This window comes from Pocillopora verrucosa, chromosome 12, assembly GCF_036669915.1.
Source record: "Pocillopora verrucosa isolate sample1 chromosome 12, ASM3666991v2, whole genome shotgun sequence".
NCBI classification, from domain to species: Eukaryota; Metazoa; Cnidaria; class Anthozoa; order Scleractinia; family Pocilloporidae; genus Pocillopora; species Pocillopora verrucosa.
In genome coordinates, this window is record NC_089323.1 from 10266242 (window position 1) to 10321069 (window position 54828).

At 37.6% G+C, this 54828-nt stretch overlaps 2 protein-coding genes across 3 annotated transcripts; one reads left to right on the top strand and one right to left on the bottom strand.

Moving 5' to 3' along the window:
- Positions 1–327: 327 nt before the first annotated feature.
- On the bottom strand, positions 328–18660 carry LOC131786431 (SCO-spondin). The gene is made up of 21 exons (XM_066158856.1): positions 18304–18660; positions 17836–17995; positions 17382–17555; positions 16957–17130; positions 16532–16705; positions 16107–16280; positions 14997–15170; positions 14738–14911; positions 14328–14501; positions 13247–13420; positions 12667–12840; positions 11536–11709; positions 10163–10599; positions 4231–4656; positions 3758–3777; positions 2631–2683; positions 2200–2373; positions 1796–1918; positions 1253–1429; positions 666–692; positions 328–584 (listed from the first exon to the last, which is right to left on the bottom strand). The coding sequence occupies exons 2-21, from the start codon at positions 17930–17932 to the stop codon at positions 328–330; spliced, it is 3531 nt and encodes a 1176-aa protein (XP_066014953.1). The 5' UTR covers positions 17933–17995; positions 18304–18660.
- A 19783-nt stretch (positions 18661–38443) lies between these two features.
- Positions 38444–49328, top strand: LOC131786455 (uncharacterized). Of its 2 annotated transcripts, XM_066159130.1 has the most exons (13): positions 38444–38461; positions 40936–41002; positions 41095–41112; positions 42139–42581; positions 42897–43056; positions 43795–44237; positions 45115–45265; positions 45877–46050; positions 47115–47288; positions 47423–47596; positions 47930–48372; positions 48764–48923; positions 49190–49328. In XM_066159130.1, exons 2-13 carry the CDS (start codon positions 40954–40956, stop codon positions 49192–49194), a joined length of 2394 nt encoding a protein of 797 aa, XP_066015227.1. In that variant the 5' UTR covers positions 38444–38461; positions 40936–40953; the 3' UTR covers positions 49195–49328. The 2 variants fall into 2 exon arrangements, with proteins under 2 accessions (XP_066015227.1, XP_066015228.1); XM_066159131.1 differs by lacking the exon at positions 49190–49328 and having other exon boundaries at positions 47930–48316; positions 48764–48917.
- The last annotated feature ends 5500 nt before the right edge of the window (positions 49329–54828 follow it).

A 54828-nucleotide genomic window follows, 5' to 3' on the forward strand; every position in this document is an offset into this window, starting at 1 on the left:
CTGGAGAGGAGGGGAATGCTACTGAAGACGAGCAAGAATTTATTGCAAATATACCTGTTTTTTATGGTGCAGTACTTCCAGGTAAATCCTGGTTTGTTTTATTCTTCGTTAATATTCACCACTTGGTAAAAGCAATCAAGCTTAATTGTTCTTTACAAAGTTTAGTCAGGGTTGTAATAATAGAAGTATTTATGAGTCAGTTTTATATCGACTTTCATTAAACAAAGTGTATTTTAAAAATGTTTCCTCATTGTGTGAGCTGATGATTTTATGCTAATAGTGTCTCAAACTCATTTTCAAGAAATGTTTTTACCCCAGATTTTCATTTTAAAACTGATGCATCGTTTCTAGTAATCCCATGGTTATCCTAACCAGTACCCACATGGAACTCTTGCAGCTTAATTGTAAGCAGCTCTTTTTTTCGCTACATGGAACTGTCTTTTCAGCTGGTCCAAGTTCACTGCAGTCCTTTCCACCGTTAGATGGGGGAGTATTGGTGCAAGTTCTCGTAAGTGTCTTCACTCCTCCTCCACACGTCACACTGCACTTTGACTCAGACCAATCTGTGTACCCCCCGTCAACAGCTGTATAGTGGGAAAAGAAAGATCAACCTTTACTAAACGAGAATGGTCAGTTTTCAGAACTCTGTAACACACGAATCCTACCTTCAGCCTGCATGATGACTAGATCTTCTAAAATAAGGAAGAACAGAAAATTGTTACTAAAAAAAACTTACATAATTTTTGTTCGTTACACGGAACTATCTTTCTGCTGGCCCAAGCATAGTGCAGTCCTTTCCACCGTTAGATGCCGGGGAATTGGTGCAGGTCTTCACTCCTCCTCCACACTTCACACTGCACTTCGACTCAGACCAATCGGTGTATCCCCCGTCCACAGCTTTAATGAAGAAAAATGATCCGAATCGAATGAATAAACAAATTTAACATTATCGGAATTATTGCCTTCGTGTGGATTTTTTATTAAACATCGATCAAAACTTTAGACACCTCGTAGATGATGGAGACCAATGGAACTTACTGCATGTAGCTATTAAAAGGCTTCCACACTATTGATTGAGGAAAAAAAAAGTGGCGTAGGAGCTTCGCAGACGAATCTACAATTTAGGTAATTCCATAGAGGAGTGCAATATACGTCGTAAGGGAAGGCTAGACAAAACATTAGCTGTTTCCGATGGTATTCTTAATCTCTAGAATAACTGGTGACGACCGACAAAAAGCAGTTACAAAGATACTTACGGCATTTTTGTTCGTTACATGGAGATGTCTTTTCAGCTGGTCCAAGTTCACTGCAGTCCTTCCATCGCTAGAGGGAGGGGGATTGGTGCAGGTTCTTGTTAGTGTTTTCACTCCTCCTCCACACGTCACGCTGTACTTCGACTCAGACCACTCAGTGTATCCTCCGTCAACAACTTTGAAAGAGTAAATGATCCTTATTTGAATTTGTTTCTCGCTGGTCCTTAGGCATTCCTCTTGATAAAAAGCGTAGAAAATCTCCACGCTCTTAATAACTTTTTTAAATCTCAACTTACAGCGGATATTTCTAGAACGTCAGACAAGAGCTGAGAAATCTCCACATTCTCAATAATTTGATTTTATCTCCATATACAATGGATATTTCTTCAAGTTCAACTTATGCTAGTCATAAAATTACTGTTTCGGGCTTTGTGTTGACTCATTCTCTCAAAAGGATAGGAACAGCAGAAAATGGTTTTAAAAAGACTTTAGGCACTTTTGTTCGTTACACGGAGCTGTCTTTTCGGCTGGTCCAAGCTCACCGTAGTCCTTTCCACCGTTAGATGCTGGGGGATTGGTGCAGGTTCTTGTAAGTGTCTTCACTCCTCCTCCACACGTCACGCTGCACTTCGACTCAGACCAATCAGTGTATCCACCGTCGACAGCTTAGAGGGAGAAAAATGATCCTTATTTGAAATTGTTTCTCGGGGTCCATATAAGCATTCCTCTTGATAAAAAGCGTAGAAAATCTCCACGCTCTTAATAACTTTTTTTAATCTCAACTTACAGTGGATATTTCTAGAACGTCAACCTATGCTAGTCTTAGAATTCCAATTACTAATTCTCTCGGAAGATGAAGAAAAGCAGGTAATACTAGTCTTAAAATCACACCTCCAGGCGTTGCAATAACTAATTTTTCTCAAAAAATGGTTTTAAAAATACTTACGGCATTTTTGTTCGTTACATGGTGCTATCGTTTCAGCTGGTCCAAGTTCACTGCAGTCCTTTCCGCCATTAGATGGCGGGGAATTGGAACAGGTTCTTGTAAGTGTCTTAACTCCTCCTCCACACGTCACACTGCACTCAGACTCAGACCAATCAGTGTATCCTCCATTAACAGCTTTGAGGGAGATATATTAGCCGTATCAGATGAATAAACAAATCCAGTAGTCTCGGAACAAATTTGCAATACTTACGTGTGGATTTTTACTAAGCATATATCAAAATACTTTTGAACTAGCACATAAGGAGGAAGAAAAAGGAGCTTACCGCATGTAGCTTATAGAAGATCGTCGACACTATTGATTAGTGCGTCGAAATTTCCGTAAACCAGAACTGTTCCCTTCTTGCCGGCTACCTTTTTAATATCTTCCTTACTTTTGTACAGCTCTTTGTCAACTCCGATTACAACTATTTTAACGTTTTTTTTTCTGAATAGGAAGAGGTTAAAAATCCATTTTAATTCATCAATTGAAATCAATAAATCATAAAATCTATTTTAAAGTAATTGAACCTGATGGTTTTTAATCTCAGTGTGCTTGAATTAGTTTTCATTGGAAACGCAAGGGTTTTTTGTGCTTTCACAACCAGGCAGGCATCCCCAGGAAAACGAAAATTTGAAGAGCTCCTTCGTCTTAAGGGTTGGAGTTGGCACATTTTAACGGCTCCTCTGCTCTCAAAGTATTTTTGCCACGTAACCTTCCTTCTTTGAATTTCACATGGTCAGACTGGAAAATTCGTAATCAATAGTCATAGAGATTCTGCTTTTCGTGGTATTTTCAGTGCCAACAAAAAGGAACGAAAATGATTGAAACCCATTTTTGTTTTCAGCTGCCCAAAGAAGGTTGTCATTCGATAGCACGAGCCATCGCACGGGAGTTATTTCCCCTACTAGTAAATTGGAAATTATTTTTTTATCGTTTGTGGAGAAAGTTGTGATCATTCATGGGGAATCGCGCTCAGTAACTTACCTCAAAGTGGGTAATATCGTTATGAATTTGTTAGACGTGCCCTAAAACTATTTTATAAACGTTAGAGTCGTTGACAGCCACCCGGTAAAACGCTCAGCTTATCCGTAAATAAAGCTCGATAAAGCGGGCTGTGTAATGCATTTGTTATTCATTGTGAGGGACAGAGTATTCCCTATCACGCTCATTAAGTGAATCAGAACACGCTGTGACAATGTTGTTATTAAACAGATAAACTTCTGAGTGAACTGTTGCTCATTTTGATTTTTGCTCATTTCATTTATTTGTTCCGTCTTGAAGTATAACGGCCTGAAAAAAAAACGCCCAAAGGCTACTTAGAAGGTACGTTTTGGCAATTTTAAAATCACCTCGAGAAGAGTGAATATAACAAGGGAGTGGGCAACATACAGGGCCATCGAAGCTCGGATCATTGGATTATGCAATTCAAGAGTTTTCATTGGCTTAGCCGTCATGGGTCATGAGCCATTTTGCCATGCACGCATATGAAGACGAGTTTAATCGGAAGTGTTTTTGTACCTTATCACATTTCGGTAGTCCTTAAAAAAACAAGTTGGGATGATTTATTTATGTTTTGGGGCGTTTTAAATGAGACAATGATTCCACTCGCGCTCATTGAATGTGAGATAATTTCAGCCAACTCGAACCTACGGGCCTCATCTCTTATTCAACATGCGCCCGTGGAAAATTTATCTAAATTATTTTTCATGCTGAAATTGGCAAGGTAGTGGGTAACAATCCTCGGCCATCCGGGGATACCATTTATTATCGGAGCATTAACACTTATCTAAATGAAACATCTCACTGAAATTGTTCGTTTGAAGGCTTCACCTGTGTACTGCCTTTGCACGATTCAATCCAAGGGAGAAAAAGGGTAATTTAGCTAGGTGAAAATTTAACCAAATAATCGAAGCTGTCTCTGTCTCTAAATCCAAAGTCGGTGTCTTACAGATTTACCGTACCAAAGTTGAAAAAAGGTTTAGCTGTGTTACCTCCAAAGCTTTCGTGGTTTCCCAAAAAGGAACCGTCTTTCTGTCATCCCATTTGCCAATCCATGGCTTTCCGTCAGTGAAGATGAGCATGAGGTTCTGAGCATCAGGCCTATCCCCTCCTTCTGGGGTGAACAGTCTGTTAAGGGCTACTCTCAGGACAAGATCAGTGCGCGTACCTTTTTTACCGGGAACAACTTTGAATTCCTTGTTAACTTTTTGCTTTAAGCTTTTGGCATTGTAGTATCTGCTTTCTTTAAAGTATGTCTTAATTGAGGCGTACGATCCAAAAGTGGCAATTGCAAAATGATTTCCTTCGACAGAGACGCCCTTCTGGTCCACCAACGACTTAACCAGATCGACCAACTTATTACGGTGGCTTTTCTCCATGCTCTTCGATATGTCACCAACAACGGCGATGTCCATTATCTGGTCAAGACATTCATCTATTTATGGGTAAAAATGACAGAAATTGGTGTTTTGACTCCTGCAACGAATGCAAGATTGTGATGGATAAATAAATGTTGACAATTCCTCGCTCTTAGGCAAACAAGGCAAACTTGTCGCAACTGCAACTGGCCTGAAAACAACTAAGTACGTTAAATAAGCTGTCTATAACCTTTCTAAACTAAGTGGGGAAAAAAAAATGCAAAACCATACTTAATTTTCACGTGTGTTATTTTGACCCGTTGATTTTAAGGTTTTTTGAATGATTTTGAACGTTTATTGAAAATTACATTCCAGTTCATGGCCAATTTCATCCTGTACAGTTATCTCTTTGAATACTCATTAAGTGCTTTCATTCTGGATCGCATCGATTGGCGCCACCCTACCAGTATGTAACGAGGTCGGAAAATGAATGTCTTTGTAGAATGTAATAAGAAATTCTCTACTCGCTTTTATATCTTGACAGTTCGGTTCAGTTTATCGCCCAATTTGCGATCAATACCATATTATTTTAGTTTTAATTCTCCTGTTAGTGGTGAAACTTTCTCTTAAGACTTGATAGATGGAGAGTAGAAAAGGTTTAATAGCAATGATTAACACTAATATTGTGAGAGTGAAATGCTTAAATCTGTACTCAAAGTTAAAACACAAGAACATTTAAATTTAAAAATCCTTTGTGTAAAATCCCCCTAATGCTATGGATAGTGACTGGACAGTGACTGTAAAAAAGAGTCTCTAGAAGTTTCTGTAATACCTAGTCGTGCTGACATGTTTGCCATGAAACGTCACGTAGTTATGATATAAGACTGCCAAAATAGTTATGTTGCAAGCCTCCGCAATGTTCTGGAATTCTTTTTTAATGTAAATAAGGACTCAGTCGTGAAGTAGTCGTACTTGTTGTTGTCGGGAGTGACCGACTGTTCGGAAAGCTGTACCGAGAGAGCTGCTGCGGAAGATTGTTCATTTCGAGGAAAATTGGAGACAACAAAAGTTTGTTAAGGATAATTACTGAACTGCCCCCAGGAGTTGCTCCTTATTAAGAATATTACACGTTATATAATAACGTAGTTGAGTTTGTAGGACTATAGTGTTCTTTCTGTCGTTTATATCCTAAAGAAACACTAAGCATTAAACTCAGTCTATGCTAAAATTAGATCAACTCCAGACTTCAAGAAATAACGAGTCCTTTGTCACGGGCATTGTCCAGGCGGGTGTACTTTGTTGCGTCTATTCCTTTGTCCAGAAAAAGGATCAAGTGAAACACGGACTACGCTGCAAGATTGAACCAATTTGTAATTAGTCCTCCAAAGCCTTTTGGACTCAGGGAGTGGAGCATTGGCCGTTTACTTGACTTTTGTAACTAAGCTTTCTTATCATGAATTGACACAATCGTGGTTAAAGTATGCTATATGCGTCTATTCACTGGGAACCTTAGTTTTTATTTGAAAGTTCAGTAAAAACTACCTTTCTGAGCTAGTGTAGTGGTTTCGATATTATACAGCAAATAAATCTTTGAGAGGTTATTATGATCAAAATTTTCCTTCGCACGCTTTTCAAACTGTTTGGCATGATGTAGTAGATATTTGTGTTTTTCATTTTTTTCAAAAATCATAATTAAAAGAGTAAATCCTATACGTTGTGGCTTAAATACGTTAAATAGGTTTATAAACGACTGGCTCAATACTGGATAAAATATATATCATTCTTCCATTTCCGGGAGAGGTTTGTGTCGGTTCGCGTGACCCGACTCAAACCATTTTCCCTTGTTCAATTCGCTGCTTCTATCGCGGGCTTAGTACTGGATAAACTAAATTTTTTCTTTCATTTCAGGGGTTGCCCGAACCGACCCAGAAATCCCTCCCTTTTTAACTCTGCCGCTTCTCTCGCGGGCTTAGTACTGGATAAAGTAAATTTTTTCTCTCATTTCCGGGTTACCCGAACCGTTCCGGGTCACCTGAACCGGCCCAGACCTCCCTCCCTTTTTTGACCCTGCCGCTTCTATCGTACCGTTTATCATTTCGCTCCGTTTGAATCACTTAACGCCTAGCACAGGCTATTTTTCATAACATTTGTATGTCGTGAGTATTTTGACGTGATGCAATACATAGAATTTAGCATATTCTTATGCCTGACTGAGTACGTTGAGTAGAAGTAAACGATTAGGTCTGGAATAGAATTCATATATCATTGTTTTCAGCCGGAATTACTGCATAAAACACAATTGCTTGTGTGGCTTCTTTCGGTTCTAACTTACCTTAAGTGAGTTAAACAGAGCTGTTTTCACTTACTTTTCAGGCTGAAGACGTTTGATACGCAGAACATGACGCCCATCAAGAGGGGTATAATGGTGCAGGGCTATTGTAGTTTTACTGCAGATGATATTGATGATACTCACTGATGGATAAATAAAAGCCATTCCAGTAAAAGTACTTTGTTTATGATGTTTATTATTTTACTTAAGAGAACTTTATTTATAAATCCTTTTGGTAAAAACTGGAGTACGGTTTTTTAATTTCATGCCTTCTAACTAGCTGAACGAAGCCATGTTTTAAGCTTGTAACCATGCTCCCAGCTCATAACCTAGCTCCGACAAATATAGGTAATGAATTCGTCAGCAACTTTAGACTACCAGATCCACTGAAAAACACACTAAATTGGGTATATGTAACGGAAAACTAAGCACTTTTTATTTGCTAAAATTCGTAACATGATTCTTTTAATGTTGCGATAACAAAAGTCAATTGTTTCAGAATGGCATAATACAGCCAACGTCATCCACTGCATAACTTGTACAACGTGTTGCAAACATTTATACATCGGCGAAAAAGGAAGACGACGAGGCGACCGATTCCGAGAACACATTCGTGGCGTAGAAAGGAATTCAAACCAATCGCTAAACACTTTAATTTCCCAAATCGTTCTTAGCAACATATGGCAGTGTGCGGCCTTCAAGTGTCCTTTAAATCGGCTCTCTTTTTCACGTTGTCGTGTTCCCATCAATAGCGCGACTCCATTTTTTTGTATATAAACCAAACAAAACCCATACACAATTCTTCCATCAGCTCTGCTCAAAACGCCAGCTTTAGTAACTCTTTACAGCGGTCAATTCTTATTATCAACTCAGTTGATAAAACAAAATTATCAAAATAAAGTATCTAGAAGAGAACCTGATCAAGGTTAACTCATCTGCAAAGTTTCAAGGAAATCCTGTAAAGTCCTAATCACCTACATTATGCTATCTCGTCGTGTCGCTGTAAAAAAAGAGCGCTATTGAAACTGAGAGCGTATCACGACGATTGACAAACTTGTTGTAGCTTTCAGCTAGTCTTTATCAAGCGATGCCTTGAAGATCAACTGGATAGTTGTCACCTTATGAAGCATCGTGCTTAGCTGTGAATGGCTAGGATTTAAAAGTTGTGATTGGTGCGTTTTGAGGAAAAGATCACGCGGCGCTGCGCTATCGCACGCCTCTCCGTCTGTGCGTACAAGTTGCTCTTTTAAAGCATGCACAAAAAACTGTATTGCGGGCGGCACAAATCTATCCATTACGCATACTGGAAGGCCAGGGCTTGGTACAGCGTACCACTGGCGCATGCTTCGGCATTACACGGTCTTCACTTGGGCTAATAAATGTGAAGCCAGCAAGCAGAGAATAACCTACCCACGCTTTGGGCGGGAGATCATACCAGTTAGTTTTTATTCGAAAACAATACAATTTCTAGTTAACTTGCAAAGCAAAAATAGTCATGGTTAAAACTATGTCAACCGCAAGCTCGAGAAGAATTCCTTATAACGCGCGCGGAGGTGGATGAGAAAGTGGACAAGAAGATGAAGCATTGAGTTTAAATTGTAAGAGACAGGATCAAAAAGGAAACCTCCACTGGTAGAATGAGTTGGCATTAAATAGATGAAAATGTCATTTCAAAAATTTGGGCGAAAACATGGGATACAGGAACCAAATATTTGAAACTGGAAACAAATAAAAGCAATATCGATGTCTGACTTTCTCGGCAGGCGCCATTTTGGATTGCATGACGTCATTCAGTTTCCGCTACTATCATTGAACAATAGTATTTTGTCCACAGTGGTCCACAGGGGATAATACGGAGATTGCAGCAACCTTGGAGACTTGGAGACTCAACATGGCAACGCTCAAAAAGTCCACATCCAAAATAACTGATATCTGTTTCCATTTTTTTCCATACAAATTACTTCATTTCCATTTATGCCGACAAATTTTTACTTCTAAAAATCAATTTGGATGATAAAACGACGATTTCTCTCCACCAGTGGCTTTCTTTAAGAAATGGGCAAAGACAAAGGTTCCCGCTTTAAGGTAGTTTATTTTCAGTATGATATGCATACACAATAATTCCGTACATTGTTGTTGCTTCATTCATAGTCTACCCCATTTGTTTTGGTCCAAAGATACGACATGTCTTGAAAAGCCAGCTTCTTTATTCTACAAAATAAACACAAAAGCTTGATTTTGTGACACTCGTATGTGAGAAAAGTTTCTCGGTGAGCATCACTTTATGATAATAATTATAAATATTGATATATTTTTTAAACTTTAAAAAACACTACATTAAATTCCTACAAACCTACCTACGAACTACATTGCTAAAATAATATTCAACTTTAAAAACCAGCCTCTTTATCCTAGAAAATGGCACGAAATGTTGTTTTTTTGTGACGCTCGCATGTGAGAAAATTTTTTCGGTAAGCATCAATGGAAGCAGATCAGAGTTTATAAAGCTAACAAAGTAGCAATTACAATAATTTTTATAGCAGTAATACTAACAGCAATAATGGTAAATATAACCATAAAGTACTTAAACGGGATCCATTTTTCTCTCTGAGAAGGCCAGGTAGATTCAAAAGTAAGAGCGATTGAGGTTTTTGCAATTATAACTTACCCGAACAAGCCGATCCCTTGATTGTTTTCATCATTTCATCAAGCTTATCGAACGCCTCCACCTGAACCACAGGACCTGCGCCAGCGATATCGTGCAAAGTGTCTTCATCCACTCCTGGACCGATGCCCACTGCTACAATGTTGACTTTCTTTTCCTGTAAGAAGAGAATCTCTGACACATGAGTCACTTTTGATTGGAGAAGGATTAAGTTAGTTTTAAGGGTCCATTACTGCTAGAACTTATTCTGCATCATAAAGTGAGCAGGATGCAATGCTAATTCATCTCAACAAATGACAACGAACATAACACAAGGGACCCAACTAGGGCTCTAGTTCTTAGTGAAATGACTCGTTGAAACATCAACTGTCATTGATCAAACTTTTTTTTTTTTAACTACTTCACACCCACCTTGAAATTTTTATTTATTTCTTCAGCAAATACTTTGAAGTTAATGACCTAGCTTTCAGTTCACAAGAATTGAAAAATTCAACTCATTAGGTTCACATTTTTATTTGTCTTAGCCCTATGTTCTCATCAATCAAGCCTCGACATAACTATTTTATACTCGCCTTGAAATCTTTCGATATCTCTTTAGAAAATGCCTTGAAGTCAAAGTCTTTGTCTGGATTAGTTGGCTTTCCATCTGTGAGTACAATCATAACATTTGGTTTGTCTGGTCTGTCTCCTCCTGCCTCAGTAAACATCTCGTCCCTCGCCATAAGGAGAGCCATATCGGTGCGAGTTTGATACTGTAGGACCATTGGTTCGTTGGCTATTTTTCTTAGTAAGGCGTCTTTATTGTGATATTGTGAGTCGCCAAATTTGAAAGACAGTTGTGCCTTTTTGTTAAAGGTAATAAGGCCGAAGTGATCTGCTTCAGGAGCAGGGTCGAAGTTCCCAACCAGTTTACCCAGGAAGGTGATAACCATTTCCAGATTACCTAATTTAACACTCTGGGATTTGTCGAGAACGATAGCAACGTCAAGTCCAGCTGTGCACGGAGGAGCTGTGGAGATGAAAAAGGGAAATAACTTGAAGAAAGATGTAAAATAGTGCCAGCAGTGATATTTGAGTCATGAAACAACATCAAAACATCGTTACAAGTCATTATTTCTAGTCTTATAATGCACAGACAATGATATTTCCCTATTATTTGATAACGATATATTTTTGTTTCTTGTTTGAACTGAGATACTTATCAGGTGGTCTTTTCCAATATTTCTATGTTACTTCTCTATCGTAACTAAATATTATCACTCATTGAAGTTTGAATAAAGGTGAGAGGTGATGAGGAATTCGTTTGATCAAGAGTTTAGCTTGCTAAATTGAAATCTTTAGGCTATCGGTTCCAAACCTCCTCAGTGTCTCTTTGTAATTCCGAGTTGAGCCTCTTGCAAATAACCAATATTAATGAATGTACTCTCGGACAAACATCCCATCATATTTCGAAAGAAATGGACAACGTGGTTCATTCAATGCCTCCTGAGTAACTAAGAATAATGGGCTATGGCTTCTATAGTGATGAAAGACAACCAAGAAATATTTGCAATAATGCGATAAGGAACTAGATTACTGAGCAGTTAATTTCACGACTCCAATTCCACTACGTTTTCACAGCATTCCCTAAAGCATGAATTTTACGTTTTGTAAATGAGCTTTGAAGTTTTCAGGGTACAAGCGACAAGATTTAGGACTTGCATGCCTTAACTGGGGCAGGACTGGTGCAACGAGCATTCAATTTGAAAGTTACAACCGCATATTTTGTGCTGATCGTCACTTCCGCAATCTACCTGTGAAAATGATTATAGAACACGGTCTGTATCCCACTTTGTTTTATCATTTTCTTCAGTGCTCTAACTGCTTCAGTTTCACAACAAAATGGAATACTGATGACAACTATCGCTGCAAAACATCCAGATAACTTCATACTACAAATACTTACGGCAAGGTTGTTCGTTACATGAAAGTGTCATTTTAGCTGGTCCCAGTTCACTGCAGTCCTTTCCACCGTGTTGTGGAGCAGGATTGGTACATGTTCTTGTTTTAGTCATTACTCCTCCTCCACATGTCACACTGCACTCAGACTCCTTCCATTCAGTGTATTTGCCATCAATTGCTAAACCATGAAAAATTAAAAAATTAATGTTCAAGATGGGAAATTTAAAAAGCGCACTGAAAGTAACACAAAAATAGTAGATTGCAGTCATTGCGTCTGAAAGACTTGAAACCTTGCTTGATAAACATACTTCCAAAATATAATTACGCTGCAGAACCATGAAATCTTTTCTTACTTCAAGAATCCCTTTTGAGTAGCTCATAATCAATTTTTATCGGACTGCTATAAGATCGGAGAGAGAGAGAGAGGAGGGGGGAGGAGTCTTTTTTTCTCCGAACTCCTGTTAAAAATAGAATTTTGCACGCGATTTGTATCTTCCTTTCATTAAATCACGTGACTTGAGATCGGAATCTCGCTGTTCGCGCGCTTTTCTTTAAACTGTCGTTCGGATAAAGGAAAATCGAAAAAAGCTTTAATTCTCAATCTCATCGAAGAATTAAGTCTTGGAAGTTCTATGAATATTTTCGTTTCTTATAAATACGTAACAGGAAAGTGGCCACTTTGCAGGGCGAGATTGAAGATGACAGCGCCCGTATTCAAGTTTTAAGCACATTTGAGGACAATATTTTCAAGGTGAGGTTGCTTTTAGTTATCCTCATAATGCCACAGTGCCAAAATTCTATGCAAACATTTTAGAGCTTTGGATAGATTCAAGTGATTTCAGGCGCACACTTCTATATTAAACGTTTTGCCTAAGTGATATCGGTACACGTTTGATATCACGAGCATAAGATAAGATAAGTGTAAAGGATACAATCATGAAAAACCAAAAAAAATTATTTAAGTCCCTAATTAAGAAATAAATCATGAAATCTGTCTAAAGCAACATAAAGTGAGGTTAAAGATCGTTATAGAGTGGATTACAGCCAGGATTAGCACAACACTCGGTGATACTCAATTAAAAGAAAAGTAAATGTAGAGACAATTACTCCGACAATTGTTCTGACAAATACTCACGGCATTCCTGTGTGCTGCATGATTCCGTTTTCTCAGAAGGCCCCAGTTCACTGCAGTTCTTTCCACCATTAGACGGCGGAGGATTGGTACAGGTTCTTGTAAATGTTTTTATTCCTCCTCCGCATGTCACAGTGCATTCTGACTCCTGCCATTCGGTGTATTTGCCATCAATTGCTAAACCATAAAAAAGAAATACTTTTCACCCTTGTGCACAACCTGCTATGAACTTGGTTTTAGAATCAATTACAACAACAATAATCTTATCCTTTATTTTGGGAAAGCTTTTTCTTGCTGTTACAGAAAAAAGGTCTCTTTTCCCTTAATTAAGAGCTCACAAGTCCACAAGTTATGCAAATTATGAAATAATCGACAACCACTCAATGTAGTTGCCATCAATTGCTAAATCGTGACAAAAACTCTTCAAAAGTTTTGAAAATGAATTTTCAGGTACCAAGCATTGCCTAGAACCAGAGCAGCAAATCTTATCTCAGCACTTTTATTCGTTGTACTTTGCTATCGCTTTCTCTTAGCCTTCTCAAGAGCTTTAGGATGTGGTTGCAAAATGATTGTTTGTGCTCACCGCATGATTCTTCGTTGCATGAAAGTGTTATTTCAGCTGGTCCCAGTTCACTGCAGTCCTTTCCACCGTGTTGTGGAGCAGGATTGGTGCAAGTTCTTGTTTTAGTTATTACTCCTCCTCCACATGTCGCACTGCACTCAGACTCCTTCCATTCAGTGTATTTGCCATCAATTGCTAAACAATGAAAATTAAAACAGCGCATGATGTAACAGAAAAATACTAGATTGCAATTATTGCATCTTAAAGACTTGAAATCCTGCTTGGTAAACATACTGCCAAAATATAATGACGCTGCAGAACCATGTAATATTTTCTTACTTCAAGAATCCCTTTTGTGTAGCTCATCATCAATTTTTCTCGGATTGCTATGGGATCGGTGAGAGAGAGGAGGGGGAGTGATCATTTATACTCCGAACTCCTGTTGAAAATAGGATTTTGCACGCGATTTGTACCTTTCTTTCATTAAATCACGTGACTTGAGACCGGAATCTTGCTCTTCGCAAACCTCTTCTTTTAATTGTCGTTCGGAAAAAGAAACTCGAAAAAAATGTTAACTCTCGATATCATTGAAGAATAAAGTCTTGGAAGTTCAATGAATATTTTCGCTTCTCATAAATGTGTAACAGAAAAGTGGCCACTTTGCAGGGTGAGATTGAAGATGACAGCGCCTGTAGTCAAGTTTTAAGCACATTTGTAGACAATGTTTTCAAGGGGAGGTTGCTCTTAGTTATCCTCACAACGCGACAGTGCCAAAATTCTATGTAAACATCATAGAGCTTAGGATAGATTTGACTGATTTCAGGACCACACTTCTCTCTTAAAACGGTTGCTTAAGTGTTATCGGTACACGTTTGATATCACGAGCATAAGATAAGTGTAAAGGATACAATCACGAAAAAACAAATAAAAAATGATTATAAGTCCCTAATTAACTCATGAATCACGAAAACTGTGTAAAGCAACATAAAGCGTGGATAAAGATCGCTATAGAGTGGATTACAGCCAGGATTAGAACAACACTCGGTGATACTCAATTAAAAGAAAAGTAAATGTAGAGTCAATCACTCCTACAAATACTCACGGCATTCCTGTATGTTGCATGATTCCGTTTTCTCAGAAGGCCCCAGTTCACTGCAGTTCTTTCCACCATTAGACGGCGGAGGATTGGTACAGGTTCTTGTAAATGTTTTTATTCCTCCTCCGCATGTCACAGTGCATTCTGACTCCTGCCATTCGGTGTATTTGCCATCAATTGCTAAACCATAAAAAAGAAATACTTTTCACCCTTATGCACAACCTGTTAGGAACTTATTTTTAGAATCAATTACAACAACAATAATCTTATCCTATATTATGGGAAAGCTTTTTCTTGCTGTTACAGAAAAAAGGTCTCTTTTCCCTTAATTAAGTGCTCACAAGTCCACAAGTTATGCAAATTATGAAAGTGTTATTGCATGAACATCCAGATAACTTCATACTACAAATACTTACGGCAAGGTTGTTCGTTACATGAAAGTGTCATTTCAGCTGGTCCCAGTTCACTGCAGTCCTTTCCACCGTGTTGTGGAGCAGGATTGGTGCAAGTTCTTGTTTTAGTTATTACTCCTCCTCCACATGTCGCACTGCACTCAGACTCCTCCCATTCGGTGTATCCGCCATCAATTGCTAAACCATTAAAACATCATTTAGTAATGTACATTAAAGAAAGCATAATCGTCGCTTAAAGACATAAATTTCTATATCAGCTTACGGCATTCTTGCTCGTTGCAGGAAAGTGTCATTTCAGCTGGTCCCAGTCCACTGCAGTCCTTTCCACCGTGTTGTGGAGCAGGATTGGTACAAGTTCTTGTTTTAGTTATTTCTCCTCCTCCACATGTCGCACTGCACTCTGACTCCTTCCATTCGGTGTATTTGCCATCAATTGCTAAACCATTAAAAAAATGTTTTTTTTAATTTGAAAGAGAACTGGTCCCGGCTGGACACCATCCCTGCATCTTAGCCACAACAAACGTCTTTCTGAAGAAAAACACTTGTCCAGTTTGGGATCAGCGGCCAAACTGGACTCCAGAGATAGGGTTTTTGGAGCAAAGAGAGAACTCGCAAACGATAAAGAGCTCGAAACAGACGATAAATTAGAAAATTATTGTGCAAGGGCAGAAAGTAAAAGATATTAAATTTGAAAGCGATTCAATAATGAATCAGGAGTCAGAAATTGAGACTGGAACAGCAACTCAAACCGAGGAGTTTGTGTACCCTTTTCGTCCAACCTACAGGGGACCCTCCACCCCTATACCCCTTTGAGAAACTCAGTCACGTAATAATATTTGGCCTTTTCATGCATCACAAGTAATGTCCACAACTCTGTCACGTTCACGCGAAATTCAAGATATTCACTTTGAATTAATACTTTACTTTTTCTATTCTTGCAGAACAACCTTACACGACAAAATGTAATGTTTTATCTTATTTGTCCAAGAACCATTAGTGGTTCTTTTTATGAATTTTATTGATGAGTATTAAGTCCATCCCGGGTCAAAAGCTCACCAGAGCCGTTCTAGAACAATACGTAAATTTTCATAACAATATCATAGCCGGAAATTTAAATTAATTTGAAACGTTTAAATTAAAAAAGATGCGTGCAAACAGACATGAAAAGATCTTTTCATCTCTAACCACGGTTCACAAATAAAAATCGCCTAATCATGATTCGCGTAAAAAGTATAGGGGACCCTCTTAGTTAAGAGCCAACAAGTCCGCAAGTTATACAAATTATGAAATGATCAAAGATGGATCTTATCATGATGTATATTGAAGAAAGTACACGTATCGCGTAAGGACATAAATTGCTATATCAGCTTACGGCATTCTTGTTCGTTGCATGCAAGTGTCTTTCCAGCCGGTCCCAGTTCACTGCAGTCCTTTCCACCGTTAGATGGCGGAGGATTGGTACAGGTTCTTGTAAATGTCATTACTCCTCCTCCACACGTCACACTGCACTCAGACTCCTTCCATTCGGTGTACTTGCCGTCAATTGCTAAACCACCAAAACGAAAAAATGTTCACTCGTCTGCACAACTTGTTGTAACCATGAAATCAATAAATTGGTTTTAGAATCAAAGTCAACAGAATCATTTTATCATATAAACTAAGGTGTTATACAAGGACTTTTAATAACAATCCACAAGTTATGCAAATTATGAAAGGGTCGAAGATGGATCTTATCATGATGTACATTAAAGAAAGTACACCCATCGCGTAAGGACATAAATTGCTATATCAGCTTACGGCATTCTTGTTCGTTGCATGCAAGTGTCTTTTCAGCCGGTCCCAGTTCACCACAGTCCTTTCCACCGTTAGACGGAGGAGGATTGGTACAGGTTCTTGTAAGTGTCCTTACTCCTCCTCCACACGTCACACTGCACTCAGACTCCTTCCATTCGGTGTACTTGCCGTCAATTGCTAAACCACCAAAACGAAAAAATGTTCACTCGTCTGCACAACTTGTTGTAACCATGAAATCAGTAAATTGGTTTTAGAATCAAATTCAACAGAATCATTTTATCATAAAAGCTAAGGTGTTATACAAGGACTTTTTATAATAATCCGCAAGTTATGCAAGTTATGAAAGGGTCGAAGATGGATCTTATCATGATGTACATTAAAGAAAGTACACCCATCGCGTAAGGACATAAATTGCTATATCAGCTTACGGCATTCTTGTTCGTTGCATGCAAGTGTCTTTTCAGGCGGTCCCAGTTCACTGCAGTCCTTTCCACCGTTAGACGGAGGAGGATTGGTACAGGTTCTTGTAAGTGTCCTTACTCCTCCTCCACACGTCACACTGCACTCAGACTCCTTCCATTCGGTGTACTTGCCGTCAATTGCTAAACCACCAAAACGAAAAAATGTTCGCTCGTCTGCACAACTTGTTGTAACCATGAAATCAGTAAATTGGTTTTAGAACCAAAGTCAACAGAATCATTTTATCATATAAACTAAGGTGTTTTACAAGGACTTTTAATAATAATCCACAAGTTATGCAAATTATCAAATGATCGAAGATGGATCTTATCATGATGTACATTAAAGAAAGTACACCCATCGCGTAAGGACATAAATTGCTATATCAGCTTACGGCATTCTTGTTCGTTGCATGCAAGTGTCTTTTCAGGCGGTCCCAGTTCACTGCAGTCCTTTCCACCGTTAGATGGCGGAGGATTGGTACAGGTTCTTGTAAATGTCATTACTCCTCCTCCACACGTCACACTGCACTCAGACTCCTTCCATTCGGTGTACTTGCCGTCAATTACTAAACCACCAAAACGAAAAAATGTTCACTCGTCTGCACAACTTGTTGTAACCATGAAATCAGTAAATTGGTTTTAGTATCAAAGTCAACAGAATCATTTTATCATATAAACTAAGGTGTTATGCAAGGATTACGAAATGATCGTTGAAAAGCCTAATAACAAGGAATTTGTAAACCGAATGTAGACCGATGTTTATAAGTCCGTTCCAATAATACCGTATGTACTTATTATGCTCTCTTATTTTCAGCTTAACCGTGATAAGTTAAAAGTTGAACTTACCACAGTAAACTTCTAACACTTCGTCTAAATTTTCGCTTAGTTTTATATAGCTCGGGAACAAAAGAACTCTGCCTTTTTCACCAGCAATCTCTGCCATTTTCTTCTCTTGCTTTGCCACATTTTTGCCAACCCCAACAACGACAACGAAAACATCTTTAGCCTAACACAAAACAGACAGGCTCAAAGTTAGTTGGGCAGTTAGTTAGTTTGATACATATGTTACGTAAGGTCTTATCGTGAAAATGAGTACAAGATAACCTTAAAATGTTTTTTTAAAAAATTAATTCTTCACCTCTCTATCAAATGTACTAGAAGGCTAACTAACTTCAGGACCTCGTTTGACCAAGAAGACTAATTATCAATTCACAATGGACAAAGTCGCGGAATTTATATAATTAACTTTAGTAAAAAGGTCATGTCATCTACAAATTGATATTTGCTTTCCGATATAAAATTCTCATTATTTACCTCCAGCGCCTTCGTTGATGTTTCAAAAGGAATGAAAGTTTTTTTGTCTTTCTTTGGAATATAAGGTTTTCCATCAGTTACGATAATTAAGACGTTCTTGGCTTTGGGTCTGTCCCCTCCAGCTTCTGTAAACACTTCTCTGGAAGCCAGGTCCAAAGCAAGATCTGTACGAGTTCCAAATTTCTTTGGCCTAACTATGAAGATTTCTTTTACAGCCTTCTTCAATTTGCCTGCATCGTGGTATTCTTTATTGTTAAGCTTGTTATGAATATCAGCAGTTTTTGCAAACGTGCCAAGAGCAACATGATTTCCATCAGCAGAAACGAGAGTTGAGTCAAGTAACTCTTCAATAAAGTTCACCAGCTTTTTTCGTTGTTGCTTCCTCATACTCTTTGATATGTCACCAAAAATCGCTACATCCATATTCTGTTGGTGGCACTGGTTATCTAATTTTAAGAATAGAAATCAGTGTTTAAACTCATCAGCGAGTAAATATTGAGGCTTTTAAGGCTTGAGATTAGCAATTTTGCACCGCTTAGGCTGTTTTACTTTGGGATGCCCATAATCAAAATCACAGTTCTTAGAGCAAACAGTCCGGGATTGCTTTGTTTTTGCTTTACCTCGCCCATACAATCGTCCCATAAAACCGCACCACTCCCTGTACCAATCAGATGTAAAACTGAAACCAATTACGTCTTGGTCGCTCGCGTTTTCACGCGCTTCAGGCAATTCAGTTGGTGTATTTGTGCTCTTATTGTATCTTAAAGGTATATTCCTTTCTTCTGATTGGCCGCTCTAATTACTATAGTTTTGGTCAGTTTTTACGAGAATCAATCAAAAAGCGTAGTAGTCCCCATACCATCAATGGGGACTATTCTATTTTCTTAAGATTATCGCAAGCGCACATTTAGCGACCCTCACACTAACAAAGTCGAGAGAGCCGTGCGTTTTTTTCCCATATTTTCCCAATTTAGATTAATATTAGTACTGTACCTTATTCATCGGTAACTAGATTATCAAATAAGACAATTAACGAACCTGCTGTTACAGATACCACGCCTGAAAAAGAAAAACAGATTATGTTCATGGTCATCCTCTAAACTTAAAATCATAAACCGCTGTAGGAGATCGAATAAAGGACGGAAGGATGAAAAAAGCCAGACATTCTTACCTAAACATACACCCAATGCGATAGGTGTGAGAATCCATCGATGTTGCATTTTTAATGAAATTCAGATCTGCAAAAAGAAAACAAACAGATATATAGCCCTATATTGTTTGATCATTATGCAGTTTATTCTCAAGTGAAGCTCAAAAAGCCACCACTTGAGAGAAAAGATATCACTTACAGGAAGCTTAGATCAGTAGACACTAAATTATTGCAGACTGATATCATGTCTTCGACGTTCCTATCTGATTATCGAGATATGGAAGTTACACCACTTGTTGCGAACTTTGAAAGTACGCTGACCAGTCTCTTAGACACACACGCACCGACTAAGAAGCGCACAATTATTCTTAGACCCCATGCACCCTGGTATAAAGACTCTATTCACGTAGAGAAGAAGAAACGAAGGAAGCTAGAGCGGCGATGGGGTAAGTCAGGGCTCTTTATTGACTGGGAGCTATATATCACGCAGTGTGGTGTGACCAATGACATGATAAAAAACGCAAAGTTTAATCACTATTCCTCTATCATTACGGAAAACAAAGGAAATCAGAAAGTTCTTTTCAAAACTACTGATCAGCTACTACACAGGAATCAGAACCCTGTTATCCTACATCATCATCTAATGAACAACTTGAACTTCATGAGAAAATATCTAAGATACGCTTTACCTTGTCAACTGAATCTGATTCTGTGATTAATCCACTGCCTGATTCTCCCTGCTGTAAATCGGAATTTCCAGATTTCCGTACTGTGAGCACTGCTGAAGTTAGTGACTTATTAATTTCTTTTGGCCTTAAGACATGTGACTTAGATCCTCTACCTTCAATTTTATTAAGGAAATGCTTGAATGTACTGCTGTCGGTCATCACAAGAATTGTAAACCTGTCACTAACTACGGGAAATGTACTACACCATTTTAAAGAAGCAATGATAAGACCAAAGCTAAATAAGGACTCTGGACTATGAATGTTTCCCTCACTTTAGGCCCATCTCTAACCTAAAGTTATTGTCCAAGGTGACTGAGAAAGCCGCTGCTTCTCAGCTTATCGACTACATTAATATTAATTGACTCCAGGAAGTGCTCCAATCTGCCTATAAAATTGCTCACAGTACGGAAACAGCTCTCGTAAAAGTCCAGTCAGATATCTTGAATGCAATCGATAAACAAAAAATGTACTTCTTTTGTTGTTAGACTTATCAGCCACTTTTGATAGGGTCGACCTCATCAACTTGTTAAACCGACTGCGTACTGATATGGGATTAAGGGAAACGCCCTTCAATGGTTTGCGTCCTATCTCACCGATCGCCGACAGTTTATCCAAATATAGAATACCAGATCGTCCTCTACGGAGCTACAATGGGGAGTGCCTCAACGATCTGTGCTTGGGCCAATTTTTGCAAAATTGGAGGATTGTGCTAGTGAGATCTACGCTTGGATGGTATGTAATAAACTATAACTCAATCGTGAAAAGTTTTTAGTAATACATGTTAAACATTGCCCGTGCCCACCAATAGACGAGATCACAATCGCTGGTGTTAAATAAGGAAAGTCAGTAAAAGCTAGAAACATAGGGGTAATCTTTGATAGTCATATGGACCTTAAAAAGCATGTTAATCATATTTGTAAGGTGGCTTTTTGCCTTATACGTAATCTATCAAGGATCAGGAACTGTCTTTCTCTAAAAGACATGGAAACATTGGTCCATGTATTCATAACGACCAAGCTAGATAACTGTAATTCATTATTGGCTGGGCTGCCACAATGCTTAATAGATAAGCTCCAGCGTGTTCATAAAGCTGCCGGGCGCGTAGTCTTCCGTAGTCGCAAGTATGATAGAATTACGCCAGTCTTAATGGATCTCCATTGGCTACCTGTTAAACGACGTATATCTTTCAAGATATTACTACTTACATATAAGGCCTTGAATGCCTTGGCGCCTCAATATATATAGGACATGCTAATGCAGTACACACCAGCTAGAACTCTACGCTCTTCTAACAAACAGTTCTTGCAAGTGCCTTAGTTTAACTTAAGACTTATGGAAGCAGGTCATTTAACTATGTCGCTACCCTACCTGTGGAACAAGCTCCCAGATACCATACGACAGGCACCATCACTTGCGACATTTAAGTCAAAGCTTAAGACCTATCTTTTTAGTCGAGCGTTCGATTTCTAGGACTATTAATATTAATTTATTTGCTTGTATTATTTCCTGGCTAATTTAGTTAATTATTTATAATCATTTTAATTGTACATATTGTAAAACGCTCCGAACTCTAGAGTGAGCGCTATAGAAATCCTATATTATATATTATTATATATTATATAGTTTATAGAGAGGAAAAATTTCTACAATTCAGTTTCGTCAAAAAGGTTGCAAGTACTCTTGGCGCTTCGTACGTGTTACTCTACAGAACAGCTGCATCGTCAAGACTTTTTATTTGTTGCATATATTGAACAATTATCAAAATGTTATTTACTTTTATCAGCGTCAGCGCCAGCGTGTTTTTTGGCCGCAAAGTATACCCAGTAATGCTTAATTTTGAAGATGAATTCAAAATGGTATACGCAGCGGGGTCAGTTGTTTCACATCAGAACTATGCAGCTTGTTTCCAATACACGACAACAAAGAGCTGAAAACATCTTCTCCAATAGAAAAGAATAATTTTAATGAGAGTACAACACAGTTACTTTGTCGACGGGAATCTTACTTTGATCAATGAACGTGACTTGGCATGAATTTACATTTGGCATGAATCATTAACCCCAAAGGTAGTTTTTGAGTTAAAAAAATTGATTAAAAGAAGCAGAAATATAGTCGTGGAGGAATGTGCATACTAATCAGAATGAGCAATCAAATTTAGACTACAAAACTCTGTTTCATGAAGAGCGTGAAGAAAAAAAGGTTATTTAATTTACGATATAGAGATTTTCAGTAATGGTAAGTACGCGGGTACAAGGTAATCGGGCAAAAACGTGGGTTTTATAAATCCATTCCAGACTCCGCCTTCGCAACTGTTCAAAAAAGGTGAAAATTTGCCAGTTATTCCTCGTCTATATTTCTCCTAGTTCCACATACTTCACCAGCTCAGCTTCCTGTAGTCAAGGACAACTATTCGCCTTCTCATTGAGCCATTCAAAAAGACCACGTATAATCTATTAATGTGGTCGCCAGAGTAATTATAATAATAAATGTTTGGTATTTTGGCATTTTTTCTATTTTTTACGAATTATAAGCGCAAAAAGAAAAGGTAAAAAATACCTTTCAAAACATTTTTTTATCAATTCTATGAATAACAACTGTGTGTAGCTCTCTTTTATGCAAGTAATTTTGCTCTGTTTAATTATTCAGAAAACCAACTAGGAACTGATTCTATCGGGGCAAAGATGTCTGAATAGCTTAGGAAATAAATAGTTCAAGTATTACTTTCCTCTCGTTTGTATGAACAAGGAAAAATCAAGCCTGAAAGAGTTTAACTGTGAACACATTGTCTACACAGTGTTTCACAGTGTTTGTGCTTTATTTTTTCACTCTAAGAACATCAAGTTTAGTCAGAAAAATTTTCTTTTTTGTGATTAGCAAGGAAAAAGACACTCTAACATGGCATCCTCAACTGGCTGAAGCACGTGGGCACATCGGAATCAAACGTTTGGCCGTAATAACATGAGAGAATCTTTCACTTCACTATAATCATTAATCAGTTCACTGAGGGAACATTCAAATTGTGTCTGGTACATTAAAAAAAAGGTACACCTTTGGACGATGACAAGAATTTTGTTGTTATCAAATTAAATGGAACTTCTCGCACACTACCTTTCAAAATTCGAGAGCTGAAAGGTTAAAAACTGTTACGCACTTTAAGACGATAAAATTGGTTCTCTCTTTTCGATTTTTTCGGGTTATGCTGCCCAGGTCTGCAATTTTGTTTATCTTCTTCAAAAGAATTTGCACTCAAAATAATACTCCTCTTAGAAAATGGTCAATGTCTGATACCCAAGGGTAACCTGTTCATCCCAGAAAATGCTTGTTTGAAGGATTCAAGTAAAAATATCAGCCACATTATGGCTTAGATTTTCAAATTAAAATTATCCTCTGGCATGAAACTTCCGAGAGTCGTAATATCTGACTCCATTCTGGGCTAATAAAAAATGTTAGTGAACTTTTGGTTTCAAGAATTTTAACTGAATCTTATTTTCTACATTAATAACATTTACGATTTTCAGTCTTTTCGTATAAATAATAGGATTGTCCTGTCCTAAATGGAATGTTAAAAAACTCTACGTTAGCTCTGTTTCCTTCGCTGATGGGATAATAAGTTCAATACAACCCTTTTCCTTTCCCCCCCCCCTTAAAAGGGCTGTTCAAAAGATTTTTTTATTTAGGGGTAGTTTCCCATTTCACAAGAATGATTAAAAAAATTTGTGTCCTTTATCTTTTTAAATGTAATGAACCCGGATAAGGTGAAAGTCGTAAGGGTGCATGTTAAAAGGCGAAAGTTACTGTGAAACTCACCTTTCCCTCTCAGATAGCTGACCTAATCTTTTTCAGTAGTGTTCTCGCTCTGAAAAGTAGAACGTCGTGTACCTAGTGTGTGGATTAAACAGCCTTTAAGTAGAACAGCCTAGGAATTATTTCAACTATTCAAACAAAGCCTCGTGAATAGGTAAGTGCCTTTTAATCCAATCATAGCTGCAATGCAACGTCCAAAACAGGTGATCAAAATGAAAAAAAAAATGTTAATATCATTACTCTCGTAATTTGCGTCTCTTCGTTTATAATCACTGTTCTTGTTTTTCTATTTCTCCCATTAAATAGTTTTATTTCGTTTTATTTGCAGAAAGTTCGACGTTGAAAAGTCAAGGTAATACCCAACACAAGTAACCAAGAGGTCTTTTCAAAAACCAAAAAATTAATAACCGACGAAAAAACGTAAAAATTGTCCTATTTCACAAAGCATAGTTCTGATCTCTAACGAATCTTTAAAATGGAACTTTATTTCAATTGAAATGTAGATCAATTTTTGTGCAAAAAATACTTACCGTATGAAAAGAACTGATTAATTAATATTTAGCTTTTTTCTTTTAAATATGGGTCATCCCTTTGTATTATTCAAGACATGATTTTGCATTAACCTTTACTATTTTTTCAAAATTTTTCGAATAATTTTCCTCCCGGATGTTTAGAAAAAAGAGCAGTAGGCACATGTCGTGTGATGAAGAAAGAAAATACATAAGCGTTTGTACAGATGGAATTTCCTTACGAGTGTTCAAATCGATAGCTCACTTGTGAGTGCTTTGAAATAGCGAGTTATCGTCTTGAGCACGATAACTGACACGAAACTGTGGTGTTTTACAAGAATTTCCTGTCCTGAACAACGCACGTGAAAAAATAAAACCTTTTCACTTGTGTCTGATATCACCAACAGCTGCTGACACGTCACTCGCCTTTCGCGCCAGTCAGTCAGGTTAATGAATCTATGGCAAACCCCTCACCAATCTCAATCCACAGACGTTTGTCGAAATTCCCTCGCATTATAGCAGCTAAAACACTGAAAAATTCGCATCGCTTACAGACTGTGACGTTTGAAATTTCCTAGAAGGGCTAGATCTATCATAAACATATTTGTGCCCTTCCTAGTGCTTGTTAAGAGAAAAAATTAATAAGACCAAATTTAAGATGGAGGTAGAAGTCACAAAATGGCAAATAACGAGGAAACTGCCTTTGAAACTCCTAAGTTTTTCGGGTTGACCTCTATTTCGGGCGTAGAAGGTTTATGAATGTTGCGGGTGCAGTTGCTGGAAACCCTAGACTCTATCATCTAAAAACCGCAATGTTTTCAACTATTTTTAACGCACCTTTTCAGAAACAATCGCGCTATCGTATTGAGCTGCCATGTTTGTTGTGCATGTTGCCACTTTTAGGCTCGTGCTATGTTCGCACTCTTGTGCGGTCAAAAAACCCTATGGAGCCTCCTTAAATGGCGATCTCTGTAAGAGCGGTCCAAGGTATTTCGCATCGGAAAAAAGTTTTCCCTCAAACTTTGCCCAATAAACTATCTTTGGTTGCAAGTAAATAAAACCACATTAGTTTCTGGAAATACGTTAAAATAAAACTTTTAGAGCTCTCAAAAGTCAAAGCTGCTAAAGGCCATTTTTTGACCTCTTGCGACATCGAAAATTTCAAAAGTTGAATACCCTGGTCCTCGTATCACACCGCATGCAGCAAAAAATCTTATGTATTTTTAAAATGTGGGATATATTAGGTGAATAAAAAGTATGTCTATTTTGATATTTGTTTATTCAGGGGTTCTCATAATTTATTTTAAAACACTCGTTAGACAGCTTTCTGAAATTGGTCAAAAGTACTCTTTCCTTCTCTCACAAATTGTGAAAATTTTGAGAAACTTCACCGCAGCGAATTGAAGAAAATCAAAGGCAAAGCCAAATTATCGCTAGCGAGCGCCTCCCTTCGTAGAGTCCTAATAACGAAAATAATTTTGATAATACTTACCACAGAAAATGAAAATGACAATGCCTCCTTGCCTTTCTTTATCCTTTGATACTGAGCAGCAAGCGACAATGAAAAGAAAGCTAACTTAAAATTGCTTTTTATTTGAGTTAACGCCTACGCAAAACACACATGGCGGTTGTTAACAAAACTGATTTACATTTTCATTGAAAATGATATAACCCATGTCGGTTTGGTCATAAATTAATTCAAAAATATAATTTGATGATACTTTTAGCCTAAAAAAAGTAATGAATGCTTAATGAGAAGCATAATAAGATTCAGGTTGCTTTACTTTCAACTTCTACTAGGAGGGTAATGCTACCCATGATCATCGAAGTCATCAAAAATTAAGGACAAAAAGTCCAAACAAAATTCTGACCCAACACGCTTGTAAAGAAAGCCTGATCTACACTGTTAATAATGGTAAACAGCCAAAGAAAACAATTTTGTGCAACTATTGCATGTTTTTTCATTTATTTTCCATGTCTACAAGGCAAAACCAAAAGAAGAAGGGAAAGGAGTACTTTCCTTGTTTTGCCTCACGGCATGAGCTATATATGTGATTCACAATTCAATTTCTGTTTCTAGAGCAACAACAAAAAACATGCATTGCGTAGTTGTAAACTAAACAGCTTGTTCAGCAAGCTGAACGACTTCTGTTTTTAGCTCTCCCTTGTTATTTTGAACGTAGAATTGGCATCATACCAAATAAGTTCATAAATGGCGAAATTATATTTTTTTAAACACAAAATCCTTTGAAAGTGATAAGAACAGCAAACAGTAAAGCAAAAAAGGGCCAACTTCTGTTGCCAGAATTACATTATCTCTTTTACAAAACATGCACAAATTAAAATTTGAAAACCCTGGAGCTAGGGAGGGAATTTTCTTGCCTTTGGTTGTTTTGCGTGACATAACTACAAACTACAAATAAAAATTTGACTAACTAGATGTCTTTGGTTTTCCTTAGGCATCGTTTGCATGAGTATGATTGTGCTCTTAATCACCAAAACATTCATTTAGTAAACATTGCAACAATAGTAGCTATGAATACATTAGCTTTCGTCCTCGTCTAAACTCGTTTACTCAGCGACTATTTGTACTTGGTCCACTTCTCCTATAATCTTGAATCAGGTACTCTCTGAATATTGAGGATGCGACATCCACCAATTGAGGAATACCATTGTGGGGCTGATGTGATATTTTTGTGGCCTTCCGAACTGCCAAGATATAGGGAAAGGCCACAAACTGCCATATGCTGTTTATAATGACTATGGAGATTAAAGTGACTAGCGACTGGCTTCGATGCGTCCCTGTTATTTCTTTGTACATCGCGAAGGTGTTCTCGGAATCCGTCACCTAGTCGTCTTCCCTTTTCACCAATGTTTAACTTTTTTCAATAAGTGCAAGTTATGCAATAGATGGCATTAGTGGACATGAACTGATCAGTTATGAAATAAATGGAGGCTGCAAAAAGATAGTACCAGTCTCTGAATCGTTTTTAAGTAATTTAAGGTTTTTAAGAATGATATATTTAACTATTAAATTTAAATTTTGTTAACAACCGCCATGCGTGTTTTGTGTCGGTGTTAACTTAAATAAAAAGCAATTTCAAGTTAGCTTATTTTTCATCATCACTTGTTGCTTAGTATCCAAGGATAGAGAAAGGCAAGAATTCATTGTCACTATCATCATCACCAAGTATTATCAAAATGATTTTCGTTATTAAGCTAAGGCTCCACGAGAGGGAGGCGCTCGCCAGTGATAATTTGGCTTTGTCTTTGATTTTTTTCAATTTGCTTTAATGAAATCTCTTAAAATTTTCACAATTTGTGAAAATTGTCCTTCCGATCATTTAACAGACGAAAAAATTAGGAGTTTCTTGTAAATTTGTTTTTCTTAACAAGCACTAGGAAGGGCACAAATATGTTTATGATAGATCTTAATTAAGATAAGTCTCTCAAAGATAAGTCTCTCAAAATTTTCACAATTTGTGAAAATCGTCCTTCCGATCATTTAACAGCCTGAAAAATTAGGGGTTTCAAAAGCAGTTTCCTCGTCATTTGCAATTTTGTGATTTCTACCTCCATCTCAAATTTGGTCTAATGAATTTTTTCTCTTAACAAGCACTAGGAAGGGCACAAATATGTTTATGAGAGATCTTACTAGAAAGATCCCTATTTCCTTTGTCGGCCAAGCATTACCTTATGGAATAGAACTTCGCCAAGATCAGTATCTGAATATGCGTAGACGTTATTCATGTCAGAAGATAGTCTGACATCAATAACGTTTATGACATGTCAGACGACAGGTTTACAAAGTAAATTCAAAAACTTTGTGCAGGAGTTTCTCTGAAGCCAATATATTTCTACGCAACATGAAGTTGGTAGAAGCGCTCTCTCTTTTTAATCCAAAAAATAAACCCAAATCCTTATTAGCTATCTCAGCTTGTGCATTTCCTGGTCACATGTCTGAAGCATCTATAGTTATAGTCATCTAGTTAGTCAAGTTTTTATTTGTAGTTTGTAGTTATGTCACGCAGGACAACCAAAGGCAAGAAAATTCCCTCCCTAGCTCCAGGGTTTTCAAATTGTAATTTTTGCATAATTTGTAGAAGAGATTGTAACTCTGGCAACAGAAGTTGACCCTTTTTTGTTTTACTATTCGCTGTTCTTTTTACTTTCAAGAGATTTTCTGTGTTAAAAAAATGTCATTTCACCATTTATGAACTTATTTGGTACGATGCCAATTCTGCTTTCAAAATAACAAGGGAGAACTACAAAAACCGAAGTCGTTCAGCTTGCTGAACAAGCTGTTTAGTTTACAACTACGCAATGCATGTTTTGTACTAGTCGTGTTGTAACTCCAGAAACAGAAATTGAATCTTGTTAGCCTTATAAACGGCTTTCTTGTGGGAACTAGCAATGTCTGTTCGTCTGTCATACGTATTGCTAATGCCGCGGGGCAAAACAAGGAAAATACACGCTTCCCTTCTTCTTGTGGTTTTGCTGTGAAGATACGGAAAATAAATGAAAAAAAAAAAAAGCAATAGTTGCACAGCTCTGTTTTCTTTGGCTGCCTACCATTATTAATAATGTAGATCAGGCTTTCTTTACAAGCGTGCTGGGTCAGAATTTTGTTTGGATATTTCGTCCTTAATTTTTGATGACTTCGATGATCGTGGGTAGCATTACCCTCCTAATAGAAGCTGAAAGTAAGGCAATCTGGATTTATTATCCTTCTCACCAAGCATTCATTGCATGTTTTAGGCTTAAAGAATCATTAACTGATATTTTTGAAATTGATTATTACCACACAGACATGGGTTGTATCATTTTCGATTAGAATGCTATTTATTTTGTTGACAACCGCTATGCGTGTTATTTCGGTGTTAACTTAAATAAAAAGCAATTTTAAGTTAGCACTTTTCATCATCACTTGTTACTTAGTATCAAAGGATAGAGAAGGTAAGGAGGCATTGTCTCTTACTTTGAATAGTCTTATTAAAGATTATGGTAAATGTTTGCCTTTTTCTTTTTGCATCTTAACATTTTCTCATCTCCGTTTTTTTCCTCTTTTTTTGCTCACAAAATTTGACAGGTTGTTCCCATCTCTTTTAGCATTTTTTAAATCTTTTACTGATAAAAGGACGGCATTCTTTCTTCTGAGCCAACAAATGGAAATTGTTTTTGCTAATAAAATTCCCTAAAATAATGCGATAAAGGCAGTGGCCTGCATTTACTTTAAAGCAAAAGAAAATAATACAGGCTGTATTCGCTGTCATCTGCAACGTCTAAATTCGGCCCTTGTTTAGTAAAGAGAGACATAAAAAAATTAACTCAGTGAAACGGTCTTAATTTTATAATTCAATCAAAAGAAGGTAAGTTCGCGCGGATTCGGATTTGTATGTGCCGTATCGTTATAAAGGATAACATACTTCAGACTGAGGTAGCTAAAAAGGATTTGGATTTATATTTGGATTGAAGAGAGAGAGCGCTCATATCAACTTCACGTTATGTAGAAATTTATTGGCTTCTTGCATCAGTAGTTGATGTACATTTACGAGTAGCGTACAATCTTACTTGGTAGTTCGTCGAGGGTTTGAATACGTCATCAAAGTAATATTTTGAAATGTGTCATTCGTTTTGACACTTCATCCAGATGAAAAGGGATATTTCAGCGTTTTGCCGCCTTCTCAGAGAAGCTCCTGTACAAAAGTTTTGAATTTACTCCGTAAACCTGTCGCCTGCATGAAATGTCGTAAACGTTAATCCTCTCAAAATAGTCATCCCCGGCGAAGGGTTCTCGCATTATTCATTTCCGTGATTTTTTAGCTTGTCACTGTTTTCAAATGATTATCCTAAAAGACATTCAAGGCACCTTTTATACTCTGCTTCACCTACAATTTGATTCGAACGAGTTTCATTCTCACAGTTTCACCCTTCTCCAAATATGTCATCTCATAGGGAAATTTGGTATTATAGACTGAATTGATAACGTAACTTGGCCACCGTAAAGAGTTTTAACAGTCTCACATTTCATCCTCGCAACAAGGTAGTTAAATCTCTCATTCCCCAAAATCTTAAATTACTTCAAAATGATTCAGAGACTGGTATTAGCTTTTCACAGCCTCCACTAATTTCATTACTGATCATTTGACGTGCGCCTCCGCCAATGTCATCTATTGCATAGCTTGCACTTATTGAAAAAAGTTATACATTGGTGAAACAGGAAGACGACTAGGTGAATGATTCCGATATCATCTTCGGGACGTAGAAAGAAATGACAGGGACGCATCCAAGCCAGTCGTTTGATACTTTAATCTCCCTAAGTAGCACACGGCAATTTGCGGCCTTTCCCTATATCTAGGGAGTTCGGAAAGCCACAAAACTCCAGAACAAAAATTTATCTTTCAAATCGGCACTCTTAATCCCCAACTAATTTATTCTTGTTTTTCTCGTCGCCGTCTTACGAACAATTAATAACCTTGGATAAAAAAAGGTAAGGGATCATTATCTCTCTTAATACTAAACTCCAAGGGAGTATACGGTCTTTGCATGGCTTTTACTCCACATCTTCCAAAGTTCATATCCACAATTTTCTTCTGTTTTTTAAACTTATTCTACGAGTTGTTCTGTTCCCTTACATTGTCACCACCTTAAAAAATTTAGTCAAAGCATCTTTTCGAGTGAGCTATGCAATTGAAATTGGCATTTTCCCAATGTACAACAACGTATTCACCGGAGTTAGCGGCTGAAAGCACGCGTTTTCCTGGAAGGTCAATGTTTGTGAATGCAGGAAAACGTAATGATTTCCTGTGTTTGCCGTTCGTACAACGCGTAGAAAATGTTATGTTTTCTTCTGTTCAGAACCATTTTCGCATGGTTAACGAAATGTTTACAAGAGTTTTCCAGTCGAAAGCATGCATTTTTCAACATTTTCCGGTGTTTTACCATTTATTACGGTTCGGTTAACCCATGGAAAATAACAGTTATTCTGCCATTCACAGCCGTTTTGTACATTCCAACTTCATATTCACTGGAATTAACCAGTTGAAAACATGCGTTTTCCGGTAATTTCTCAACAACGGTGAATTCGAATTAATTCGTGCAAGGCATGCATTTTCTCGCGTTTACCGCCGCTCGTTTAATCACTGTTCTTTAAATTCGATCCAATGGATTTCACCTCCTAGACTCAACCATACTGAAGGTTCTAAAAGAATTTAGTCCCATTTCCCTCTCCCAGACAGGATAAACACTCTTTTATTCGTTTTCAACAAGTTTATTTATGCATAGTGATGTTAACGGTACAATTTATTCAGAATCCATAATGGCACCTGACAACAATCATGTTTTTCAGCCTTTGAGTCTTGCACTGTTATTCTACTTTACACATTTTTTCTCTCTAAAGCTTGAAAGAAGCAAAACTTAAACCCTTAGAACCAGTACTTTGAATTAGTAGATTGATTGTCTGAAAAAATTATATACACAAACTATAACCAGGAAACTATTTTCTAGATACATATATAAATGTCTAAGCTTCTATATCAAGCATTTTGCAGAAATGAGTGTAAAGGTTTGAAGAATAAATAATTATGTGAGCTTCATGAACCTAAGGAATCAAGGTGAACATTCTGAGAATGCCATCTTACTTTAAATCTTATGCTGACATCAGATCTATTTGAAACACTTCTGATATTTGAAGTTGCAAATGAAGAACAAATTCACTTGACTAAAAGTAACACTAGCTATACTTCAAACACAGAATTTTTTTTAAGCCTTAACTGTGAAATCTGCATGTCTCCAACTCTGATACATCATCGACTTTAACAGTTTGAGCCAAATTAAAAATATTCACAATTGCGCATGGTTTTATTCCCCTTTTCTTTTACCGAAACTGGTTAAACAGAAAAATCATAAATGGCCATTCTTTGAACTTTAATGCAAAAGATAACTAACATTTGTAAATAATAAAATGAAATTTAACCACTTCAAACTAATAAACATTCCGATTGTAATCTATGAGAATAAATTCTGAGGGTAGTTCAGATTAAGTTGTACCATACTTGTTTGTTTTAGTTTGACTCCTTAAACAATTAAGTCTAATACTGTTTATTTTAAGCGGCACTTATTCAGTCAACCCAATGAATGGGCCAACAGCCACAAATGACCCAATTGGTTCTAGTAACCCAGTTGCCTTAAATGACCCAATCAGCTCAAATGACTGAATTACTTCAAATGGCCCAATTGGTTCCAGTGACCTAACTGCCTCAAATGACTCATCCAGCTCAGATGACTGAATTGCCTCAAATGACCCAATCGGTTCTAATGGCCGAACTGCCTCATATGAACTTATCAGTTCCGGTGACCCAATTGCCTCATATGACCCAACCAGCTCAAATGACTTAATTGCCTCAAATGACCCAATCTATTTTGGTGACCCAACTGCCTCAAATCACTTAACTAGGTCAGATGACTAAATCGCCTCAAATGACCCAATCTGCTCTTGTGACCCAACTCAGTCAAATGACCCAATCAGGTCAAATGACACAAACTGACTGAAACACTACAACCTGGCATGTGGCCATCAGCTAAAATGACCCAATTCTTGCAAATGACCCGAGTGCCTCAAATGACCCAATCCACATAAATGACCCAATAAGCTTAATTGCCTCAAATGAGCCAAACAGCTCAAATGACCCAATCGTGGTTAATATTCTGAATATTAGACAAGCTATCCACTAGCGATCGAGAGCAGGAAATAATGATCACGATCGATGAACATTTGTTATCATGGCGTTCCGGAAAACAAACTATCCATTAGCGTTTCCATGGAGTAAGAAAATAATCGACAAACATCAGGTTTTTTTTGCGTTCACCATTAATAATTCTGTGTGAAAACGCCTAAAAAATACAGCGCTCGTGTGCTCACAAAAACTACAGAAAACATTCAGGTAAACAATGAAAGCTGTTCACTTCCGTTTCTCAAGAGCAGGAAAACAATAGACGAACAACACGTTTTCATGGCCTTCACTGTTAGTAATTGTGTGTGAACACGCTTGGAAAATGCAGCGTTCGTACGCACGGGAAAACTATAGAAAACGTTCAGGAAAACAAGGTATACACTAGCGTTTTCGTGGAGCAGAAAAACAATCGACAAACATCATGTTTTTACGGCATTCGCCGTCAGTGAATCTGTGGGAAAACGCTTAAAAAAGGCAGGGTTCGCAAGCTCGGGAAAACTATAGAAAAACGTTCAGGAAAACAAGGTATACACTGTAACGATAGGATTTTTAGTTATCGAGTTCTTTCATGCTTGCGCTTAAAAAATACAATATTCAACGTAGAAAGCTTAGTTCAGCAAAGCGTAAACGCCACCAGTTCTCCTTCAGTCACCCGTAAACAGTTGTTATTAGTGTTAAACTGTAACAGCCACCTGTCATGTCCTGTTTGTGTAACTGTTTTACTCTTTAAAAGTAATTAATGTTGTAAAAGGTGAAATTCCTGCTTAGCCAATAGTGTAATAGATTACATGATCCTTTAGATTATTCATGGCATTACGTTATCCATGTACGTTAGGTTTAAATAGGACTGTTCTGTAAAGCTTAGCGGTGAGAGAAAGTAGAAAGGAGAAGAGAAGAGAGAAGAGAAGAGAGAGAAGAACGGGGTTGAACCATCCCTGGCCAGGTCCGTTCTGGTCAAAGTTGTAATAGAGCTTGCAGAATAAATCTACGTTGGAGCCAACCCTGTTGTTGTTAGTCATTCTCTCAAGGATAGTCAGCAGCCGTAATAGATTCCGGTTACCTTCCCGCAGCCAGCGAGTGCCCCCAAGGAAAGCCTTTACCCACAAGAGTTTTTAAGAGTTGTCCCCGTCCGTCCGTTCATTTGTGAAGGCAAAACCCTGTTTTCACAACACTAGCGTTTTCGTGAAGCAGGAAAACAATCGACAAACATCATTTTTTCATGGCATTCACCATTGGTAATTCTGTGGGAAAATGCTTGGAAAATGCAGCGTTCGCGCGCTCGGGATAACTATAGAAAAACTTTCAAGAAAACAGGCTATTCATTGGCATTTTCCTGGTGCAGGGTAACATGCGATGAACTTCGTGTTTTCTTGAGTTTTATTGAGAGTGAACAGTGAATTTTTCATCCGTTTTCAGATATCAGAAAACGTTAGTGTAATGTTGAATTTTTCAGTCTTTCGCCATTTCGGAAAATTAACGGTGAACGAGTGTTTTTGTGCCGTGATCTAATATGATGGAGGTTATAATCCCCATTTTCCTAAGATGGGAAAAAAATGGGAGAAGCTTCGGACTTTTCGAAACCGTATTGTCCAAGCTCACCCTCCCAGCCTAGAGATCATTGCACAACGTTAAATTTCCATGAGTTTCCTAGTTTAAAAACTTCAAATAGTTCATCAAGGCCGAAACTACTCGAATGGAACTAAGAGTAATCTATCATGTGAAATTAATTCTACGTTTATCTCCCGAATCCAATGTTTGTAATTAAAGTTCAAATGTCGTCAATGTGCACATTGTATGAGGAATTAGTAAGTTTAACAGCTGGAGCTTAACATTTTGTAAAACAAATTGACTCAAAGAAGTAAACTAAGGAAACTAAAACAACCAATGCTGATATAAAATTATCTTTCTTCTTTTGATTTTTAGGACAAATATTACGCACAAACAACCAGCAAGTCCTACGCTAGTAAATGGCCTGTAAGACCAACTATAAGAAAATGTAATTTCTGACGTTTGAGAGACATGGGAACGAATTAGTCAGAAATTAATATTCTGACGGCACGTTTGAGAGGTTCGCATGGCATCATGGTAGTTTCGGGTTATTTAAGCGTTTCGCGGGGAAATTAGGTCATTCTACGTCGGTCAGTCTTAGGTTGGGCCACTTTCTTTTATTTATTTATTTTTTATTTAATGTAATTTTGCTTTACAACTCTATGTAAAACATCACTCCTTTCATTGAATTTTCTGTGTAATTTAGTAGTGTAACTAGGTTTATTTTAGTTACCCTTTCCTCGGGGTATAGATCTGCTGCATTAGATGAGGAATACGTTTCCACATAGTTTTTGGCCACTTCTAAAGAGTGGTTTTTTAGTGGTTTTTCGTATCAGGCGTAGCACAGCCTATTTTTGTATAATAGGTAGGATAGTAGTATAAGTATATAGTAGTATAGTATATAGTAGGATATGTAGACTACAAGACTGGCTGACTTCTCCTAAATAAACTTTCACGTTGAATATCTCGTCTGAGTGTAGTCAGAATATAGTATGCTGCGTACCGTTATCCCGCTTAATTTTTCTGTTATTTGATGTACTTTTTTAAAGAAGAGTCAATGTATTTTTAAAGATTTACTTTAACAAAATATTATTCTGTGAAACCTGTAGTCAATACCTCGCGGGTAGATGAAGGGAGAGTAATGATAAACTCGAACAGTGGAAACCATTTTTGGTCCAAAACCTTGAAATTTCTTTTATTCGAAATCCTCCAGTTAGCTCCCTCTGCATATCTTACTATAGAGTCTGATTTACCTTTACTTTCATAAGTCTCTGTGTTATTTCTAAAAATGAATTGTCATTTCTTTTCAGATTTGGCGTTAAAGCAACATGGAAACTTTGCGAGTCTTAACAATCGTAGTTTTCGGCATATCAATAGGTAAAACAGTAGCAATTGTCAAACGTTTTTGAGCTGATAAGTTTCTGTTCTCAACTAACTAAAAATTTCTCACGCGTTATTCTTCTATACAGGTGTACCCCCGACGAAAGGATCATGTATGATTTCCATTGCCTTAATTTTATTTAGCTGAGCATGCCAAAATATTTGAATTTAATATCTTTCAAAAAGAAGTTACTTCATGTTTATTCGACACTTTACAAATGATTCTATTCAATTAAATTTGTTCCTAACGATTGTACGCTCTTCAAAATGTTTTATCCCATGGTCATAAAACATCCCGTTATTTTTCAATGCCAGCATAGACAATAACCTGAGTTCGGTTTAAGTAATTAATTCAACGTTCACGATTAGTTCATACAAATTGACACTTCCAAACGACAATAACTGCAACGTCAAAAACGTAAGATCGGAGAGTGTTTTATGTGCCTCAAATACTAAAACTAGCGCAAAAGCAAGGTACTTCTCTTTCTCAGGACAATCTTTCCCTAAAGTTATTTAACCTTCAACTTTATCGATGTTTTCAAAATGACTATCCAAAAAGTATCTAGAAAGAATTCAAAGCACGATTGCTACACTACTTCACCTACAATTTGATTTGAACAAGTTTCATTTTCACAATTCCACTCTTCTCAAAATATGTCATATAATAGGGTAATTTGGTATTAATCTAAGTTCATGACGTAAATTGGTCGCCGTAAAGAGTTTTAAGTCTCACATTTTACACTCACAACTACGCAGTTAAATCTATCATTCTTAAAAATCTTAAATCACTTCAAAACGATTCAGAGACTGGTATTATCTTTTCGCACCTCCACTAATTTCATAACTGACCATTTCACCTGCACCTCCGTCAATGCCATCTATTGCATAACTCACACCGACTTATTGCACGAAGTTAAAAAGGTTGGTGAGAAAGGAAGACGACTTGATGACCGATTCCGAGAACATCTTCGCGACGTGGAAAGAAATAATGTGGACGCATTCAAGCCAATCGCTAGTCAATTTAATCTCCCCAATCATTTTTAATATGGCAGTTTGCAGCCTTTCCCCATGTCTAGGCAGGTCAGAAAGCCGCGAAACTATCACAAAAATATCACAGCAGCGCCACAATGATATTCCCCAATTGGTGGACGTCGCATCCTCAATATTCACCTGATTCAAGAGAAGTGGGCCAAGTCCAAATAATCGCTAAGGAAACGAGTTTCGACGAGGACGAAAGCTAATGTATTCATAGCTACCATTGTTGCAATGTTTGCTAAATGAATGTTTTGGTGATTATGAGCACAATCATACTCATGCAAATGATTCCTAAGGAAAACCAAAGACATCTAGTTAGTCAAATTTTGTTTGTAGTTTGTAGTTATGTCACGCAGAACAACCAAAGGTAAGAAAATTCTCTCCCTGGCTCCAGGGTTTTCAAATTGTAATTTGTGCATGTTTTGTAGAAGACATATTGTAACTCTGGCAACAGAAGTTGAGCCTTTTCTGTTTTACTTTTCGCTGTTCTTATCACTTTCAAGGGGTTTTGTGTGTAAAAAAAATGTAATTTTGTCATTTAAGAACTTATTTGGTATGATGTCAAATAACGAGGGAGAGCTAAAAAAACAGAAGTCGCACAGCTTGTTAAACAAGCTGTATAGTTTACAACTACGCAATGCATGTTTTGTAGTTGCTGCATTGTAACTCTAGAGACAGAAATTGAATCTTGTCGGCCCTATCAACGGCTTTCTTGTGAGAATTAGCAGTGTCTGTCCGTCTGTCATATGTATTGCTTATGTCGTTAGGCAAAAGAAGGAAAATACCTGCTTCCCTTGTTCTTTTGGTTTTGCCGTATAGACATGGAAAATAAATGAAAAAATATGCAACAGCTGCACAACATTATTTTCTTAAGCTGTTTAACATTACTTATAATGCAGATCAGGCTTTCCTTACAAGCGTGCTGGGTATCAATTTTGTTTGGACTTTTCGTCCTAAATTTGTGATGACTGCGATCATTATGGATAGCATTACACTCCTAATAGAAGCTAAAAGTAGAGCAATCTGGATTTATTATCCTTCTTATCAAGCACTCACAACATGTTTTAGGCTCAAAGCATCATTAAATGATTGCTTTAAAATTGGTTATTACCAAACTGACATGAGTTATATCATTTTCAATTAGAATGTTACTAATTTTGTCAAACAACCCCCATGCGTGTTTTACGTAGGTGTTAACTTAAATAAAAAGCAATTTTAGGTTAGCCTATTTTTTAATATCACTTGTTACTTAGTATCAAAGGATAGAGAAAGGTAAGGAGGCATTGTCTCTTATTTTGAACAGTCTTGTGAAATTTTCTCATCTGCGGTTTTCATCCCCTTCTTTTTGTTCACAAAATTTGATAGGTTGTTCCCATCTCTTTCAGTATTGATCACATCCTTTATAGATAAAAGGACATCATTCTTTCTTCTGAGTTAGGAAATGGAAATTATTTTTGCTAATAAAATTCCCTAAATTAATGTGATCAAGGCAGTGGAAAGGAAAAAGAAAATAACACAAGATATATTTGTTGTCATCCGTAACGTCTAAATTTTGCCCCTATTTAGTAAAGGCACACAAAAGATCAATTGAAACGGTCTTAACTTTATAACTAAATCAAAATAAGGTAACTTCGCGCGGATTCGGATTTTCATTAGCTATATCGTAATAAAGGATAACACGCTCCAGACACACGATCAAGAAAATACACAAGCTGAGATAGCTAATAAGGATTTGGGTTTATTTTTTTGGATTAAAAAGAGAGAGCGCCTATAGCAACTTCACGTTTTGTAGGAATATATTGGCTTCTTGCGTCAGTAGTTGAACTACATTTAAAAAAAACGCATACAATCTTACTTGGTAGTTTGTCAAGAGTTTTAAGTCGTCATCAAAGTAATGTTGCAGAATGTGTCATTCGTTTTGACTTTTTATCCAGATGAAGAGAGGTATTTCTCAGCGTTTTGCCGCCTTGTCAGAGAAACTCCTGCACAGAGATTTTGAATTTACTTCGTAAACCTGTCGCCTGAAATGTCATAAGCGTTAATCCTCTCAAAATAAACATCCCCGGCGAAGGGTTTTCGCATAATCCATTTTCGCTAGAGTTTTAGCTTGTCGCTGTTTTCAAATGACCATCCAAAAAGAATCTAAAAAGAATTCAAGGTACGATTTATACTCTGCTTCATTTACAATTTTATTCGAACGAATATCATTCTCGCAATTTCATTCTTCTCAAAATATATCAACTCATAGGGTAATTTGGTCTTACTCTTGATACCCAACTAATTTATTCTTGTTTCTAGTCACTATCTTCCCACCAATAGCGTAACTCCATTTTTTGCTTATAAATACACACACAACCCACAATTCCTCCGTTCGCTCTGACAAAGGGCTAACGCTCAAAACGTCAGGAAAGATCTCTCGCTCAAAGTCCAAATAGGGGCTCAGTAAAGAAGACTCCAGCACTCCAGCTCATAATTGATCCTGTCGATGATTACTTAATCAAGTACACTACATAACTACGATTGCATAATCTGTTTCAAAACGATCAATTTAAAAAGGAAAGTGAGTTTCCAGAGACAATTTTGATAAAAGGTTGTGAGCTTCACACCTAGTTTACGAAAGATTGTATTTATATTTTTACTCTCATCTTGCTTTACGATGAAAAAAAGTTTTCAACGCTATATGTTTTGCCCGGAATGCTTGGTGAGGACTTTGGTAAATAAAGGACAGCAAAATACAAACTGGAAAATGCATATTTTTTTTGTAGCAGCTTTGTTACTCTAAAAACCTAATGAAGAAATTTTTGATGACCTCGATGGCCACGTGTAACTTTACCCTCCTGAATGAGGAAGTAAAATAAAGCAATCGTGATAAATTCTCCTTCTCCTTCCGCGTTAATTTCAAAGCATCGTGAAATGATGTTTAACACTTAACACGTTGTTTTAAAATTAAACAAATGAGGGTTGCATTATTTTCAATTAGACCCTGACTGATTTTTGTTAAACAATCCCACATTTCTTTGGTGCGTGCCCAATTTGAAGGCAGATGAACAATATTTTAAACTATTGCTTGTTACCTAACATCCTTGGATAAAAAAGGGTAGGGGATCATTATCTATTCTTAATACTGGATTTCAGGAGAGTATACGGTCTTTGCATGGCATCTTCCAAAGTTCAAAACTGGAATTTTCTTCTGTTTTTAAAACTTATTCTACGAGTTGTTTTGTTCCCTTACATTGTCACCTTAACAAATTTTAGTCAAAGGACTTTTTCGAGTGAGCTATGCAATTGAAATCCTTTTGCTGGTAGAACTCATCCAATATGATGGAGGCAATAATCCCTATTTTCCTAAGATGGGAAAAAATGGGAGAAACTTCGGCACTTTTCAAAACCGTATCGTCCAAGCTCACCCTCCCAACTAAGAGATCATTGCACAGCGTTGAATTTCCATGAGTTTCCTAGTTTAAAAGGTTTCAAATAGTTAAACAAGGAAGAGTCAACGAACGAAGAGTCAATGTATTTTTGAAGATGTATTTTAGCAAAATATTATTCTGAAAAACTCGGACAGTGCAAATCTTTTTTTGGTCCAAAACCTTGAAATTTCTTTTATTCTTAATCCTACAACTAGTTTCCTCTGCAGATTCACTGATTAAAGTGTTTTTTAATTTATCATATCTTACTATAGCTTCTGATTTACCTTTACTTTCATAAGTCTCTGTGTTATTTCTACAAATGTCTTTTCTTTTCAGATTTGGCGTTAAAGCAAGATGAAAACTCTGTGGGTCTTGGCCATCGTAGTATTCGGCATATCAATAGGTAAAACAGTAGCAATTGTCAAACGTTTTTGTGTTGACCACTTTCTGTTCTCAACTAACTAAAAATTTCTCACGCGTTATTCTTCTATACAGGTGTAGCCCCAGCGAAAGGTTAGTAGATGGTTTCCGTTGTCTTAATTTTATTTAGCTGAGCATACCAAATTTCTTCCAAAAAGAAGTTACTTCATGTTTATGCGACGCTTTACAAATGATTCTATTCGAATAAATTTGTTCTTAACGATTCTACGTTCTTCAAAATTTTTTATCCCATGGTTTGCTTCATATTTCATTGATGCATAAAATATCCTGTTATTTTTCAATGCCAGCATAGACAATAACCTGAGTTCTACTCAAGTAATTAATTCAACGTTCAAGATTAGTTCACATAAATTGGCTCTTCCAAACGACAATACCTTCAACGTCAAAAACGTAAAGTCAGAGAGTGTTTTATGTGCCTCAAATACTAAGACTAGCGCAAAAGCAAGGTACTTCTCTTTCTCAGGATAATCTTTCTCTAAAGTTATTTATCGTTCAATTTATCCCGCTCTTCCAAGACGAGTGGTGCATGTGTCGCGCATATTTATTTCTGAAGTCTTGAGCTGGGTCTCCGAAGTGAGCCAAATTAGCGTCTCAAAACGGATCATTTCTAAAATTTTTTGGAATCACTGACTACGGAAATGATTTTGAAAAAAAAAAGCCGGGGATGATTGCCCAAGGAATAACATGAACAGGTACGATCCTTCCTCTATCTTTTTCTTTATACTATCTATGCCGCCATTATTTGTTTACTGAAAGGCACAAAATCCTACAGAATTTTTGAAGACTTAGTATCATTCTATCATGTGATCCTGTCGTCTGGTCGTCTTGTTGAGAATAGTCCTGAGAGGGACTGTTGTTGGTAGCAGTGGGTGACATTTCTACAACCTGAGCGAAATTTAAAAAAAAAAAAAAAACCTGACATGAAATGAAAAACCCGATTGTCTCTTGACTGTGATGATGAGTTCTGCTCAGGTAGTCGAAAAGTCAGTCTTCACTATAGAGGGATGTTCCCAGGCCTACTCTCACCCGTACGATCAGACTATATAATCACATACTACCATTGGATTCACAGTATTTACTGTATTGTATCGTGCGTAGGTGGCTGCCTTGACCAGAACATGGATGTGGCCATTGTTGGTGACATATCGAAAAGCATGAAGAGTGATCACCGAAGTAAGTTGATAGGACTGGTTAAATCGTTGGTGGACAAGATGGGTGTTTCTCGTGAAGGAAATCACTTCGCAATTGCCTCCTTTGGACCGTACGCCGCAATCAATACCAATTTTAACAACCAGAATAACTACGAAGCGGAAAATTTAAAAAGAGTCGTTAATCAGAGATTTCGTGTTGTTCCAACAAAAGTTGGAACGCGCACTGATCTGATTCTGCAAAAGGTCAATACCGCATTGTTCACCCCAGCGGAAGGAGACAGACCTGATGCCAAGAACATAATGTTCATCTTCACTGATGGAGAGCCCTGGATTGGCAAGTGGGATAAAAGAAAAATGATTCCCTTTGAGGATTCCACAAAGGCTTTGGAGGTACTATCGCTAAACCCTTATTTAACTTTGATTTGGTGAATCTGTCAGTGTTCGATATTGACTGTTGGGTAGGAGACAAAGACAGCTTTGAATATGATATGACATATCCTGTTGGCTCAAGTACCTTTATTTCCCTAGTATTATTATTTTCTAGTCTTATAGTATCATGCTTCATCTGCTCAGGTTTTCGAAACATCCGTCCTATGATTAACCAGTGAAAACAGTCCTTTCCGAACCAGTATAACTTAGAACATCAGAATACACGATCATTCGTGACTCTTGGCTTCAAAACGTCAATTTTTTTTCCTTTTCCAGGCAAAAGATGTAAGCATCGTTGTAGTAGGGGTCGGCAAGAACTTTCCGGAAAAAGAATCAAACTTGAAAGACATAGCTGGCAGTAAAGGAAAAACCCTTCGCTACGGCAATTTCGACGCACTCTCCGGAAAAGTGGACGAAATCCTCAATGAAATGTGTGGTAAAGCTTTCGCTTTTCTGTTTTTTTTGGTGCTTTTTTTCTTAGAACCATAGATTTAATACCTCTTCAGCTTGACTTTCTTAAACAAAGATGGAATTCTTAATTGGTTCTCATTTATAAACTATTGGAAGAAACACACATAGATGACGTCACCAGCAACAACATTTGGCTTATCGTGCAAAATAGATAGATTCTATTTTGCTGTGAGTCTGTACAAATACTGAAATACGTCAGATCACAGAAGACTTTGAAATGTGGTAAGAAAATCCTAACTCGTGGAACTCCCGCTTTACTCATGGGCCATGGGGCTCCCATGGTGCATCGATGTCACTCCAGGAGCTCCCCGCGGCGCGCTAACATCGATTTTTTTCACTGATTTTTTTGGACCGCGGGACGGACTTGAACTCCTTTACAATGAGTAAGTGTGCTTGATAAGAGATCACATGGTAGTCATTTCTCTGAGATATTACGCGCACACTAAATTTTGCTGTCCGTTATCTCCAGGACTGCCCTTTAAAATTTAGTATTACCGAACAATCCTTAAAAAACATCTGTAGCACAAACTGTATCAAGTTCACAGTAATCAAGGGCCGGCTGAACTTGATTTGTTTGGATTATGTTTGGAGTCTTTAACTAAGCGATTTGAGCACGATAGGTTTGGCTTCCATTTGATGTTGCCTCAAAATTTAGGTCTCTCTGTTGTCATTTATCAGATATTACGCCTTTTTATTTACACAGCTCTTCCATGCACAGCAGGACTGGACATTGCAATTGTTCTCGACAAATCCAAGAGTGTAAAGTTACCAAATCTCGAAAAGGCTATCACCTTCATAGGTGACCTTGTTAAAACCTTCCACCCTGCGCCTGATGGAGATCACTTCGGCTTGATCACGTTTCATGAGAAGGCCCAAATGGTGTTTAAATTTGCTGACTCACAATATCATGAAAAGAACGCCCTCTTGCAGAAAATAGCCAAAGAACCTCGTAAGCTGGAACTATACACCCGTACCGATCTGGCCCTGATAATGGCGAGGGATCAGCTGTTTACTGAGGAAGGAGGAGACAGACCAGACAAACCAAATGTGATGATTGTACTCACAGATGGAAGACCAACAAAGCCTAAAGGCGACAAAAGTTTTAACTTCAAGGAGTTTGCCGATAAAATAGCGGAAGATTTCAAAGTGAGTTTGTTGCTGTCGTTGTTATTTTTTTTTGTATTTTTTTTTTCTCGCAGGATGTACAATTGGCACTCAATCTTATTTATGTCAGGAAAGATTTTTCACTTATCTGGGTGAAAAAACTTGTAATTAAACGCGAAGATACCTTGCTAGCTATGCAAATATGTATCACAGTCAGTAATTTTGATAGCCATCCCGGAAATTAATTCTTAAAGCAACGCAGCACAGCAAATACTGTGCTTTTGTCTACACAGCTGATCCAAACTGCTGTGAAGTAGAAATGCTTATAGCACAGAGCCCCTGCATTTCAAGTCTATCCTTTCAGTCATCATCATTCAATATTTTTCTTAGTGTTCAGATGTCACGTTGCAGAAAATATGAAATTGTGCTGTCGTGCCGTTTTGTTGTTACTTTCTTGCGCTTTTGTGTTAAAGGTGTTGCAATTAATTCTCTAAAAGACGTGACTCTGATCTTCGCATGAAATCAATAACTATTAATCTGTGCAGGAGACCACCCGCCACTTAGCCAAGTGTCGTTTCTTCAGAGAAAATGTTTCATTAAACTTGAAAACATTAGGGCATTTGTTAGAATAAGAATCAGTCGATACCTTCAATGATAAAAACACTTTTACATATGAAAATTAGCAGACTATCACCTATCTAGAGAAGAAATTGCATTAAATTGGAGGATCATGCACATACGAACTTGCAGTAAAATTATTTTTTTCGAGACTTAATGTTTCAACTGCGATCTTCATTTCAGAGAAGTTTCTTTGGTGTCACCTCTTATTGCAGTTATGTTTCCTGAAGTAGTATTGTATGGCTTTATCTATGCTAAATTCATGATTTAACGTGTCATTCATTGCATGCATTTATAAAAGGATGTTCGAGTAATTGCTGTAGGGATTGGTTCTGGTATAGATCAGCCTACCCTTCTCTCAATTGCTCGTGAAAAAGACCAAGTCGTTACGGTCGGAGGCTTCAGTGAGCTGGCAGACGAAATGAACACAATAAAATCAAAGGCTTGTTCCGGTAAGTTTGCATTAGTCGCGACCAACTAATTTCCTTCAAGTAAATGCAGCACAGTAATTGTGAAGCATAGGGCTTGTTGACATACCGAATTATGTTGTAACTTTTTTTGTTGTGTATCAATAGATACTTGTCGCCGAGCTACATGTTACTGACTTCCACTAAACGTTAACCACGCTTGCTTACTATCAATTAAATCAATCGAGGTGAATTATTAAGGATAGCTCCAAAAAGTTTTGAGAGAGGGACCCGATGAAGTTGTAGAATAGAGAATAGCTGTCAGACTATCAGTATGGATGAAACTTCATGTACTTGAAAACGGACAATTATGAAAATAAAATGCAAAAACCGAAAGGAAATTTTCTTATAGAGGCTTTGAAATCTATTTGAGATTGTCTTTAGCCTTTTAAACATTTCCATCGTTATGCGTTATAACGTCATAATCAAGTGAAGATACAAATTGGTGACAAGAGAAAACGAGCTCGAGTTCCTATGATCAATAAAATTGTATACCTTAGACGAAAGAAGGCGTTAAATCATTCATAGCTGCTAAAATAAGTGGTACCCACTGTTTGACCAAATACACGATCGAATTAGCATGATTTTCTCTCCAGCACTTAACGGTGGCTATTCAGAGTGGTCTGAGACTGAGTGCAGTGTGACGTGTGGAGTAGGAGTAAAAACATCAACAAGAACCTGTACTAATCCACCGCCTTCTGCTGATGGAAAGGACTGCAGTGGGCTTGGACCAGCAAAAAAGACAGTTTCATGCAACGAAGCAATATGCCGTAAGCATTTTAAGTAAGACTTTTCGTATCACGTAGAGTAAAATTTCCGAACCATATCACCGTTTTTGTTAAAAAAAAAACCACCTTCGTTCTTACAACAGTTGCTGATCAACTCTGCGTCGTCATTTGAAACCTAGGTAACAAAATCAATTTTATTCCGATGGACTGATTTTAATATGCTACCATGGGAGTTTCCAACAGATACAGTTGTGCAAAGTACTAATATCGGCTGACCGTAAGTTTTTCGGTGAAAATAGAAACCAAATTAAAAGATAGTACGAAAAAAGGACGAGTGAAACAAAAAAAAACATACGAGCAGCATTATAGAGCCTGAAAAAATGAAAACAATTATAATTTCAGTCAAAATATATTGTTGATCTTCGTTCGCTTCTCTTTAAAGTAATTGAAAAAGTTTGTAGAAATTTTTTAAAATGAAAACTAACCTTTTATGCTTATACTTAACCTTTCATCACTTGAATAGATTGGCGGTATTTTGTGTTCGGCCTTTCTATTAGCTTTGAGTTCTATCCCAGCTGCGATATGTGGAGTCTTATTTTTATTTCTTGAAGCAATTTTTATTTCTTGAAGCAATTATTATATAATGGCACAAGTGAAAAGCTAGCGTATGACACAATTAAACGTGTGTTGTGTGGTAGGGTAATCTGGAAAGTACCATCACACCACACCACTGTTACCTACAAGCTGTATACATTTATGAAAAACAGAAAACTAATAGGCCAGGGGTGTGGCAAACAGAATCCGTGGTAAAGAGCGTAGCAAATGGTGTCGGTGTTATTGTTCAGTCTCTAAGTACGTCTGTCATTTGTCATCAAAGATGAATAATTTGAACGGACCAGCCAAGCAAGTGAAAATAAGGAGCGGTTTTGGAATCTAATAGGTAACGGTGAATGAGTTATTGCAAATCGTAAAATGGCGTCGAGCTAAAAAATTTAAGGCATTATTGACCATAAAAAAGTTAAACTTAAAAACATACGGTATCTTATATGACCTTGCAGCTTTCTAACAATATGAAAGTAATGCATTTAATTTTTCTCTATTGAAAGCAATTGACGGTGGATACACCGAGTTTTCTGAGTCTGAATGCAGTATGACATGTGGAGGAGGGACAAAAAATCTGACAAGAACTTGTACCAATCCGCCGCCATCTAACGGTGGAAAGGACTGCAGTGAACTGGGACCAGCTGAAAAGACAGTTTCATGCAACGAAGCAGAATGTCGTAAGTATCTTTAGTGAGTCACCTAGGGTTAGAGCGATATATTTAGACGTAAAAACGTTTGTTTACCTGTTCTATATGCTATAGCTGAGGTAAATAAGCACAACTGAAGTTGCAGCTTTTGGTTGTTTGTATAGCAATTGATGGTGGTTACACTGAGTTTTCTGAGTCTGAGTGCAGTGTGACATGTGGAGGAGGGACAAAAAATCTGATAAGAACTTGTACCAATCCGCCGCCATCTAACGGTGGGAAGGACTGCAGTGAACTGGGACCAGCTGAAAAGACAGTTTCATGCAACGAAGCAGAATGTCGTAAGTATCTTTAGTGTCACTTTGAGTCATCTATGGTCAGAGCGGTTTATTTAGATGTGAAAAAAAATTTGTTTACCTGTTCTATATGCTGAAAAATGTCGTATTTATTCACGTGCGTTGTTACGGCTTTCCTCAGGGCTGGAAATCCTTGTATCAGACTGTAGCTTATATGAGACATACTTTCATCATATTTAGAGGCTTAAGCAGAGTTACTTATGGGGTACATGAGTGGATTGATGTTGGGTCGCTATATAGACCTGACTGCTGTCACTGTTGCAACTATAAAACCATTGATACATTTCTTCAGGATATTTTATTCTTTCATTTCGACAGCTCCTCTATGCACAGCTGGACTAGACATTGCAATTGTTCTCGACAAGTCCAAGAGTGTAAAGTTACCAAATCTCGAAAAGGCTATCACCTTCATTGGTGACCTTGTTAAAACCTTCCATCCTGCGCCTGATAAAGATCACTTCGGCTTTATCACGTTTCATGAGAAGGCCCAAATGGTGTTTAAATTTGCCGACTCACAATATCATGACGAGAATGCCCTCTTGCAGAAAATAGCCGAAGAACCTCGTAAGTTGGAACTATACACCCGTACCGATCTGGCTCTGATAATGGCGAGGGATCAGCTGTTTACCGAGGAAGGAGGAGACAGACCAGACAAACCAAACGTTATGATTGTACTCACAGATGGAAGACCAACAAAACCTAAAGGTGACAAGAATTTTGACTTCAAGGAGTTTGCCGATAAAATAGCGGAAGATTTCAAAGTGAGTTTGTCATTGTCGTTGTTTTGTTTTTTCTCACAGGATGTACAATTAGCACTCATCTTACTTTTGTCAAGTAATGAGTGAAAGGGACCTTAAAGTTATTTGAAATATCATGCACATATCAAACTCGTATGACAACCTTTCCCGTGACATAAATTTTCAAATGTAATCATTAAATTAGAAATGTTTTCTATCGTATTTTTCCTTTTTTCATTTATGCTTTCGTAAAGTATTTTTGTCTCCATGCATGGTTCAATCCATGTTAACTTCATGATATCTAACAAAGGATATTCGTAGTTTAAGGAGCCGATTACTGCGTGCCTTTAACGCTATCCTCTCTATTAGTATATACTATAGTGCATTATTTATTATATTTATTTATCTTGTTAAGGACAAGGATGTTAGAGTTGTTGCTGTAGGGATTGGCAGAGGTATAGACAAAGGAACACTTCTCTCAATTGCTGATAACAAAGATGATCAAGTGGTTGAGGTAGAAAACTTCAGTCAGCTTGAAAAGGAGATGAACACAATCAAATCAAAGGCCTGTTCTGGTAAGTTTAAATCAGCTTCACCTTTCTTTTAATCTCTTCAGCTATGGTCAATGACTGATGCCATTTTGACTTCATTTCATTGATTTTGGAAAATAATGTTGTAGCCTTGTATAAGTAATTTTGAGTAGTTGTAACTACTTTTGGCTTAGAATTTATACATTTATGCATTTATACATTTATGCATTTGTGCATGTTGTTGCAGTTCTGTTGATTCCTTCCATGTATTCCTTGTTGAATTGAACAAGCTCATTTTAATTTTTTTTCAGAATAAAGACGCACCGTATTTAAGACGTGTCTTCCATCAAAAGGCAAATATTGGTGCAAGGAAGCTGCTGCAGTGTTAGTTTCACAAAATTACTGTATCTGCAGACGATATCGGTGATGGGATGAATGAATAAAACCTTGATCCACTGCTTTGCTTGTCAATGAATGCTGTAATATAACTTCGGCCAGTTTTTTTTTTCTTTAATTTAAATTTTTTTAAAATTTATTTATCTTTTTTTTAAGAAATGGATAATAAGGCTAACGGTGTTAACATTAACATTAACATTGGTGGTAAAACAAAAAATGGTCCTACTGTAGCTGGAAAAATATGCGCATTAAGGTGCAGCAAAATTCTCTTTGCGAATTTATGGGGATATTTCCGAATACTTCCATATCTATTAACATTAACAGTTCGTGCTTCACATTTTCCAGTAAATCTCACGAAGTTGCTTCATCGCTCATTGGTGTTATATCTCTTGAAACTATTAAAAAAATCGGTGATGGAAATTAGTTTTTGACACTGAAAATTATTTTTCAGTTTGACACCTACTTTGCCACTGAAGGAAGACACTAGACAGGAGGGTCGAAACGTTGGGTCCATGAATTTTAACTTCTCGGTTACATTCATTAAATCCTTAAACCAGAGTAACATCAAACCGCGTCCAAAGCACAACCTTTTTTACGATACAAACCTGTATCAGACTCATCTCAATTTTCAAGACTCACGGACTGTGTAGCGTCTCTTAGGCTAACACTTTTTCTTCCGTATTGCAAAAAGTAAGATGAAAAGCTGGAAGTCCTTATTTTGTGATTTTGCAGCTCGTGACGCAAATTAAATTTTGCGAATCAATAACAAGTTATAATTACCATGGATATGCGCGTAAATTGTTGATAGGAAACACTTCGAAAAATGGGTTATGTATCAGAGTTCAAACGATTTTTCTTCCTAAATTCAAAGCGGTAACTTATTTTTCTACCAAATGATTTTTGAAAAACTGCTGCTTGGAGTGTATTCTATGGTGTCATAAGCTGAAAGTAGGATCGAGAGGCTAATCACTGGCTGCACCGTGGAAAATTAGTCCTGTTACTAATGTAAAAATACAATGCTGTGACTAAATGCCCGGCAGCTGGGCACAGTCTCAAATAGACTGAATTCCCGGCAGTCAGACACTTGTACAGTCAGATTTTCCACCAAAAGGTTCTGTCAAACTATTTAGGATTGTCAATTTTTTTTTTTAGAATTGTCAAACGATTCCAAAAATTAAAAATCGTCTGTTAAAAATTTTCTCCAAAATTTCACTGAAAGGTTCCTTGAAACTTCTGAAGAGTATTGGATTTTTTTTAATAAATGTAATAAATTAATTTGTTTTTTTAGTAGACAAATTCTCCGAGCTTGTGCATACTATAATATCGCTCGGTTGTCGTCGCTCAGAAATTGTACGCTTCTGAGCAGACTGCCGGGCACGGTCTCAATCAAACGGATTCATTTCCCGGTAGTCACAAACTTCGCCAAAATGTCACTGAAAAATTCTTACAAACTTATTTAGTATATTCGATGACTGTTTAGAAATGTTCGTTTTTCGTTGGTCAAGCTTGAACGTACCATACTAAAATGCATTAACAATACGGTACATTATAGTTTGCAAGTTAAGTCGTGAAAAAATAACAGTTTACCTGGTTTGATAAGTGTGCTTGTGTGAATATATTATTTCATAGGTACTGAGATTTACCCACAAAAATCGTAGTGAATAAAATTCGTACTGATTCTAAATGTAGCCAATCAGGAGTACGAACGACAAAATTTCACCGTAAAAAAATTATCGTTCGTCCAATCAGCAACGCGAACGACGAAATTTCACTAATGATGAGTGAACGTACCGGCAAAAACAAAAACCGGCAAAAATAATCATAAAATAATCATAAAAAAATTATTGACACTGCCTGCGAGTTTTTACAAGATTCAAATGGCGTACGCAGGTCATGATTGTTCAGTTTCGATCCAGCGGTAATGTTAAGTTTGGTGTAAATGTCATGAAGAAGTTGTTTGTATGGTGCCGGTAATAGTTGACACCTGTTGAGGGGGGTTTGTTCAAAGTCAGTCGTTGAAAATAGTAAGTGCTGTAGGTTTGGCATTGTGCAGAGTCCCTGACTATGATAGCGCGTCGCTCGCCTATGTTCTGTCAGTCTTGTCGTGAAGTTTCTGCCAGTCCCTCCTACGTAGGAGGCTTAACAGTCGCAGTACTCGATCGTATAAACCACTCACTGCCTTTTCTTTGGTTCGTCCTTGTCTTTGACGTTGGTTAGTAACTGACGAAGTGTAGTGATGTGTTGGTGGTCAATGCAAAGGTTGCGGGATGTGCGAGAGGGTTTCAAACGCTGGTATAGTCGCTGTAGTCGTAGGAGTTGGGTTGTCGTTCGCTTTAGTGGGTCGGTGAGTGTTTCGTCGACGAAAGTCTTCGTTGTAGTTGTTGTTTTTTTTAAACACCGTCAAGGTATTTGTTCTCGTCGGATAAGCTGTCTGTCGTGTTGCATACTACCTGTAGTTACGCTCGTCGTGTTAGAGTCCTGATTTCGTGGCTTTGTGTAATGTCGGTATGTAAACAGTTGTCTTCGACTTTTTCAGAAACTGTAGACAATTATTTGGTTTTTTTGTGTATCGTCCGTGACCAGCTCTTAGACTAAATTGTCTTGTATTTAAAGCTTGCGGTTGCCTGTAAACGTCAGAGCAGAGATACGTTTTCTGGAATACTAAAGGGGTGAAACGTGTGTTGATGCGTTTTCGACTGACTTCTCTGCTAAAATGTATTTCGCTGATTTGTTCCTTAAAGTGGTGGTGGAATTCATCGAATTCGTCGTGTCGTGCGGCGGTGAATATTTCGTCAACGTAGCCAAAGTGGTATCTTTCATCGGCAAGTCGAAAGGGCGCGTTCCTCGATGTTCTGCATCAGCAATTACGTGACAACAACGGAAAGTGGCGCCTTCAAACCTGCACAATGTAACTCTTCGTATCGTTTAATACTGAATTGAAAGCAAGTTGATCTAGACATAGGTTCAGTAAGTCCGTTATGTCCTCTATCGGTAGTAGGTCGTTGTGTTGTCGGTAGCTGTCTCAGTACATTTTAGTGCCAAAAGTAGCGGAAAATTGGTAAGAAGAGATTTAACATCAAATGACACTGGTTTGTAGTCGTCAGGTATCTGTACAGTTTTAATGGCTTTTGCGAAGATCTCGGAGGACTGGAGCTTACGTCTGGATTTGTCGGTAGTGGTATGATCGTCAGACTGCTTGGATACAGTGGAACCTCGATTTAACGAACCTCCATATAATGAAGTTGTTGGTATAACGAACGGTACTCTTCAGTCCGGCCAAAGTTACAGTAAAATGTATGGGAAAGAACCTCGAAATAACGAATTCTTCGTTATAACGAACGCAATCCAGAAGCCCAGACCTATGATGACCTAAAATATATAACCCGATATAACGAACGAATGCTAACACGTGACAAAAGGAAAATGCAAAACAGACCAACAAGAACAAAATCCTTCGATTCCAGTAACCTGAATGGAACAACTTCACGGTTAATAGCTTATTGTTAATGCCAACGGCGTTGAGATGACGGCGAAATTCGTAATTTCGTTCGTATATATATACATACGAGCATTTCTTGGAGCCACTAAGTTTGTCGGACGAATATAGTTGGCTATATATTATAACTGACCATAATAAAACCAGTAAAGTAATGACTTAATGGCTGCTACATTTGAGTCAGTATAATAAGAAATTCTTAGATAGCCAGTAATGTAATCATGGCAAAACAAAGTTTTGTGATTATCATAATTTCCAAAAATACAGAAATTGACACTGTTGACACATCTACAGATCCGCTTTATCCTTAGTTCTATTGAGTTGAACTTAACCTTTTTTTCAAAGAGTCTTGTAGTTTGCTTGTTTGCCGGTGACTTCCACGGAAATTTGTCCTCCTTGCTTTAAAAATAAGATGCTGTAGCTATATACAGACCTGTACAGCGTACTGTAGCATCATACTGACATTAGAGCACAAATGTTATTTACAGTAATCGTTCCGATCCCAAAAGGCTGGGTAGCCCGACGTCATACCACAAAAGAAAACCATTCCTCGACATTTTGTTTTTTCTGTTTCCGCAAATTCGTTAAATCGAGGTTTTCGATGTAACGAACTCTCGAACCAATTTCCCCAGTCCCTTGGCAATTCATTAAATCGAGGTTCCACTGTAGTTGGTATGTAGGAGACTTTGGAACAAATCTATAAGTCGCTTTGGGAAACCAAGTTTGTGTAGATTTGGCAGACCGCAAAGTTTCGGCAGCTGTGGTACTGGGCACTTTAGTCGATAGCTGCGTTGAGCGTCAATGGCGTTACTTTTCCAAGGGGTTTAGTTTACGTTGAATCGTAAGAGTCAAGACTGTATGCCACTACCACTTAGATACATTTTTTATCAACTCCATCTCTGTGTGCTGCAAGATACAATAAACGAAGATTCAAGAAGAAATGAGCTCATATTCTGATAATACATATAAGTTGAATGAAGAGTTTTTCAATAAATGGTTTGAACCCGGGGGTAACATGTAATAGTGTAGTTTGATCGTCCGGGTGATTCCTACATCGGTGAGACTGCCATAAACCTCACAATTAGACTGACTGAACACAAACGAGCGATAAGGAAAGGCGATGTCAACAGTCACATTGCTGAACATCACCGACTTACGAACCACACTATTGACTGGGACTCTGCGCAATGCCTAACCTACAGAACCAACTACTTTCAACGACTGACTCTGGAAGCTGGTTTACTAACTTGGAATAGACTCCCCTCAACAGGTGCCAGCCACTATTGGCACCATTCAAACGACCCATCCACGACATTAACATTACAAACGATTCGAACAGAACGACCTAACTTTACTAACGGATCGAGACTGATCAATCACGACCGACCTACACCACTTGAGTCTTACAACCGATAACATCACGGCAAAACTGACCAATCCGTTTATAGGAGCCGGACTAAGAACATTCGACTGACAACGACTATTCACTGGACACTGAAGATGACTTCCGCTCAGGTTGGCGAAACGTTAGTCACCACAACCGACAACAGTCCTTCTTAGGAATACAATCACCCGGATGATCGAACTACACTATCACACGAAGAGTTTTTGTTACATTACTGTAGTCTCATTCCTCTAACACGTATAATTGGAGATGCCTGCGGCACTCTTGGTTAACAAACGATCGGCTAAAGTAAAGTCTGGGTAGAAGCAAGTGACTCGGGTATATAAGATACTATGACGAGCTAAAATCTATGCACTGAACATTGTTACAGTTGAGTTCTGTCAATTCCTTCCGGTTACTTCCTACCGAATTTAACAAAACTGTTTTGATGATTTTCTTTAGAAAATACGGTCCGTGTCGAAGAGGTGATGTCCATCAAGTTGGAAATATTGGTGCTGAGAAGCTGCAGTGTTTATTTCAAAAAGGCTATTGTATCTGCCGATGGTATCGGGGATGGGATGAATAAAAAACAAATCTACTGCTACGCCTGTCATTGGATACCATTGGAAAACACAACCTTAAGGAATTTTACAAAAGTATTCCTTTCTTGTGAG

Coding starts and splice junctions, on each gene's coding strand:
- LOC131786455 (XM_066159130.1), top strand. CDS start 40,954: ATGAAAACTCTGTGGGTCTTGGCCATCGTAGTATTCGGCATATCAATA. Junction 42,582..42,896: donor ATTCCACAAAGGCTTTGGAG/GTACTATCGCTA, acceptor TTCCTTTTCCAG/GCAAAAGATGTAAGCATCGT. Junction 44,238..45,114: donor AAATAGCGGAAGATTTCAAA/GTGAGTTTGTTG, acceptor CATTTATAAAAG/GATGTTCGAGTAATTGCTGT.
- LOC131786431 (XM_066158856.1), bottom strand. CDS start 17,932: ATGGCAGAGATTGCTGGTGAAAAAGGCAGAGTTCTTTTGTTCCCGAGC. Junction 3,778..4,230: donor AAACCACGAAAGCTTTGGAG/GTAACACAGCTA, acceptor TGTTTTTTTAAG/GACTACCGAAATGTGATAAG. Junction 2,374..2,630: donor TGACAAAGAGCTGTACAAAA/GTAAGGAAGATA, acceptor TCTCCCTCAAAG/CTGTTAATGGAGGATACACT.